The following is a 72,089-nucleotide window of genomic DNA, read 5'->3' as shown; positions in this document are numbered from 1 at the left end:
TTTCACAACTAAGTCATTTTTCTGATCATATATGGAAGAACAGGATAAAATATTGGAAGTAAAAAGAAATCTACTTCTAGGTGCCGATGTTATTCTCCAGAAGGATGATATAGTTTTAAAGAGTATAATGCCACCAAGTACCTACCTATGAATTATTGACATTCTCCATCACTTCAATAACTTTGTAATTTAGTTACTTGAACATGATTACAGGATCTCTTTTGTAATTGGTCAAGTACATAACAACATTGTTGTATTATACACTTCTACCCTTTTATATTTGATGTACTGTTCTTGAACCATAAAGAAACAATGAATTTAAGTCTAGTGCTATATCGTTTGATTGATAAGTTGAAAATAAGTTATTATAAACATTTAAATACATTCTTAATTATATTGATATTATCTTATGAACGTGTCAGTATGAATCAAGTTCATACTGGTTATAAACCAAAAAAGCATCATTCAATTAAAAATCTGATTACAAAAATGGTAATAATGAATTATTATTATCATTATTATTATTACATTTATGAGATAAATTTAATCCATATGTAATTTACTTTTCGAAATTTTAGAATAGATACACTTAAATGATTCTATTCAATAAATAATATTTATAATTTTAATAGTTGAGATCATGAGTCAGTTGAACCGAGACCACCATGGAAAACCTAGAAGCACTGGATGGCCGTTTGGTCCTACTGTGAGACTCCTCAGCAGTGTGTATCCACGATCTTGCCTTGAGAGTTTCGAACCTAGGACCTATCAGTCTCACATGCAAGCACTTAAGCATTAGACCACTGAGCCGGCATAATATTTGATATTGTTTACAACAATATGACAAATTTGTCTTTCTTGAGCAATAAATTGATTGACCATAGCCAACAAAAATGAAGATAATGCTAACTGAAATAGATCTAGTAAAAATTACGAATTAATAATTTGTACAGTAATTGTAAGTATCACATTAAGCGCAAGAGCGGATATAAGCCAATTTGATCACCATTAACAGTCGTTTAAATTATGAGACTCTAATTTCCGCTTACTTACCAACTCATTTGAGCTCGGACACGATCAACGATGAATTCAATCACCAGTTAAATGATCTCAGTAAAACGTGTCGGCTAAATATTGTGGTTCAAACATATGACTTGAAACTATAAGTTCGGAATCTGGGTACAAAGGAAAGTCGCTTTGAGTGGCTAATGAGCGCAGGTCTGATAAAAGAGATTTGTTCTCAACTCTGTGCAGATTTCTGTCCTACCCCAAATTCTGACACAGTTACTTCCGATATACAAAGTGACGTCCCCCCTTTGAAACATAAGCCATGACATAGATCGATCATACTGTGATTAGTTACCGCTGATGCGGATGTATACAAGACGTCTTATCACTTTGTACTACCTATTTGGATTCTAATCTTGGAATAGTTTGGGTCTACATGATTTGAAAATATCCCCTTATTATTTAGTAATTCTCTGTTATGCATATTCAAATTATTTAATCCATACTGGCTTTCAATATTTCCAGCTCTTAATTCATTTCGTAAGAAAGATTATCTTCAGCTATCGGGAATTTTCACAATCCATAAACATTTTAAGATGAGACTTTATATAAGGAAATCTTCAACAACTATCAATTAATGGACGTAGACAATCATACATATGGTTCACAAAGAGTTAATTAACAAATGATTCAAATGCACGGATACATATCAAAAATCATATTAATGAATGTGTTATAATTCCAGATCTCATTGTACTTCATTTTATTATCGTTCATAATATTTTTTTCAAGTCATATGGTTTATCTGACCTATCATTTATTCTCAACTGGTTCCGTAATCACTTATTTACATTTCTTACATGTTTGAGAACACTAGCTCCATCTTTATCTTTTTTTCATGATATGTAAATCACATTATTTGCTGTAAATCCATAATAAACAGATTGAATTCAATGTTGTGCACTAGCTCTGCTGATATATAGTGTCATAAAAAATTATTGGCACTAGAATACGGATTTTTGAAAGCTGTGAAATCATAAGTTCGTCCCCATTAAAGACCGCCATCAAGGAACCGATGTACCTGCTCTAGACATTTTATGCTCCCTGTTAAACTAGCGGTTCTTGGGTACAATCTTATTTGTGATCATCAGAGTATCTTTCCTGAAAATCCCGAAGGTAGAATAAAGTAACTGTTAGGTGCTTGCCTGTATCTTATGGTTTTCAGGATGATGTCAGTTTATCTGAAAATTCGACTTCAATATAATGTACAGATTTCTTTGCTTCTACAAAGGCAGTAGCTGAAGCCTGAATAGTTCTTTTTTTTCGATGTTCATACTAGGTAACCTATATTTAAGGCTCTGACCAGGTGGATACTTTTACAAATTTGACAAATCTATATTTTTGTCAAGTGTATGATTTCAATCTGTGAAATTTCTAAAAATCCCCACAAAACCCATTCTGATAATAATCAACTGCTCACTAGTGACTGACATCAGGAGATACTCCTGGAGTTCTAGTGAGAATCCGTTACCAATGGAGTTCAACCAGGTCGGTTGGGAGATATCAGCTCACTGAAGACAATAGTGTACGGTGGCGCAACTTCGTGGATTGATTAAAGTTATACATTAACACCGTTGGATGCCGGCTCAGTGGTCTAATGGTTAAGTGCTCGCGCAAGAAACCAGTAGGTCCTGGTTTTGAATCCCGTGGGGTGCGGGGTCGCGTATGCGCATTGCTGAGGAGTCCCACACCAGGACGAAACGGCCGTCTAGTGCTTCCAGGTTTTCCATGGTGGTCTAGCTTTAATTGACTCATGATTCATAATCTGTGAAATTTCTAAAAATTTCCACAAAACCCATTCTGATAATTGTATGATTTGTTCAGCTTAAAGCACAGGATAAACCATTCTGTTGAATTATTTTACATAATATTAGTATTGTAATGCTTCACTTAGGAAAATCATTTAGTGCTGAGAGCTAAACAGAATAATTGTGGTAACTCTTTGCGATTGGTTCGATAACAACGGAATTCATTTAATTTTGGATGAACTATTTATACTTCATTCGCAAAATGTCGTATTATTTATTCATCAAATCATACCATAACATAAATTACCGTCATTGATTTTTCATTCATTTGAAAATGTATTAAGATCAAAACGGAGACAAATGACCTATTGTTTGTTTTATTGTATTTCAAGCACTATGTTAGTAAATTGATCATTGTTATAGGATTTTGACCTTGGTTAAACTTGTATCTTCTTTTTATTTGTTTATTTATTTGAAGGTTGTCTATTGTCATACTTCTTGTACATAAGGGTGACCAATCAAAATGAATAAATCAGTTAGTCACTATTAATCCAACGAAAAATTCTCAAAGATCGAAACCAGATTGTCAGTAGAAGATAAAATTAGGAAAAAGAAGACAGGACAACTAAACTTTTTTATATAATTGTTCTATTTGTTAAGTACAGTTTGGACTTGTATTGCTCTTCAGTCGATGCTTTTTCAGTTTCACCGTTCAACAAATTTCTTATCCAAACATATCAGGTTCATCCATGACCTATGCGAGTGTTTTGGGAACTGAAGTATCTTACTATGATATTTTCGTTTAGATATCTGGCATACATATCATTTTTACATGATATGGTTGTAATTTACTGTACATGTATCATTCATTTTTCATGGGATAGTGTTTTAACGTGAGGTTCTTCAGATTGGAGGTTAGCGAATTATCGATCGATCCAAAGACACGTAAGACACGTAAGAACGACCTACGGCTCCGATTGGTCCGCTTCCCTGTCTAGCCCAACCAGTTGAGTCCAGGACGCAAGTCTCAGCCTCAGCGATATGAATCATTATATTTCAGACATACTCTGTTTATATACTAATCAAACAGATCACATCGTACCATAAAACAGAAAACAACATTTGTACAATATTTGACAAGTGAAATAGACATTGACCAATAGGAAATGTTCATTTAAAGTCTAAGGACACCATTAGACTTAACAGGATAATTATTGGGATATTTTTCTAAATATCCCAACAGATAGAAAACATTTTGAACGTCTAGGAAATATAATTTAGAATTTGAGTATTGTGAAAGTCAAATGTTAAACAGTGACCTCTGTATTTCAAAAGATTCACATGTTAATTTTCAACTATTCTGTTTATTAGAACGTAGCAGTATGAAGAAATTTCCACTTTATAACAACTTACCATGGCAACTCAAATTGTTTAGTCATTCAATCTGACGTTTCACCATCCTGAAAATATCTTAACATATTTGAATATTAATCACAAAATGTAAAGAGTTGAATGAAAATGCCATTTTGTATTATTTCGATCGATTTGATGGTTATTGAAAATGGCATGAACTGCTATTGCCGATTTAATTTGAACGGGATTATTAAGCGGTTTCTTTGTGTACCTAAGATATTCTTTGGCTTGAATAAAGATTTCATGAGAGAAATCTCCCAATATAAAAGGCACCACAATCTATACATTCTAATTTGTAGACACAGTTTTGTGTTGACATAAATGGAATTTTTTCCTTTGTGTGAACCAAAACTTCCCGAAGGGTGTTTATTTTTTTTGTAATATACTTTAATTCAGTGTTGTTTTAAGACCATTTGGAGTCCTTCTGTTGTACCATGGTGGTAAGGTTAAGCTACAGTACCAATCCATGGTATTTCATTCGGATTATTATTTAGCAGTAAAATGTCATTTTATTGCATTTTTATTAATTTTCATAGGAAAATTATTAGATTGTAAGATGTTAATTATATGCTTTTGTTCATTTTGTTTATCCTGTTAAAATATAATAATCTTGTTTTCTCATATAAAGAGATTTAGGGCCAGAGAGATTTTCTCACTGAATGGATGTGTTGCATTGAAATCGATATAACGGTTTGAGTGTTTTGGTTTTTCATAGATGCTTAAATTTAAAGCTTCACTTAGATTTCTTTTAACTGAACAATCTAAAAATGTTAGCTCACAGTGTTCATTTTTATTCTCGTACATAAATTTAATATGATATGAGAGAGTATTGATCAGTTTAGAAAATAATCTGAGGTGAATCGTTTTTACGACAACAAAGTATCATCTACATATCCAAGCCAAATTCATGGTTTAATGTCATTAGCTAATGATATTTGATTCTCTATATGTGACATAAACAATTTAATTAATTTTTGTTTTATAGTTGAGAATCATATTGGGAGTGGAGAATATCATTTCGATAGTACCCCTCGGCTGACACCTTCTCTTCATGCCATGATTATTTATATTTTTTACTTATATCTACATTTAACTAATTATTAAGTGTTGTAATGACAAATGACGATTACCAGAAGAACGATTATTTCATTGCACAATAGTAGTATGAAATTTGTTCACTTATGGTTTATGCTTAAAATCTCATACAAAAGTTAACAAAGAAAATTCTAAAGCAATCAATTGGCCCAAAAAGCTAATATTTTTGTCAAGCCTTTATTTAAAGGGAATTATCTTGATGTACAGAATAGGTGTCAACCAAGCAGTAGCATCGAAATAACATTCCCCCACTCCTAATATGATTCTCAACTATGAAACAGAAAATCTAACTTAGATAACAGATCTTTTTTACTTAACTCCAGTTGTATTTACTCATTCCTGAAGTATTCACTGACACATGGTTCAGTTGCTGAAAATAAGTAGGTTGCGAATATCATATCAAAATTATATTTAATAGTGTAAAGATACATTATTTAAATCTTACTGCTGTAGAACCTCATACTCATTATTAAGCAAGTCAACTAGATTCTCAGCTTCGCTGCTCGAAATAGATACATGACATAACATGATCGGGTTACTGAGAATAACAAATTGTTAGTTAATTCGGGAAATTACAGTATTTATTGAAGCCGACTCTTCATTGAATGTTTAAAACCTACGTTTTTGATTGGTCGTAGAGGCAAGGAGAGACTATATATCGACCAAATTTCAAACTGTTAAAAATTTCATCCCCCCCCCATTTGATGCTCACCGTTATTAACAGGTATGAAGATCTTTGGTTCGATCATTAGCGCGGTTGTTAATGGGAACTACTAAGAAGCTGAAAACCGTGATGGAACAAGTATAATGCATTCTTACATTATAAGAGTTATTTCACGGATCTGTTTTTTCCATTTGTATTCATTTAAACTTATCACTAGTTGTGCTTTGACTTGGGACTCAAATTTACTTTATAGAGTTTTTAATTAGACAGACGAAATATTGTAATCATGTTTTAGATTGTTTAGATATTGATGACGATAAGTTATGTTTCTTCCAGCTTTCGACCAACGTTATATATACAGTGGCAAATTTTCAAACTAGGATATATTCCGAAAACTCCACTGTACTATTTACATTGAGTCTTATGAACACAGTTAACTTAGATAGCTGAAAATCTTCACAAAGCTTTCACTCAAAAGATTGTTTACTTCAATTGAATGTGAGTCGGATTTTCAGACCGTTTATAGTTTCTATCAGTATGGAGATATTTGCGGATTGTAGTATTTTTGCAGTTGAATTAACGAGTTGATCTAAGCTAGAACATCGTTGAAAACCTGAAGGCACTAAACGACCGTTTCGTCCTAGTATGGGACTACTCAGATTTGTTCATCCATGATCTCCAACAAAAGGGATTCGAACACAGAACCTTCAGCCTCGAGTGCGAACGCTTAATTTCTAGACTACTGAACCGGCATTCAACGGTGTTAGTGTCTAACTTCGATCGACCCATGGTCTTGCGCAAAGCTTGATCTATTGTGTGAAGTGGGTAACTGTCTCCATGAGACAGGGATTGGACTGCACTGATCACGGCTTTTCACTAGAACTCCAAGAAATCTATTTTAAACCCAGTCACCAGTGAGCACATGATATAATTTCTAACCGAACAATTATCATTTTGGGGTTTATTTAACGCCATTATTCGTTATTGTATATAAATTTGAAGCATTTCTTGTGTGTTATGAACTTCCCAAACGAATAGTCTTAGGGTCAGGCGTAGGTTACTAATTTGAAGTGACCAATTTTTTGGTGAACATTTGTCCTTTAATCGATTTATGTTGCTGGGGTTTGTGTTAAATATACTTTTATAAAGCAAGTGTAAATTACGTTATCTGTCTAACTCTCTATCCTTTAACAAAATTTAAGCTCAGCAATTAACCAAATTGTTTAGAGTCAAACCTTCTTCAACGTATAAAGGAGCAGTGATTCAGTTGCTAAACTATTCACCTTTCAACTAGCTACGTCAAAAGTTGATTGGTATCATTAGAACTATGTGATTAAAAATAGAGTACAATAAGTTTGTATTTAATAAAAATTTATGTATACTACTATCAGTCATGTGCTGCTATGATGATTATCTTCATCTTGTGATTGAAACATTCATCAAACAAAATAGAATATTAGATAACAACTAATTCTAAGCATACGAACACAATTTCATGAATTGCACCAAAATTCATTAAATAGAATATTTATTATTCATTCTTGTATTCACATATTAATAATGAAACTTTATCAGTTCATTAATTATATTGTTTTGTAATATTTAAGAAGTTACTAATAATTCACTTGGTGTTATTTTACTTGAATCTTCCCATTCATGTTTTTGGACTGAAATTGATCAGTCTTTTATTGGCATGTGTGCATACTGTACGTATGCCTCGATATTGCCTTAATTCACAAGCTTTTTTGTAAGCAATGATGGATAGTTGCCAGCAGTGGAATCCAAGACGCGCGTTTCGTCCTGAATTAAATTTCACTCCAATGCACAAGCAAGTGGCTATCAGGTATTATTTTATTTATTTTATTTTATTTGAACACATAAATATTGGTAGAAGAGAGCGCCAATATATATGCTCCACACAAAACAATGAGAATTCGAGGAGAAAGAAAAAAAGGAAGGAGCGTAAAAAAAGAGAACAATAACGAAGAGGTTGGTGTAAGGTAGTGTAGTAAAAATAATAATAATAATGAGGAAACGGAAAGGTACAATCAGAAGAAATCTTTCAGTTAAGGAAGACACAACCACCTTTAATGAAGAAAGTAAAAGAAGGTTACAGCAGGATCGCCACTGGCTTCTATTCTGAGCCATATCTGATAACGTCTCTAACCACTGTGTTGTACCATCTCTCGGACACCAACCAGGGAGTCGTGAAGGACCAACACAAGCCAGTCCTTTGCAGCTTTCTTTCATGCCACGACACCATGTCATGCACTGACCACCTCTCCTCTTTTTCCAACCAGTCCCAGAGTCAGCAAATAATGCACGACGTGGAATCCTCCGAGACGAAATTCGTAGAACATGTCCAAGCTACCGAAGTCGATGTTTCAAGATGGTGACATCGATTGCATTATCATTTCTGTGCCCGAACACACGATGCTGAACCTCTGCATTACTAACATGGTGTTGCCACTGGATGTCAGCAATCCTTCGGAGACAACGATGATCAAACACAGAAAGTCGTCTAACGTCCTCAACTCGGAGAGGCCAGGTTTCACAAGCATAGAGCAAAACTGCTCTCACCGACGCGTTGTAGATCCGATCTTTTACAGCCAAACTAACATCACGAAGGCGCCAAAGATGGCCCAGATTGGCATAAGCCGCTGTGGCTTTCACTATACGTGCATTGATCTCATCACTTACACCCCATCAGCACTTATGCAGCTACCTAGATACACGAACTTCTCGACTACGTCTATCTGCTCACCATCCAAGGTGAGTACAGGATTGGAATCCTGCCAGTCTTGTAGAACTACTTTGCACTTCGAAGGTGCAAAGCACATACCATACCTACGGACACTGATTGCCAACTGATTAAGTGCGGATTGCATGGCTTGGGCATTATCGCACAATAAGACAATATCGTCCGCGTACTCAAGGTCGAGAAGACTTTCTCCAGGCAACAGATCCACACCACCATTACTTACATTCATCAGAGCTGTTTCCAGAATGTCATCGATGGCAAGGTTGAAGAGGAATGGTGAGATTGCGCAACCCTGCCTAACCCCACTGCTCGAATGGAACAATTGAGAGAGGTGGTTATATGCCCTCACTCTGCCTGAGGTGTTTGTATATAGGGCTTTTAGGATGTTAATAAACTTCTCTGGCACACCCTTCTTCAATAGACAATCCCAGAGAACAGCACTGTCCAACGAATCGAATGCAGCCCTAATGTCAAGAGACATTACGATTGTTGGCCTGTGATAAGTATGACGGTGTTCTAACATTTGGTGGAGGGTGAAGATATGATCAATACATCCTCGACAGGAACGGAAACCAGCCTGCTCCTTGAGAGTCAATCTTTCTCGGGTTTTGAATAACCTACGAAGAATGACGGAAGCCAATAGCTTGGACGCATTCGGAAGTAGACTTATCCCCCGATATAAATAAATAGTATATTTGCAATATAACCAAATTAAAATTAATCCAAGTTCAAATAGTACTATTTAAACTTGGATTAATTTTAATTCAGTTATTTATTCTCTAAAGAAGTGACTTACACTAAGCCACGAAACGTCAGAAAATCTTATTTTTCTACTCATTGGGATATTACAAATATACTATTTATTTATAACAATCTACCTAATGCTCAATTTATTCGAAATTATCAAACCAAACCTTGTTAATGATACCTATTATCCCCCGATAGTTGTTACAGGAACGACGTGAACCCTTCTTAAAGATAGTGACAACTATCGACTCATTCCATGACGTTGGTACACTCTCTAGTTCCCACACCTTTGTAAACAAAGTCGTCAGTTCCTTATTCAGAAAGTCATCACCATCTTTAAAAAGAGCCGGAGGTGAGTCATCTGGGCCAGGTGATTCGTAGTGCTTCAAGAGTTGGAGTTCCTTGCAGACTTCCGCCTCATTTGGTGGATCAGTCGTCACCGGCCATGGAGGGTAGGACAGTTTGACCGATGTTGCCGGAGCAGCAGGCCAGTTGAACTGCCCTTCGAAGAATTCTGCCCATCGTCCAAGACGTCGATGGATGTTAGTGATTGGCATCCCATCATCCTCGCAGATTGTTTCGCTCACACCAGACTTCTTGCTGCCAGTGGCTCGGATGAGTTGGAAGAGCTTCCGGTAATTGCCAGATGCAGCTGCTGCTTCCAACTCATTAGCACGCTCCGACCACCAGGCTTCTCGGTCCTTACGCAAGCTTTGCCCAATTTCCTTACGTAACATCCTTCGTTTATGGTCAAACTCACGATCACCCGGAGTAGACCGACGGGCTTTAATGAGTTGTAAGCTGCCTGAAGAAACCCACTTCTTATAAGCGGGACGTTTCGCGAACCCACAACTGACTGTACCCGCCATTTTCATGGCGTCATGCAGTTGCAACCAATGCTCATCTATACTTTTTGGTGGAATGGTAGCTAGCCTAGAAGCTAGATCGGTTCTATACTTACTAGCAACAGAAGTGGCAACCAGCTTGCTAACATCAATCCGTTGGTGGCGGTCACTTCGTTGGCCACTGAAAAGTAAGGTAAGATTGTCGCAGACCAAGGCATGGTCAGAGTCCAGATAGGTACTTCAAAAGGAGCGGCAGTCTTGTACACAACCACGCCAGCGGTAGCTGATCGCGATGTGATCAATCTGAGTCCAGACTTGGGATGCAGAGGGAGGACGCCAGGTGGCACATCGGCGATGACTGTGCCGAAAGTTAGTGCTAGCCAGAAACAGGTTGTGGTCTGTGCACAGTTACAGTAGACGGTCCCTGTTATCTGACCTGCGACCAACGAGTCCCCATCGCCCACCTAAACGATTCTCTTCTGTGCCTAGACGCCCGACCTGAGCATTCAAGTCTCCGGCTAGTACTACAATATCTGTCGAACGCACTTTCTGGAGAAGAACGGTTAACTGGTGATAGAATTCATCCTTGATTGCATCCGGGCTGCAATCTACCGGGGCATAGGCGGAGATGATGAAAAGACATCGTTTCTCAAGCCGATTTCTTCTCACTTTGATGGAACTTTCTAATATAACAGCACATAACCAACTGTTAGTGGGGATCCAATCGATTAGTACTGCCTCAGCTCTATCGCTTAGTGGGACACCAACGCCAGCAAGACCAGACGAAGATGCCATGTACATTTCGACATTATTCAGACTAAGACAGTTAATAACTTCATGAATTGACACCATGTTTTGACCTGGCTTAGAATTTATCCCCAACTTAATCGCATGTCAGGCAGCGCCGCGCGTTCAAAAAGGGGCTGAATATAAATGCGTGGCCGTGTGAGAGTATTTCGAGAGGGAGAGCGGACTCTCCCCACTCTCGGCCGTACCAGGGCATTTGGGGGCTGGGAGTCAGTAGCTAAGTGGGTAACGCGATGGCGTTTGAAGCGAACAGTACTGAGTTTGAGTCTAAGAGTGAACACCAACTCTGAGATGCAGGTACATCCAGCTGACGAGTCCCAAACAGGACGATTCCACTGCTAGCCACTATCCATCTTTGCTTATAGTTACTAATAAATTTAAAAATAAGATTAATTAGGATTGTAATAAATTCCAAATGAATTCAACAGAAGATAAACTAGATAGTTAATACATTATGAGATTTACAAATAAGTCAAGGTCATGGAAAAGATTTAAACAATTTAGTGAAGAGAAAATGAATTAATAATAATAATAATAATGATAATAATAATAATAATAATAATAATAAAATGCAACAGTTTTACTCAATACTAAAAATTTTGTTGTATTAAGGAATTCACGCCATCTATTATGTAATATGACAGCAGATATATGTGAGATTATAATTTATGGACGACCTTTGAACGACTTTTGAGTAACCTTGAGAAATTTCAACCAATCAGAAACCAGTCAGTATAGAGTAGTATACGATAGAAAATAAAAAAATTAGAGTGGATACGCTTCTTTAATATGGTTTAAAAACTTTTCAAGGTTAGGAAAAGGCTCTGCAGTTCTGAAATAATAATTCATACGATACAGGACTCATCTATGTGACTCCAAAATAATCGACCTCTGGAACCATTATGAGGTCACAAAAATTCTTTTAGCCTCGACCACATTGCTTCTATATTATTTGTGTGTACTCAGGTGATGGGGTCTACAAAACGTCTCTTGTGGACGACGACACGATGCACGTAACCAAGTCTATGTAAGTTTCGATATGGTCTCCAATTGTCCATGTATATTTTGGTACACACCTGCACATACTGTCGTATAATTGGTATTATAGTTGTAGATTGTCGGTTTCTAACGGGTTTGAAGTGTCCTTTTTGAGATGGTCTATTATATATATACTAAAGACCCGTTAAGTATATTTATGGAAATGCTACTTACCCAGTCTTGTTTAACACTTCGTCCTATATTGAATTCACGTTTTCCAACGACCGTTTCGTCTATTTCTACGATTCTCCCAGGTCCTCCAAACGACTCATGCAAGCTTGTCATTTTTATTGCATATATATCTCGACAATATTCATACTACTGAACTACCGAAGCTTCAGTAACATCTGCAAAGGTTGCAGACAATGTTACTAGTACTTTTATTATTCGATTTGTAACAATTATCATGATCTGTCTTTGTCTCAATCAGAATCGGGTGAAAAAGTTCCTGTTCTTGCAGACGTTTTCTTCTAACATATATTACATCGAAATACATCATCACGATAGTGTGCACAAACACCAGGAGTCATTAGACTATCTCAATCACAAATAAAGGAACTTCTTGGTAATCCCATTTGCTGTAGCCGCTCAGTTATAACGTCTTCTTTAAGATCCATTGTAAACCGATCGTACGTGAGCATTTGGTACTGAAATAGGTGCCATGGCCTTGAAATTTCTCAAACACTTCTGACTGACTCATCCATAAATTACAGTCTCGCTCAGACATTTCTTTAATATATATCTAGATTTTAATTAATCAAAACATATTTTTTATTTGTCTTTAATATTCAATATATGCCAGCTGTGATCAATCATTAAAGTTTCCTGTTAATTTAGCCGCTGAAACTATTTTTCCGTCTACAACATATTTGATGACTGAATTCAAATATATCTGTCCCTCGTTTTTTCCAAAGAATAGATAAAATAGAAAATAAACCGAAAATTAGTGTTTTTGTTTAAGTCTTCCCGTATTGAGTATCAAAGCAGTATATATATATATATATATATATATATATATATATATATATATATATATATATATATATATATATATATATATATAACATCATTTACTGATTTGGAAACAATTGGTCATCAACATAACATGAAGGTTCAGTGTCTCATGAGCAGGTATCTGCTCCAACTACAGATGATGACCTCATCATACGACAAGGAAACTGTTATCAAGTGATGTGACTACTGCAAACATGGGATTAAATGGATGGTTTTGAGATGATTCAGTATGGTCAGTGGGTAAGGCATTTCAAATCTTTAAAAGTGCATGGGAACTAAGGCTGGAATTATGTAGGGGTTTGAAGTACATTTTTATCACCAACCGACATCAGCTAGGTAACGACCAAACATAAAGAAACACATGAAATACGTTTCGTTATAGTATGGGACTAATTATCGAAACACGTTGATGGGATCACTATGGATAGGATATAGAACATTTAGGCGCTATGGCTGATGTAGTACATTAGGTGAAGTTGGAGATGTGAATCAATGCATGTCAGTGATCGCCACCGACCCTGAATTTAATGGGATTGAACCATGGTGAGGTTTAGAGTGGTCATTGCTGGGAAGTTTTTGACGAATACTAAACATCTTTCCAACATCACTTGTTTTTTAATAGCTATCTAGTGAACCCAAGTCCCTGAAATAAATTATAAATGGAATATAACCAAGGGACTTGGAATAAAATGTCAGTTTGCACAATACTATTAAAAACATCAGTAGTAAGTATGAACGAACAGGTTATGTATTGCGGTCAGTATAATCAATATAATCTTTGTACATTTTTTGCTGACTGTTTAAATCAAATTTAATGATATAAATTCTTGTGACTTCCACTATGAATAGAGAGAGACAAGTGTTGAAGCATCTGGTACGTTGAACAGGATTCAACAGATGAATTTTTTAGATATCTTTCAATTATTTCTATATTAAATTCATAAAATCTATGCTCTCTTACTTTTCGTAAAGTTTTTCAACGTAACTAAACTATTTAAGTGAAAAGTTATCATTCCTATCCAAATCATCATCCAACGAAGCTATTTGTTAACAGCAATAATGAATTGAATAGTAAGGGTTTATGACTGACCGATTTCTCAATAGTGTCTGAATGATATTTGGGTTACGTCACTAATTGAACGAAGTCGAATATATAGACTGTTAAGTGTTATCCCAGTTATCTAGATGGCGAGTCATGTAATTAAATTGGGTTTGAGATATTAAGTGTGTTTTTTGATGGATCTTCGACTAAGACAAAATAGCTTTGCATTGCAATTTCGGTTTCCTAGTTGAACCCTCCTCTTATGTTTCAAGTGAGATTGTATAGTTGTCAAAATAAAGTGGTTGAAGACTTTCAATAACATGATTCAGACTCTGTCAAGCTGATCCAGGTTGTAAGCGTTTTTCGCTGTTTTTAATTCATTGTTACTTACGCAATCACTGGTTGTATTTATTTTGTTAATGTTTTATGATGGTGTAAAGTAGGACAAACGGACTGATTAGTTATTATACTGAGTTTTCAACAGGTTGTCTTTAATATACAATGACGATGAAATGATCTCAGTCATGTACTGAGTATCAAAGTTTATCGAGCAAGTAATACATGTTATTTCAAGCGGCTGGCTTTCTTGACAAACTTACAAAGCAAGAATAACGAACATTGTGGAAGTGAATTCATTGTATTTCATGTTCTGTAACTCAATCACATTTGCACTGATTATTATGGATAAGTAAAATATTTTACAATTATAATTTCATGTATAGTATGTAAAAAATTCATTTAGTTCACCAAGTAAAATAAATAAGTAAGAACACTCCCTGTATTCACACAAGTTCAATATTTGGATGAAGGAATTAAACGACAGACCATGACGTTATCGTATATCGGAAATATGTGCAAATTTTTATGATTACGGTAGGAAAAATGACGAAGGTGATGGAACGTAAACTTGTACGAATATAGACTTACTTACTTACGCCTGTTACTCCTCGTGAAGGAACATCGACCGCTCACCAGCATTCTCCATCCAACCTTGTCCTGGGCAATACTTTCTAGCTCCTTCCAGTTCTTATTCATCCTTTCCATATCTGCTTTTATTTCCCGACGTAATGTGTTCTTTGGACTTCCTCTTTTCCGCCTTCCTTCAGGATTCCAAGTTGGGACTTGTCTCGTGATGCAGTTTGACGATTTGCGTAGTGTATGTCCTATCCATTTCCATCGTCTTTTCCTAATTTCTTCTTCAGCTGGAAGCTGATTTGTTCTCTCCCACAAAAGGCTGTTGCTGATGGTATCTGGCCAATGGATGTTGAGTATCTTGCGTAGACAGCTATTCATAAATACTTGCACCTTCTTGATGATGGTTGTTGTAGTTCTCCAAGTTTCAGCTCCGTACAGTAGAACTGTCTTAACATTCCTATTGAAGATTCTGTCTTTGATATTGGTTGAAAGTTGTTTTGAGTTCCATATGTTCATCAACTGTAGGAATGCTGTCCTTGCTTTGCCAATCCTCGCCTTTACGTCTGCATCTGAACCTCCTTGTTCATCGATGATGCTTCCCAGGTGTGTGAAGGATTCTACATCTTCCAGAGTTTCGCCATCAAGAGTGATTGGATTGGTACGAATATAGATATTGTTCATAATTACTTTTTTTGACTAGCAAACGTTTTACATAAAATTATAATTGTACAACCTGTTATTTATTCATACAAATCAGTTCGTATGTGAATGACTTAAAGCATACGAATTACAATGTTCATTATAAAATAATACAAGTTCGTTGATTTCGTTTAAAACGAAGTAGATGTTGCACTTTTTAAATTTACTAAAACCAATTGCACGTAACATTTCATGTAACTAATTTTATTAGCTCACTCATTAGTGTTTTATTAATAATGAGTATGTTTGTTTGGTTCAAATGATTAAAGTGAACTAATGGGAAGTTAAGCTTGATCTAGATTTTGAGGTTGTTTTATCTAATAGAAACTCATACACAATTACAGTTTGTTATTTTCTTGGAATATCGTTTGTACTAATTTCTCTTTCGGTTGAGTCACGTAAGTTCGAGGACCTTATCTAGGCAATTGTGATGCTTATTTACATCAGAGAATAGTTCAAAAACGAAATGATACTTAAGGATTTCAAATGATTTATTAACTCAATCACACGACATTCAATCGATAGCCATCTCATTATGGAATCAATTGTCAATCTATCACTGTTATATCAAAGCAAATCTCTAACCATTTATTTTATTATTTCTATCTTCACTTTAAAAATTGTCCATATATTCATTGTGTCATTTTCAGTCATCTATTCCCTTAAGCTTGTGTAGATTCTGTGGAATGTTCTTTTACGATAACTGCGTAACTTACCTTGCAAACTTTTCGATTCCAAATAATTTAAATATTTTGGAGCAGTTAGTCATCAAAGGATGGAAATTAATAAGGGTACCTTGCTCAAGAAATAAAATAAAATAGATAATAATTGGAACGTTGTTATTGCAACTGATTTTTTAACTTTGCTACCCTACGTTTAATATTAATTAAAACAGCTGTGGCGGCTATAACTAGAAAGAACTGTTATTATTCAAAGCACTCTACGAATGTTCTTACATGTAAACTCACTAGTACTCTTGATCATAGCAAATGGTCACGGTTGATTACCGTAATATCAAACCGACTAATATATTTTTTTAAATTTAATTAGATTTGTAGACATTTGGTAAGAATTCATCATAGTAGTACTATCATAGCATTCTACTTCAATAGTTATTCTTATTCTAATTTAATTCTTAAGGATAATGAACTGTTTGATACTACTTATTAAACGATGTCTTACTGTTGAATGGTTCACTTTGTTTATAATAGTCGTCTGTTTCATGGTTATTATGAAATCCGTAAAACGTGTGCATACTAATAAAACAGAGTTGAGTAATTAAGCAATAGTCTATTCAGTGTTTAAAAGTATTAATGTGAATATTATTATCTAATTTCTAAATGGTATTGGAAACATCCCGCCGGTCATCTACCATCTCAACACTGTAATTCATGTCATTTACTGATATCTGAAAGAGATTTTGGATGATATCCAACAATGTGGTTATACTGTGCAAGATTAAAAATTAAACTCAAAAACTATCGATATAACGGAGTTTAGATGATTGAAACTTCTAGTATACTGACACAAGTTATGAGTTATTACTGTCATAATTAAATTTAACTCACAAGACATAATCTTAAATCCTTATTAAATCTAAATTTCATATTTCAGTACTAAACGGATTTGAAGAGGTTGTGAGATTTCCATAGGTTAAATCACAAACGTGATTATAGTTAGACCACTACTGAAAACTAGGTAGTGCTGAAAGCCTGTTTCTTCTTAGGATGGGAATTCTCGGCAGTGCGCACCCACAATTCCACCTGGGATAGAACCTAACACTATCGATGTCACGCCCGAACGCCTAATCTCGAGACCACTGAGTCAGCTTCCAATGATGAGGAAACCCAATTTCATAGTTTAACGAGAAATATAACGTAAATAAGTGAAAAATTCATGCGGATTCCGGATTGATGCATTTTTTAGAACATGAACACGTAAGTAAGACGTACTTGTCAAATGATACAGTCATATAATAATAATAATAATGGCAATAATAGTTTAAGGCCATTGTAGGAATAAGTATAAAATGCTTCATTTGTAATAGATATTTTATGCATTATTTCATGAATAAGAGCTTTTGGTGTTTCAAGGAGTTAAATACGAAGAAATCCTGGTAGATTTGGACTAATTCTGAAAACAATCTTAAAATCAACATCAGTAGAGTGATTACATTCGACTAAATATTCAAGGGTAAAATTCATCGTTTTCCATTCACCTTTGTGAAACCAAACTGCATAATGTTCTCGCATCCACGCTGGAAACAACCACCTGACTAATGCCTGTATACTATGTTCTACAAGAGCAGATAAACTAGCAAATACATAGAGGAGAACAGATGACGTAGTTTATCCTCAAAGTATCATTTTAATACTACCATTTTAGTTTGATTTCTTTTTTTGGAAATGTCCCTCTAATTATCTCTTATATCCCATCGATCTTACTCTTAATCGTTCCTGAAACCACCTCACTTCATTGAATTTCTCCAATACCTTTAATTATTGTAACAAAAAAGTTTTAATTATCTTAATCCATTCATACTAGAATCAACTGTTGGCTTTTTATTTGCACAGACCCTGTATACGTCACAAATCCATTTATTATTTACACTACATAACCCTAGCATTGTGATCTTTCGATTACAGTATCATTTTTATTCATTATTCATGTCCTCACGGAATTAATACTTTAGAAAATTCCATATATATATATCCTGATTGGTTCAGGTTGAATATTTTAGGTTTACTGAACAGTAGACTTACAATAGCGGGATTGCCTCTGTACGCTATAGTTGTCCCTGATGAAAATCTTAACAGTATTATGAACAGTAAAACTTAGCTTACTGTCAATATCAACTAGAAACATCCTAATACTTCAGTACTTTAAGTTTTCAGCTATAAAGTAAACAAGAGACCACTATAAGTGCAGAAATTGTATACACTAACACGTAAAAGAACATTTATGTATGCATATATCTTCATTACAGTAAATAATATAGATACAAGCAAGTGTAGTACCTAAAAATCGTTGAAATATACATGAATCAACATAATATTCTCTTTTTTTAATTTCAGCCTTGATAATGTATGAAGTATGTATTGTTTTTAAATTGTTACATAAATTTATGCATATTTATAGGTGTATAGTACAGATAGTGTTTTCGCACTCAGTAACGAAATGAGATAAATATGGAAGGGATAACTTTTAAGTTGATTATTATTATTATCGATACTGCTACCACTACTACTATCACTACAAAGAAAAGTACTATGACTGGATATGACCACAAAAATCACATACAGGAAATAAAACATTAGGGGGTACATGGAGAAAAACAAAGGCAGCAAAACATTAGATTGTACGCATGAACCAATACTCTGATGAATAGATTGCCACTACTAACAACACTAGTATAGTCATCAATCAAGGAAATAACTTCAGCAGAATGATGCTATGAGAGTATGAATAACAGGGGTGCATGTACAATGATTTTCTCTGTGTTTTGTTTTCACCATGAAAAACCACAATAATAATAATAATAACAACACCAAGGACACAGATTTCTTTAAATACTTAAAATGTAAACAAAAGCAAGAATAAACTAAACATGGCGGTATTAACCGAAAAGACATCGCAAAAAAGAGAATGGGTATACGGATGTGTGAAAAGTAATGCAGAATACTGGACTGCCCAGTATTATGATGAAAACGAGGCGAAGTGAATTTGTACATCAAATTATAAACTGATTTTATTATCACATAAGTAAAGAAAGAGAAAAGGAATAGAGAGTAACAGAAGCAGGGAGAGTGAAATATTCAAAATTGGATGATCAGTGTAAAATGCCGCGAGAATGAATCATTAACGATAAATAATAATAATAATGAGGTTAGTAAGTTCTTAGAAATAGTGAATGTGATAAGCTGATGTAGTAGAATTAAAGAACCACGGGAAAAAATTCAAAATTTTCTTTCTAACAAAAAACACTCTTCAGTAATACTAAACTACACTAGGTCCATTATATTCCGCAGATTCACACCAATAATCTGATGGTTGGTTTGTTTCAACCAAATAAACAATTGAATCTTTTTCTGACTGATTTGTGCATTGATCAGGATCTGAAGAATCAGCTGAAGATGAGAGTTCTTCATTATTATTGTTATTATGCAAGTTGTTCTGTGATAATAGTGAATTAGAGTTCATTTGTGGTATGATGACTTCTTTATAAAATCGACATTCTCTGGTTCCTAAATCATGATCATATGGAGGAGCTAGTATATCGAGAAAAACTGCCGGGCCATCAACTGGAGTAATTTCATGTAAATTACCTTCAATTGGAAAAAGCAAACAAGGTTGATGGTCCGGAGATAGGACTGTATCTTGATGTGGTCGAGCAATGATTAAGTCGGTCAATTGCCATTTTGAATCATCAAAAACCGATAACGATGGTTTATAATTTCCTAAATCTGTTGTTGATTTGACATTTTTCAATCGTGTGAAACTACGACATCGTACAGAACCCGTTAAAACTTTTAAAATTCCATACATTCCCGGATGATCATGTAAGGGTATACGAGAGCCAGGTTTCAAAATAAAAATACCCATGGAAAATACTTCATTTTCCATAATATGCACATAAGCGACTGGAGCAGATGATATATTTGAATCAGAGATCCATCGAACATCAAACCCAACATCTTTTGGAGTAAGAGAGCGAACACATGCTAGCAAACGACATAAAGATTCCGATAAATGTTTATGTTTTACCGGAAGAGTTGGGGAAACGGGTTTATCAGAATGTGTTGGAGAATTGCCATTTGTACAAGGATGAGAATCCCCCATCCCATTGTTAATATTAGCTGATGCTGGGCCCAATGTAGCACGTACTGAGTGCTGTTGAAATGCATGAAAAGCCAAGTTGGCTACTGTTGCAATTTTTGTGGTCATATGTTGGAAACAAGTATCACAACATCCAAACTTCAAAGGGGAAATTTACCTGATAAAACAAAAAATTACACAGAAAGTTAGAAGTTACAGAACATGTGGTACTGATCTCGATCAGACATAGAACAACACGAACCTTTTATTGATTGGTGTTTATCAGTCAAAATAACGCAACAACCAGACGAAAGAATACATGCTATAGGAGAAACAGTATTTCACGTCCATCAAAGGGTAGGCTGCTAAAATTTTCAAAAACGATTTAAGGTATTTAGGGGCTGTGAAAAGTTTATAAATACATATTTTGGTCGTAAACAGTAAAGGACCCCTGTTTGTCATACTTTAGAGTTTATGCAAAACGTATGAATCCAGATTTTTTTATTGATAGCTGCACACTGCGAAAGTTCTGAATAGTTTCACTAACTGTCTGCTAATAATCATTTTATCCCCTGATATCATGGATACCTTAAATTAGTTAAAAAGGACTGTGATCTGGAATCGCTTATTAGAGAGGACTATCTAGGATTTATTAACATTAAGCAAACTGTATACGGAAAACAACTGACTCAAAGAACGTACATACAAACTAAATTTTTCGTTGTTCCAAACCAGAAGTGTGGTTGCGTAATTTTATAATTTCATTCTAGTTTTGTCACTAACGTCTTTCACTGAAGAGTTTTGAAGAAAGCAAGACAAAATAGTAATACGCTATTACTCAGAGAAAATAATTCTCGATGGCAAGAGTCTGAACGATAATGGTATGACACGTTACTCAAATCCCATTCCACTAGTTTGAGATCAACGACTTTGATTACAGGACTTGTCTTAGACCGCCGAAGAGCGACGTCCATGGATAAGACAGAATCCTATATCGAGATTCACAATGAGATAATCTGATGAAGATGGTCAAGATGTTCGTGTATCCAACGTAGCTTTATGCCAGTAATTAGTAAGACAGGTGCAACCAAAATTAGGTAGTAAGATTATTAAACAAGTTACGCAAGATTAGGATAAAAATTAAAATGTTAACAAAACTGAATTTTGAAAAATTTTAAAAGAGAAAGTTTTGAGAAACGTAATAATATCTAAGTGGAAACCCAGGGTACATTCAGAGGTTGTATAGACCTTTTCTGTATACAAAGTTTAGGTATTTTGATATGTATTCCCTTGGCTTATTATTTTTATGAGAGCCGAATTCTGGAACCCTAGGGTAATTTCAGTGGAATTTTATTGATAACTCTAAACGCTAACTTTTTTATCGATATGATGACCAGTATCTACTAAATGGGCCAAGATGGAACTTCTTACTACTTTCTTTTGTCAATCATGAGGTATGATGTTCGGAAATACAATGATGTCTTTGTCTGGTTGCAAGTTCAATATAACTAGCTCCGCAAGAGCAGTTGAAATGGTAAATACAAATAGACGCATAGGAACTAGGCATTATCGTATTTCTGAACATCATACACTATGGTTGACACAAGAAAGTAGTAAGAAGCTCTATCTTCGCTCATTTAGTGGATACTGGTCATTACGTCGATAAAAAATTTAGCGTTTAGAGTTATCCATAAAATTCCACTGAATCATTTTCACCAGACTATGTCAAAGAGCGAATCCTAATATATGGTCTTGTATGTCTTGTTATTATCGCCGATACAACGACTACTTCGATTACCTTAATATTCGTACTTCTTACTTCGACTTGACTTCCCAGTTCAGTGTGACGACATTTGTGATAGGTCACAAGTTGATAATGATTAACTGACTGACAATGCTGAAATACAAGTTCCGGTAGCATGAATATGTCTTAAAAGTGTCATTCTAGAAAAATTGCAGTTGTTCTACAAACTTACGAATACAGAGGTGGTCATTGTAGTAAAGAGATAACATACCTTAATAAGGATACTAAACCATAATTTGATAAGTATTTTTAAAATGATACATCAATTAATCGCTATGAATACTAATAAATGTAACTAAGTCCTAACGGTAATTAATTTTGGGTTAGTAATCAAGGAAATAATGATAGAGGATATTATTTAAACTGGCGGGAACCAAAAACAACCAAACACTGAATTTGAAAATGATCGTAGGAGATTATCGTACTCTTTTGGAACAGAAGTTGAGACTTTGACCGCATTTATCCGTACAGAACAGAAAAGCATCTACGAAAATGAAACAGTTGAGGGTATATTTAAGATATCTAATACAGAACAGTATGCATAGTTGGTATTCACTGTCAGGATAGTATTGTATTGAGATATCTACGTATGTAATGCAGTTAATTAATGTACCAATATAGGCTGACATCATATCTGAACTAAGGCAGATGGCAATAAATATTAACTTTTAACCAAAAACTGAATAGTGGAGTTCTATAGATTTATTTGAATCTGTTAGCAGGACATAGACCGGATTAAAGCATGCTCGATTCACGATTGCTTTGGTGCACGCTGATTGGCTAATTCGTATCCAATCAGCACTAGTCGATAGTTGGAGAATATCCTAGAATCTTCTCATGTGAAAACTATAAATATACTGACGTTTTCTCTATTGTGCTTCTGGCTTGCTTCTGACTTGCTATTTGGAATATAATCTCTTTCCTGTTCAACCGTGTTCTGATTTGGGGTCTTGTCGAGTGAATCGGTGTCCAAGGATACTAAGCAATAGGAATAGCTGGGTCATAACCGTAAGAAAAGCGATTTATAACAGTGGCGACGGGGGAAAACTAAAGAAAAATGGCAATTTCTTTAGAACAGTTGCGGTTAGTATTACAGCACCAGCAGAAGTTGTTAGCCTTGCAACAACAACTATTGAGCACACTTTTCACTCGACCAGAAAATAAGAAATCTGTTTATGATGCAGTAACAGACATTTCAGAAGCATATCTAGTGGAGGGTTCAAATCCCTTTATACCTGAATCAGAACGTAATATTTGTAACGTGTCCGGCTCACAGCAAGAAAATACTATGCTGAATGCTCATAAAGTTGTGGCAATACGAGATGATCAAGAGCCAGACGCTGTAGATGAAGCATGGAGTCCAGAATTGAGTGAAACACTACTGGTCCTGTCTAGCTCTGAAAATAAATTTCAGCTAGAACAGAATTATGGTCCATGCGATATCAGCCGAGAAAGCTATGGGGACTCGTATTCAGAAAATAACTGCAGTGACACGATGAACCCAATTATACCGAATGTTACTCAAAATCATTGTGAGACAGAAATTTATATTGAATCAGCTTATCCGATTTCTAATGACAATGTATCAGATATGGGTTCTCAGAATAATGCATGTAATTTTGATGAAATTTCTTATAAAAATGGGGAAAATATGTCGGCTGAGTCAAATTATGGTCAAAAGTCTAATTCAATTTTGTTAGATGTTGATTTCCGTAATGATCCATTATGCACTGATGAAATTTCTAATGGATTTGAAAGTAATGCTTCAGAAGAATTAAACTCTGACCTCAAATCAAAGGTCGTGCATTATCATCTAGTCATTTCTAGTGGATCCGACATTCAATGCAAGAAACATCGTTTAAATAAAGTCCTATTATTTGTAACTTGGAGATATAAGGATCCGACATTGTTTCGCGGAGGAGGAGAATGTTGGAGAATTAAAAGTTATGCATACTTTTATTTTTAAAAAAATCGAAACGCCGGGAACAGACATGTCAGTATCTGTGCAAGAAAAAAAGTGATAATTCTTTATTGCCTAGACGATGAACTAATCGAAAGCACAGACCAGTCACTCGGTTGCAGTTGGACCCTAGCACCAGATCCTACGAATCTGCTCAAAGGGGAGGTGTTAGCGGGACATAGACCGGATTAAAGCATGCTCGATTCACGATTGCTTTGGTGCACGCTGATTGGCTAATTCGTATCCAATCAGCACTAGTCGATAGTTGGAGAATATCCTAGAATCTTCTCATGTGAAAACTATAAATATACTGACGTTTTCTCTATTGTGCTTCTGGCTTGCTTCTGACTTGCTATTTGGAATATAATCTCTTTCCTGTTCAACCGTGTTCTGATTTGGGGTCTTGTCGAGTGAATCGGTGTCCAAGGATACTAAGCAATAGGAATAGCTGGGTCATAACCGTAAGAAAAGCGATGTATAACAGAATCAATCGACACATTGTTATTTATTTTATTTGGACACAAATATTGGTACAAAGGGGCACCGAATACATATGCGCCACACATATTTGTTTCCATTTATGACGATTACAAGCCCTAGGGGAAACAATCAAATTATTTTAATTCGCATCAGTCAAATGTTTGAGATGGCTGTAAATCGTGGTAATGATAATGACAACAGAGAACATATGATGCTCATCAATGACACTTATCTGTCTAGAAACATAACGGTAAAATTAAAAGAGGACATCAGTGTTCAGATCATTAGAGAGAAGGGCAAGTGACAAGTCAGTGACAAGCTGTAAGGAGAAACAAGTCAGTCAGTCAGTCAGTAACAACGCAGAACTTCGTACGTACGTACATCAGTTCGAGTTGCCATACCACATTAGCACAGAGATGGAGTAGTCGATCCAAATCCCGTAGTGGTAGAGGTAGTAAGAGCACAAACAGTAATCGGAAAGATTAGGGTTTGGAGATGTTATTCAAAGAGTATAATCCAGTGAAATAAATTTGGGAAGAGAAAAAAAGAGACAAGGAGGAATCAGGAGATTAGAATTTGGGAGAACATAAAGAGTGGATGCACCTGCACCACTGCAAACGATTTTGAGTCATGTCATTCAGGGTCTCTAACCATCGGTTGCTATCATCTCGCGGTCCCCAACCAGGTAGTCTACACCTACCAACATGACTCAGTCCACTTGTCAGTGACTTCATGGACTTGTGCCATGTTTTGGTCTGGCTGCCCCTAGCTTACTTCCAACCTACTCCTATACCACTGAACATCGCACGTCGAGGCAGTCGGTCGTTGGGCATACGTAACACATGTCTCAGCCATCTCAACTGATGAAGTTTCACTACTTCATCAATCAATTTTCCATCCTTATCTAGTACTCGTTTCCTAACAACTGCGTTACTTACTCCATGGTCCCAGGATATACGAGCAATGTTTCGAAGACACCTATGATCGAATACTAGTAACCTACGAATATCCTCTACTCTTACCGGCCATGTTTCACTGCCATAAAGTAGGACAGAACGAACTGCGCAGTAAACACGTCCTTCGGTTGATAGACGGATATCTCGCCTACGCCATAAATGACGCAAGTTGGCAAAAGCTAGTCAAGCCTTCTGGATCCGTGCTGAGACTTCGTCACACACCAGGCCACAAGGGCCGATGAGACTTCCCAGATAAGTGGAGCGGTCGACACGCTCAACTACTTCACTCCCTATCATTAGTTCGGGTGTCGATGCAACCCAATCCTGAAGCAACATTTTGCATTTCGAGGGGGAGAATCGCATCCCGAACATGCTTGCATTGTTGCTTAGAGTGGTCAGAAGACTCTGCATTTTGTCAGCGTCTTCACCAAATAGAACTATGTCATCGGCATATTCCAAGTCAACAAGTGAATCACCTGGTAGAAGTTCAACTACTGGAAATTTAAATGAGGAAAGTGTTATCTCTAAAAGTACGTCAATGACAAAGTTGAACAAGAATGGAGAGAGTGGGCAGCCCTGACGAACACCACTTGAGGTAATCAATTCTGATGACAGTTCGCCATAAGCTCTCACTCGACCAGTTGTGTTCGAGTAGAGAGTCTTTGTAAGGTTAATGTACTTCTCTGGTACTCCTTTCAGTGACAAAAACTGCCATGGAACCTCACGATCAACAGATTCAGTCAAGAATTTTAAAAAAAGCTTAAACAGCTATTAACACTTTTTGACCCATCACCAATACACAATAGAATGCGATATTAATATGATTACGGATAAATCTATGCTTAAACTACTGCAAAATACTGAGTTTAAATCTAATTGATATCACAAATGTGTATACTTTTTATTTTCGAGGAAACGGATGGTACAAATCGTGGATTATATTCGACTAACAATTTTGATAACCGAAGTACCTTCAGAGTAATATGGGCTTAAATTCCTTTTCATTCTTTTCGGAGAAACATTATAAATGAGCAATATCAGTGCAAGTAGCGTTTTACAATCCGACTTAACTGTTCACAAACAATCATAACACCTAGAAATCGTAAATAATTTGCCTTAATGAACAGAATACTTGCTTGCTTAGGGATAGTAGGTGATAAAATTTATTTATTTCAACACAAGCATTGGTACGAGGCGGCACCGAATATATATGCGCCACACCTCGTCATTCGATTTGTGGGAGCTGGAATAGTGCACAGGAGCCAAAACCGAGATAGGTGGTCTTTTTAAGGGGTCAAATCCGGAGCCTTCGACCTAAATGTTTAATCCATAAGGCAGTTGAGCAACGTAGGAAATCCAGTCCCATGGTAGCCGGTGACGTAGTGCTACCCTACTCACACTACGCAATACTATGACGTGATACCGGAAGATCATGTTTATAACTTCTGAGCTGATTTGAACACTGGATTGCTGGTCTAGGGCATAAGGGTAACTTTATCCCTATCGATAGACACTAATTATATGTATCAGATACGGAGGTAACAACACCTACGAAAATCTCTGTAAAAGTATACTTCCTTGAAGACTTTCAGTGACTTTTACAATAATCCTGCGAAAGTAGAGTTAATTTCTAAACAAACAGAGTGCAACTGGTAAAGATGAATGCAGTAAAACCCGAGAACACTTAGATTGAGAGTTACGTCCAGAGTATGGAAATGACATGTAGCCATATGAATGGATATTTATGCAGTTCTCTTACTTAGAATCTCAAGTACCTTTTATCCACCTTAAAAAATCCATAAATCATATTACATATAGTTAAATTTTATTTGTTGCTTACTCAACAATTGGTGAGAAACCAACCACTTTCCCAAGGCTAACTTAAGAGATGCTCGAATTCGTCTCCATATTTATCAAATTAAGTGATTCAGTAACTAAGTATTACATGTTACACCGAACTCTCAGTAAAGCACAAGCTGTCGGTCATCAAGTTTTAAACTTTGCCTAAAACTCTGAGGGTCGCTATCTTACATCCGCTCACCAGCATATTATCCACCTGCCGCCACTTATCAGGTTATAATTTATAAAGGTCAGAAGTCACGGGAACCAATTTAGAGAATGTGAATCACTCTTGTGGTGTTTCTGCGCAGTTTGCCATTTTACTTACTGAGCGCAAAACATAGCTATTAGGATTCAGGAGGATTCACTCTTTGTTTCCTTTTAGAGCCTGGGTTCTAAAACTAATATTATGCCTTTCCCGCTTCTTCCGCACTTAATATTTTCTACTACTATTTGTACTGTTATTACTCCTATTACTCTAGGACATGTTAGAATGATTTCATCTCGCTGAGTTATTTTAGAGCTGGCAACTTGAGCGTCAGGTCTTACAGACCGAGTTATCAGTGTTTACGCAGTACTATGACAACTCAAATTAAGTCTCGTTTGAAAAGAAATTTCTGACCTTTGACACGGATCAAGAGGTTCACTGTACACATGGTCAAAGCGATTATTGACTTTTTGCTTATTGGTAGAAAATGTCAATCACAACTTTATTTAACTAGTAACCAACTCTTGGCAGATGTGTCCGTCTACAATTGAACATCATGGTAGACCCGACTGATAAAGATCTCAGTACACCACAATGCAAAACCTTTTAAATAAGTCATTATGACGAAGTAATTTCCTAGAGTGAAATAGGTTATTTACCCAATCCCCCTATTTCGAAGAAAGTTTTTTTCGTTTTGAGTAAATCTTGAGGAAACCGTAAAAGAAAGCTCTAGGGAAATGGAAAAAAAAACCAAAATACCACTAGGTCTGGGGAAAAAACCCAAAGTTTTGGGGACACTTCGAGTTTTTCCCAAAATTTCCCTATAATTTTATAACACTTTGGGGTTTTTCTTAGTAATTTCCAAAAAATTAGAAAAAAATACCAAACTTCTCACGAATTCGGAGAAAACTCAAAATTCCCCAAAGTTTCTCCAGAACAGGGAGATCGGGTATCGCACTGAAAAATAGAAATCAGACTCAAACCAAATACAAAAGGTCGAATAAGGGCCGACTTGACGAATAATTTAGAAGTATTTACTCCAGGCCTTATTTCAGCGAAATTAAACAACCCGGAATTTTAATTATTAAAATCAGTTGGTTTCAATTCGACATGCATCATCAAAGTAAAAAGACTAAAAATTTGCCAAAAACGAAGAAAGGTTTCTTAGAGAAGTAAGGATAAAGCACAGGAAATATACGAGTACTCACAAATCGACTTTACTCCTGAAGAGAAAGTCACCTTGTCACTTGAGGTAACGTTTGTGTCAAATATACACCGCGAAGCAATACTTTGTGTCCAATATCCGATCACCTCAGTCAGTTTTCGGTAGAAAGGATAGAAGTCAATCAATTTATATTAAACTTTGCGACTTGTAGTACGATAAAAATCCAATCTCGCTTCGAATATATCAACAGAAGGTGCTAATATTATGTGCTCTAGTAATTCTCTATTCGGTGGAAGGAATGTAACTCCTGACTTCAGCGGTTTGATTTTGGTTTGTGAAGTTTCTTGGGATACTGTCTCAGATTATCAGTCCTAGACGGAAGGATAATGTGAGACAAGTGTGGTTAGTTTTATACCAAATGCGATGTATTGCTGTGGGGAGTCATAAGTTTTTTTTCCTTACGAATAATCTGATTTCGACCCGAAACCAGTCGTTGTCCCAGTAATAAATGGCTTTTAACCTTTTAAAAATTTGGCCATAAATCCGCTCGCTCCTAATTCGTAATAACGTGCCCAAGGAAATATATGTGAGCTGCAAAGTTACAGATTGTTGAATAGAAAATACAATTTATACCCAACAGAAGCTTCAACGTTATGTATAGGGTTATTCATTCACCTCACTTAGGCAAAAACATTTTATTTAAAGCTCAATTTTCAAATTATTGGCACTTCTAAACTCGCACTGAAAGTTTGATTTATTTCACACTGCCATAGTTTGCATGGATTGTGAATGATTGAGAATATTCTGGTACATTGGGTTAGCTTGTCAGATTGCTTGTACCATGTCATTTTTGAAGCGATTATGAGTTCAGCTAATCTGAGAACAGAAAGAAGATTCTGTGACACAATGATAGATAAGTTATCTATTATGACGCGTCCCAGCCCCGCTAACCAGAGAGAGAAGTCCAAGTTCGAAAAAGTTAAATATATTCTGCAAGCAGTCAGGAGCACGAACAATAACGACAGGCACAAATCAAACGTATATATACAGCATAAAATTGTCATTTGGTAAGACCAGCACCGGCTGTCCTAACTTTAGTCAGTATCACATCAGAATAAACATCAACGTCATATGGTGAACATTGTCATACCAGTCTTTTTTTAGAAGCCGGAGAAACTCCATAGCCGATGGTCTGTGACTGCCGCAGTCTCCAGCTACAACCATCATGACAGTTGTCTTCATTACGCTATGAATGTGAAAAACAGGATGCTTTTTTAATTGACGCCAGTCACCGAACTTGATAACAAAAACCTTGATCTCATTGTATAGCGACTAGCGTGCAATTGACTAAGTCATTTTGCTAACTTATCAACGAATTGACAACAACTTATCTCTATCATTGTATCTTTATTATCGTCGCGAATGGATGAACATGTATGCTTGAACACTGCTTACTGCCCACGCATATATTCACTCTGCTAGCCTTACTATCAGTCGCTTAATAGAATCGATGATTCATTCATTTCATTATGTATATATATGTCCATGTTATTCATGTTCATTGCTCTCTCGCTTATCTGTACTCGCTTACTCGTACTCGTATTCGCTGACTCGCTCGCTAGTTTGCCTGCCTGCTCGCTTTTCGGCACAACTCTATCATACAGGCTTAACGTTCCTGTGATTTGGGATATCTTTGCGCGGTCCCATAATAAACGAAATCAGCACTTCGTAATCGCATTCTGATTAACATACCGTTGGGGCGTTATCAAGTGACGGTTATCAAGACGATTTGTATACGAAGTTTAAGGATTATATTGAATACCGACCACCACAATTGTCGTATTTCAAGTATCCAATGGCTCTTACACAAGGGTTTATAACACAATACATAGTGTAGTGAACGTGAACACAAATGGTGACAACGAAAATGTATTTCAACACAAAATCACAGAATCGCTTATTAAAATCTGAGAACATTACAGTAAATTCTTCATTTGCGAAATGTCCAACAATTTTCTCAGAACTGACTGATTCTTCTTTTCCACACCAATCACTTTCTGTTCTCGTTCTCTTTTCTTCGATTTTAATAGCCCTTTACCACCAGGCATTTCATTTTCAATATATATTACTTATATATGTCAACATCAGTAGCACACACCACAATAGTACTAATACTTTAGGATAGTTATGTACTGCCTCCCCTAAGATTAGTTGAAGTTAGGTATAGGCCGGTAATTATGCATTTCCTACGCTGCTAGAATTGAAGACCGAATCTAAAATTATTGAGTTGTCACGATATGAATACCTAGACATAAGATATTATGTATGAGTCACATCACTGTCAATACTGACTCGTCTGATTGCGACAGTCATTTGTATGATTTTAATGTGGAATTCAGGAACACTTTTGATGTCTCCATACCAAAAAACGCTGATTTCTCGCTACTCAAATACTAAGAGTATATTTCAGAAATCGTAAGCCGGTATACATCACATGAAATTTCAATACCAAAAGGACCATATCCAAGGGAATATTTATACACTCATTATAGAAGACAATTTGGCGTCAAAAGGTACACCAATAAGTTGAATCAGCTTCAAGATTTGTAAAGAATAACATTTCAAAAAGGCGAATTGGAAAAATAGTGATATACAAGAAACAGATTAAAAGATATATTCGTATTGTGACATAGTGTCCTAAATATGGTACCGATACACGTTGTGCTACGTGCTAACCCCCGAAGTGAGTATTTGAGAGAGAACACTTGAGTGATCAAGAAAGTGCAATGGACTACCGAATAAAATGTACAAGTGTTAATTCGTATAAATATCACTAATCCTTAGCAAATCCATCCATTCCTCAGGCAATGAAGTGCAATTGTTCATTTAGGCCACTTCTGATTGCCGTAGATTGACCTTCTCGTAGGGCTATTTTTTATTGGCTCTCCATATAACTTTTCCAGAGAAATAGGTCATGCCTGATGGATTTAACTGAAGACATTGAGAGAAACTTCGTCTTCTTCATGATTTGCTTTGTGTCTGGCCGTCATTTCTTCTGCGTCTATTCTGATGCTCCAAACTGACTGTGTCAACTAAATAATCTGATCGCAGGTTTGAGCCAAGAGGTTCCTCGTTTGAGTCTGTTCGTCTATCACAGATATAGTTTACATGTTTTCCATTGAAAAGTGATGTTGAATTCTCGTTACTTTGGGTTTATAATATTGTCCTCTTCTTTGGGGATATATATTATCAAAAGAACTCGGAGTCTTCCTTCCGAACATTGACCTAGCAGAGAAGACACCCTTAGATGGCGATTACGTCAGTCGTGCCCTCACCTTGTAATCATTTTGAAAATCACTAGAAACAATTTGCCTTTGTTTGTGTAGCATATGAGGATATGAACATAATTGACTGGATTTGTATTACAAATAAAATTAAATGGCTAATCAGGCTTTTTTAATTCTGTGGCCCGATCAAGACGCAATGGTTTGAAGGACTTGTAGCGTGGGTCGAGTCGCGAATGACTATGAACACCACTACAACAAGACTTTGTGCCAGTTAACAGATAAAATCCCCCGTAAGCCAAATATCAGAAGGCAGTTGGTGGCTGTAGTCGAGATCTACTTATTGGCGATCTCGTGGTATCAAAAGGCTACCGATATCGTGCCAGAGGAATACAAGCGTGGTTACCGAGCGTAACCGAACCCGTGCAAGGTCACGATCGAAAGATAATGGATGCCGAGGCAGTAATATGGCTGTCTTTAGCACAGTTAAACAAACGAGCTCAGTAAAACAATCACTGGTACAATTGATTATAATAATGATTGTTTCCATTAAATCAATCGCGTTCTCGTGATAAAAGTGCGGCACTACAGACTCATCAGTAACTTAGCATTTGGATTTGATTAATAGATCACTAAATTCGACAGTACAATCGATGATTCCAGAAATTTTGATTGAGATGCCCGATACATTTTTGTATACAATCGCTATTAGGATAAATGCTTGGTCGACCAAGTTTGTGCCGCGTTCTGTTAGAAATCAAAGTGATATCGTGTTCATTTTTCAACTGCAAAGTGATAATACAAACGATGACATTAATGAATCAATGCTTGTGTAAGCATTGGAGGTTGGATTTCGACAACACATGTACACACGTGATCCTTTTCTTTATTCGATAATGAGATGAGGGTTTGATGCGTTCTCAAGATCATTCCTTATGGATAGTTACTCCAAACTTTGTGCATTTCTGTTCATCGAATAGACAGAAACGGGAGAACTTCTATGCATCATAGTTTCAACAATTATTGGGCGGCCTTGAAGAGCGAAGTGAAATAGTCATGGACATTGTACATTTGATTCAGGCGACGACAATTTCGTGCATCATGATTTTCAGCATTATTAATGCAACCTGAACGAAAAATTTTCGTCAAATCAAAAGAATTGTGATCTGGACGTTTGATTATCTTAGTATTATTTCTAATATTAATAACGTGACGACGCTCATTTGTGATATCTTTCCATGTTAAATTGGGATGTGACTGGATTCTGTTTAAAATTCTGGTACGAATATCTGAGCCTGACGATGATCGCGACCGGCATACGAAGATAAGACACTAAAATTGTTCTCCAGAAAGTGAACGCAACTTAGAACTCTCACATTGCTTATAATTAAAGATGGATAGTGGCTAGCAGTGGAATCCAGGACGCGCAGATGGATGTATCTGCACCTCAGAGTTGATGTTAACTCTGGGACTAGAACCCAGTACCGTTAGCTTCAAACGCCATCGCGTTATTCACTTAGCTACTGATTCCTGATAGCCACTTGCTTGTGCAATAGGTTGAAATTTAAATTCACGTGGTATTGTTTACTTGAATCTTACCATTGATGTTTAGGACTGCAAATGATCAGAGTGAACATCTAATCTAAGATGCAGGTACATCCAGCTGGCGAGTTCAAAATAGGACGAAACGTGCGTCCTGGGTTCCACTGTTAGTCACTATCTGTGTTTATGATGCTTGTGAATTGCGGCGTTATCGAGGTAATACGCACAGTATGCACATGTGCCAATAGAAACTGATCAATTGTAGTCCTAAACATCAATGAGAAGATTCAAGTAGACAATTCCAAATGAATCTCACACAGCATATTAACAAATGCTGCATATAAAACAAAATCATGTTCACGTTTCTTAACAGTTCTAAGACAAATTAAATAAGTCTGATTAGCAACAATTTTGTTAATTTTTGTAAAGTTGCATCAATAGAAAAAGAGTTGAGTTTTCTTAGCAAGATAAGGTTCGAATACTTTTCATGTTCAGTTGCTCTAAGCTTACGAAACAGAACTTTCACCTTCACTTGAACCATGATTCAAATGTAACACCAGCAACGGGATCAAAATGAAATCCGTTCGTAGAGTTGATCAGTGATTCGGTAGTTCAGCCCTTAATTTGGACATCTGTGCTGAATTTTCTCGCATGGACAACTTTTGTGCCACCATTTCGATCACTTACAATTGTGATGTTTAAAAATCTTTTTGTTGCAAAATAGATTTTAGCTGATCTACTGAAGTCGACATTGTGGAATTGTATTTATTTTCATGTGGGTTTGACGAAAATCGTTCACCGGAAACTGTTGTGACGTGCAGTTTCCGGAATTTGGTACTGATACATGGTGTGCTACGTGCTCCCCATCAACTGACTACTTGAGTAAGAGCACAAGCAGCTACCTTTGTTGGCCTATGAAGTTTCTGTCGTGAGTATCTTACGTCCATGTATTTTGTGGTGGAAAAGTTGCTGAATTTCGACATTACTTAATCGTTTATTAGCTCTTGTGCCTCAGTATTGCATATGGTTCCAAAGAAACATCTCCTATTTTCGAACTTTTGATTGCCATAAAATACTTGACGCTTGCGCAACACCAGAAAAATGCCCTTCACCTGATATACAAGATGTTTTCAACGATTTACCCAAAGTAGTCCTCTTTCACAAACCGGTCTTTTAAGAGCATATTAAGATGTCCTAATTTGTCCCGATAATGTTTGAGAACAGACATCATCACTTCAGTTTAAAAGAGTTGACACAAATACATATTAATCTCAAGTAATACGACGTGTTATTTCCAAATATCACTAAATGAACGAGTTAAGGTTAGGGTTGTGGTTAGGGTTAGTGATATGATAAGAAGAAAAGTTAACGTTCGATTGATTTATTCATTTTGGTATTATTAATTTTGTTCCTGCTGACATTAGATTATGACATTTACTCAATCATATCACTCACCGGACAAATTATAATTTTCTGAACACCACTTTATGACATTCGAAACTCACTGAACTATTTTTATTATTCAGAAACGTAAAATTTTCCTGATTTAAGTGAGTTCAATCCACTTTTTTCATTTCATTTTCGGCCTATTATTACACTAATTCACATAGTCGAAGTAATTTTTTATGTTATTATGCCATGTCTCCGCACGCCTCTAAATCTACCAGCTGATTGGTAACGATTACGTTCATCTCATGTATTCGTTCATATGTATAACTACATGCCGCATCATTTGTCACCCAAAAACGTTATTCGAGTACTGCAATTACTATTCTATTCTGTGAGACTATAATTTATGGACGACCACTGACACTGACTTCACATTTTATGATTATTATCAATAGCAGTACAGCAACACATATCACCCATCGATGCAGTTATTATTTCACGACTTGGCTATTATTATCCTACGAACGGGAACTCTACGTATTTAAATTCGAATCCACTCCTCGCTAATCGACGCTACTTACTCTACTGCGGCTCATCAGATCATGTGATGAATTTCTGGCGAGACTATAATTTATGGACGAACCAATCAGATATAAAATAACGAGTCACGAATTTCGGCCCGAAATTCTTCCATACATTTGGCTAAATAGCGTTTCGGTATTATAGCTGATGTCAGTTCGTGATGAATACCCTAAATCTAATTCCTAATCTTAACCACCAACTATAAATCAGAATTCTAGTTCCTCGCCCTGGTTTATAAACCTTATTTGGTCCTAGTTAGTAGGTGGGTATTCTCAAGGTGACTTTAGCGTCGCTCAAAGGTTGTCCATAAATTATATTCTCACAGAATTTCCTTATTAAACAATAGTAAGAACATGTTAAGTTCAAGAATTTTCACTTTGCCTGTCAAATAATCATAATTTTTTAATGTGATTAAACCTTTCTTTCTGATGATTCAAAGCAAGCTTACATGACACTAGATAATTCCTATTTCCCCCCCCTTAAGGAACTTGAATCAAATTGTTGTTCTGATTGCTGTATGGTAGCTCATGTACAATTTGTTCACATTTAATTTCGTCAGGCCTTTTTGCTAACTTAATTAACTGACAAAGTCATTCGCACAATAACAAGCTATCTATACTATTGTACCTTTACTATTGCTGCACATGTGTGAATAGTACGCTTGAGCATTGCTTACTGCCTACCCATATATTCACTCTGCTAGCTTTGATGTCACTTTGTTGATTCGGTGATCACTTATTTCCCTTTGCAAATACATGTACATTTTAATCCCGTTCATTCGACTCGCACGCTTACTAGCTTGATTGCTTTTCGGCATTAGCCCTTCATTCTTGTTTCTCGTATCTGTGATTTCAGTGATCTGTACGTAGTGCAATAATAAACGTGATCAACACTTCGTAATCGTCTTTTGATTTACACATCGTTCGGGACATTATCTAGTAACGGTTATCAGGGCGAACTGCTTACGAAGATACCGACCACTACAGCTGTGGTTATTTCAAATGTCTATCGTTAAGATGTTAACAAATATAGTTTCCTGGATAATGTCTTGTAAAGATTTTTTGGTCAACAATAGAGAAGCGATTTGTTCATCAAAGTCGGATAAAAGTTCTTATAAAATATCATGCAAGCAAACTATATATTTGTTCATAATAGAGTTTTGTCAAATGCCCTGGTACGGCCGAGAGTGTGGAGAGTCAGCTCTTTCTATCGAAATGCTCTCAAGTGGCCATATGCATACAACCACTTCAAGTGATGTCCTACTCACTGCCTTCTCACTTTAAGGCTGACGTTTACGAAATTGAGAGGACAAAAAGCGAATATCTGGCGCTTTGACCGGGTTGGTGTCACAGACGATCCATCTAGGGGATTTTGAATACCCTGATTCCAAACCACTGGTGCACATGGGCTCCATTATCCTGAAGGAACAAATGCCGTATGAACCAATCGTCGGTCACCGGCTACCATAGGACTGCATCTCCTGACATTGCTTCACTGCCTTGCTGATTAGACCTTTAGGTCAAGGGCTCGGGGTGTGGCCCTCTAGGAAACCCACCTGCTTCGGTCTGGGCTCTCGGACAGTATCCCAGTTCTCACACAAGTAGCGCATATCTATTTGGTGCCTTCTTGTACCAATGTTTATGTGTTTAAATAAATAAGTAATTTAAAGAATCATATTCCTTTATTTATTTGTTTTAAACGTGTCCTTTTAACGAGGATCATGTAAAAACTAAATTTCGACTTATTTTGTATGAACTAAATTAAAAGTAATCGCATATATATTGAGGAAAATGAACATAGAGTAAGGGGTTTTGGAATAGGAACTGATGTTGTAATGAAGAACCATGCATTCTTTGATGTTATGTAGTATTTTATTGATTAATTTTTTGACAATCCCCACAGAAGATAGCCTATACCCTTCAGGTTCCAATATAGATACACTACAACGTTGAAATTTAATTGTCAACATTCCAAACTTCAGAGATTGCATGGAGAAATTCAAGTGGATTAGGTTTATTAAGACATAATACTATAATAAATATGAAATATGTTCTTTTTATGTGCAATACATTCCGACATTCTCACCTCATTTCTTTATAAAACTCATTGTTAGATCAGCCAAAAATGAGTAAAGATTTTTCAATTTCACTCTAACAGTCTCTTAAAATTATCATAATGGAGTATGTATACATGTTTTGGTGTATTTATTATAAAGTTAGTTGTTACAAAAACAATATTTTGTACTTTTACTGGATAGTCTTTTTATCATAATTACAGTATATCTCGACAGCTTGACATTTTTGCCATTAACTACCTACCTACCTACCCGTTAACTGGTGATTTATATGTACTGATAAGTAATTTAGTTTACATTGATGTATGTAAACACAATAGATTAGCTGATTAGAAATTATCGGAAGGGGTTTTGTGGAGATTTTAGTAATTTTATAGTTTAATTCATGAGTCAATTGAAGCTAGACCACCATAGAAAACCTGGTAGCACTGGGTGAGTTCGAATCTCACGGGGCGGAATCGTGGGTACGCACTGCTGAAGAGTCCCACAATAGGACGAAACAGCCGTCCAGTGCTTCCAGGTTTTCCATGGTAGTCTAGCTTTAATTGACTCATGATTAGGAATTGTCTGAATCATTCATTTTGGATATTAATTTCATAATGGTAAAATGATAGAAATTTAATCACATGAGATATATTCAGGAGTTAAAATGTTTATGTCAGTGATAGAAGGCATTCAATGATATCTTTCATAATGAACAAATGAAAGTTATGTATTTAAAACATGAAGTAATAGTATTAATTTCAATTAAGAGAAGATAAATAAAATAAACGAGTTTTTAGTTGTTTCACCCAATGTCGACAAACGTAGATGTGAACTATTTGAAATAAACATGAATAATAATAAACAAAGTTGGTTCATATTATGGATCTAAATTTTCAAGATGGATATTGGCTAGCAACGGAATCCAGGACGCGCGTTTCGTCCTATTTGGGACTCGTCAGTTGAATGTACCCTCATCTCGGTTTTCGCTCACTCTGGGACTCGAAGTCAGTGCCGTTAGCTTCAAACGTCATCGCATTATCCACTTAGTTACTGAGTCCTGATAGCCATCTGAGATGCAGGTACATCCAGCTGGCGAGTCTCAAATAGGACGAAGCGCGTCCTGGATTCCACTGCTAGCCACTATCCACTTTTGCTTAGAAAGTTGGTTTATATTATGGATCATAATTTTCAAGATTTTTGATTAATTATTGAAAAGCTTTCACTAGCTTTATCCAGTATATTTGTGAATGAATATTTATGAAATGCATGAGAAAAGCACATAATTATGCGACTTTAGAATTGAACTGGATTGACCGGCTTTGTAAATTATTACTCAAAATGTTCACGTGATCTTTGAGAACTAGATCTTTTAATCGGATTAGTTCGTTTCTATTCTTCAATTTTACGGTTTCCTGTATTGTTTAGTTTGTTAGGAACCTTTAGTAGTATGATTTTCTCTTATAATTTCATGAAAACATTATTCAATGAAGATAATCACATACTATTTTTTGAGGTAAATATAAATAAAACAATAAAATTCAACGTAAATACTTAAGAAGTTTATTCAAATATCCATAATTGTTATCCTGAATTGAACAGCCATTGTTGTATACTTGACATCGGGGGGATCTTTTTGCATGACGAGCTTGGTTTCGGTAACCAATGACCCAGGTGACATACTATGTATTTAGGACCATCTAGATAATATTCTTTAGGACATGAGAATATTATAATTGTTTCTTGTTTTAGGATTATTTTTGATCCATGAAAATCAAATAACATTCCATCAATTGAAACATTTGCTTTTAATGGTGCAATTATGTCTATAAGCGGACAATGCACTAGAAATGGAAAATGAAAATTACTTACGGCTTAAATAAGTACAAAAACAATTAATTTTTACCAATTTTTCAATGATTACATATGATAATTAACATGTGCTCAGTAGTGACTAGCTTCGTGACGGAATTCTCAGAGCTCTAGTTAGAAGTCGTGACCAGTCCCAAAAAAGAACGCAACAGCCGTCCAGTGCTTCCAGGTTTCCCATGGGGTTTTAGCTTTAATTGAACCACGAACCCAACTATTAAATTACATTTTGAAAGTTTATTAAAGTGAGACAAAAGAATACAAGTAGTAAATAGGGGAGAAGATAAATGGTATATTGTGCTTAAGTTTTAGTGTTGACGAGTTAATTTTCACCCAGATGTAGTAATCTATGAATGAAATAATCAATCTGTCAAACTGTAAGCGTGCCTATGTTGGTATTCAATATAATAGTTTCGAAATCAATGGGTATATGAGTCTACAGATTTCTAACAAATCATAACTTGGATATAAATCGTAAACAAGTGAGATATAATCGTATCGATATGTGACATAAAATAGCTGGAATAAATTTATTCTTCATCTGCATAATAACTCACATAAGGATAAAATATACTCCTTTATTTTTTCATTGAGATCATGAACCGATTGATGTTAAACCACCGTTGAAAATCTGGGAGCACTGGACGGCCGTTTCGTACTACTGTAAGACGCCTCAGCAATGCGCATCCATGACCCCGCTCGGCTCATGATCTCAATCGAGAATTTAATAATCTCCACAACCCTATACTGATAATTACTATGTGCTCACTAGTGACTAGTGTCGTGAAGGAATTCTCGGAGTTCCAGTGAGAAGCCGTGACCATTGGAGCTCATTCGTGTCGAGTAGAGACAGGCATCTGTCTCAGTACAATGTAAGATGGTCGCACAATTTCGTGGATTGGTTGAAGTTAGACATTAATACCGTTGGACGCCGACTCAGTTGTCTAGAGTTTAAGCGTTCGCGCGCGAGACTGAAGGCCTTGGGTTCGAATGCCATGAGCGGGACCGTGAATGAGCACTGCTGAGGAGTCCAACAAAAGGACGAAACGGCCGTCCAGTGCTTCCAGGTTCTCAATGGTGGTTTAACATCAATCGGTTCATGATCTCAATCGAGAACCTGATAATCTCCACAACCCCATACTGATGATTACACAACAAGTTATCATTAACTTTCACTTCGATAATTGTTCATAGTTATATTTATTTATTTATCTACCATATTTATATACATATTACATCATGTATTATTTCAGTGTCTTTAAATTGCTTTGAATAATTTTCAACAATAATTCCGATTAGGTCAACTCTAATTAGTGGTTGATATATATTACTAAAATAAGCCATTAGTGCTCGTTTATTTGAAATTAATATGTAACTTTGAAGTGTTAGTTACATATGTATAGTCTGTTCCGATTTTTGCCTTTTTTGCTTACTGTATAATTAATGAAGAAATATTTTAAAAGTAAATAATACATAAGGCGATTTGACTAACTTGGTTCAAATTTCAAGGGAGCTCCAACCCATTCACCATATAAGCAACGTAAAGTTCCTTTAGGATCTTCATATGTATTCACTTTGTCTATTAGATGTAGATTCTTAGGACTATCAGTCATCACGTAGCCAGGAAATGGTTCATATCTTGCTAAGGAGTTGTGTTTCAGACTATAAAATCTCACCCTGGCACCAGGATAACTTGGTGGTTGTCTTCTGCACGGAGCTTTGATAAAAGATAGTAAATGAACATAAATATTGTTTAAACTATAATACCTATATACATGATCCAAACTAAGTCAATAAAGGTTACAGTTAAGAAAACTCAAAGTTATATCGCTATTCGGAATAATTTGTATCATCCTATTGTTAACATTCTGGACTGAAGTATTGACCAGTCTTAGTTGAACTCTGTGTATTATTAAAGGACTGAATCGATGTAACCATTTTCAGAAAGCAGCAAAGATTTATTTATGAAAACAGTTTATATGTGGTACAGTTTTGTTGCAACCTTTTTTATGTTTTTTTTTTCACTGTAAGTAGAAAACATTATCTGGCGAGACTATAATTAATGAACGAATCAATTAGATTTACGATAACAGGTCCCAGATTTCGGCGCGAAATTTATTCATCTATTTGGCTAAATAAAGTTTTGGCATCATAGCTGATGTCAGTTCGTGATGAAAACCCTAAATCTAACTCCTAACCTTAACTATCAACTGTAAATGAGAATTCTAACTGCTTTATAACGCTCATTTAGTCCTACTCAGTAGATGTCCACTCTCAAAGTCACTTCAGCGTCGTCCAAGGGCATCCATAAATTATAGTCTCACCCATTATCTTTTGAATAAAAATCGTTGATTTATGTAAATGAAAGAAAGATTATAGGGTATATTGATGTATTTCAATTAATAAGAGATTAATGTCAGTAGTTAACAGTGAACGATTTTATAAAACATACTGTCTAATTAGTAAACGTATTTTGAAATACGCATGCAATACTTGTATTTAATTCTGTTCACATGACACAAAAAAAGTAGGTTAAAATTGTCTTTACATACCAGGAGTACATTTACTTCGAACACTCCAAACTCCATTTTGACAAATAGTAATTGGGTGATTTGGTTTAATCAATGCATAACCTATGTGACATGTTACATTCAATTCTGATCCATGTCTAACTCGTCCACCAGGTAAAATAATTTGATTAGAGATAGCATTTGTGAAGTGTATTTGTGTATTCCCTTCTATGCCAAATTCTTCAGTAGTGATTGGTATGATCTGTTTATCACCATAATTTTTACTATTTATTAAGTAGACATCTCCATGTTCTACAGTAAATAGATAGCAATGTCTATAACACTGTGGAAATGGTTGCGGTTTCCATATAGCCTTGGTGTCATTTACACTACAAATAACTTCATCAGTTTCAGCTGACAACGTTGTATCTGCTTCACATCTAGTTTAAAGTTAGAAATCAATCAATGATTATTATTCATAGTAAAATTTCAAAACTGTATATTTTGAAGCATCTTTATATTACCTTAACTGTTCTTCCTATGCAGCTTTGAGGTATTCATGGAAGAAACATCATAGCTGAAATTGTTAATCTGTCACTAAAACAACAAAGCCGGAAAATATCATCACTACTCAATCATATGATCTATAATAACTGACGTCTAGTGAGAAGCCTTGACAAGTGGAGTTCAACTATTTATAAAGTAACACAAGCATCACCATACTCAGTGGATGATCGTCATGCAATATTTATTTGGCCGAATAATATAAACTATCTTCAAGGTTATAAATCAGATTTTTTCTATTCATAATGCAAAGTAATTTCGGGTCGTATTATTCTAAATGTATATACCTTACTGTTTAATTGTTCGAATTATTTTTTCTGGTTTGCGTTTTTTAGCGAGTTGGTTTTTTTCGCTAAACCCATAAACAATCCTCCTCCTTTATCCGGGCTTGGGACCGGCATTAGCCCCAGGAGGGCTCCACGAGGAGTTCTCCTGGTGGTCAACTGGATCATAAAGACGTCAATATCGGAGGGAAGCATGGGATACAATGAACAACAAGGATGCAGCTGGACGATCTAAACTTTGCAGATGATCTAGCTCTTTCATCGCACACGCAACAACAAATGCAGGAGAAGAGCACCAGTATAGCAGTAACCTCAGTAGCACTAAGTCTCAACATACACAAAGGGAAAAGCAAGATTCTCCGATACAACACAGCATGCATCAATCAAATCACACTTGACGGAGAAGATTTGGAAGATGTAAAAACCTTTACGTATTTGGGCAGCATCAATGATGAACACGATGGATGCCATGCAAATGTGAAGGCGCGAATCAATGAAGCAAGGCCAGTATATTTACAACTGAAGAACATCTGTAACTCAAGGCAACTGTCAACCAACACCAAGGTCAGAATTTTCAATAGAAATGTCAAGACAGTTTTAATGTATAGGGCGGAAAATTGAGAATTACGAAAGCCATCATCCAGAAGATACAGGTGTTTATTAACAGTTGTCTACGCAAAATACTTCGGATCCGTTGGCCAGACACTATCAGCAACAACCTACTGTCGGAGAGAACAAACCACATCACAGAGGAGGAAGAAGCGCTGGAAGTGGATAGGATACACGTTGAGGAAAGCACTGAACTGTGTCACAAGGCGAGTCCTCAGTTGGAATCCTTAACGCCAAAGTAGAAGAGGACGATCGAAGATCATATTACACAGAGAAATGGAGACGGACATGATATGAAGAACAATTGGATAGAACAAGAAATGAAGGCTCAGGATAGAGTGGATTGAAGAATGCTGGTCGGTGGCCTTTGCTTCATTGGGAGTAACAGGCGTAAGTAAGTAATATACGTTACTGTACAATGCATAAAATTTTATGCCCCCGTTGATAACGAGTACGTTCGGATTATTTAACAACACTGAATGATATACAGCGTAAAATTTAATTTCGATTTCCAATGGTTGACTACACGACAATACATTTCATTAAACCATAATTACTTAATGAGCTTAGACGGACGGGATGGTTAATTTTGTGGTTGTATTTATGGAAACTTTCAATGATTCGCCGACCTTGAATAACTAATGGAAAACTAAACATCCGTACGTCTACTTATTTAATAATTACTGGATTGTTGATCTTCACCGAACGACAGTGACAATAAATACGATCAGAATAGATGCTTGTGAACGTTTAAGACTGAAACTGATCATTGAAATTACTGAGGTGATTTTAAGAATTAATCGCTTGGCATTAGTCTACATCTCTGACTAAGACAGTAAGTAATGTGAACTGAAATGGTTATCGAAATGTCAGTCACAAGGATTCTTAATATACTTACTTTAATCATTAAATTCTAATTACTGATTGAGCTTCCAAATATCGAATTTTATATGACTACATGACTATAAAATATTAAGATTTTAATGACTATTCAGTGTACTGCTTATTTACTTTAAAACTATGTCTTTAATCACAATGGTCAAAAGTATGCTTGAAATGGTTCACAATATTTATCTTATGGGATAATAAAAACGTCGTTGCATAGTAACCTGTTTCAAAATAATAATAGGTTTATTTTTTAACTTGTTTATCCGTTTACACTAAGTGTTTTCGTAAAAATAAACTGAAGTGTTAATTAACTAGTGACATCTGTCGGATGCTTTATTACTAAAGTATGTCGTTTTATTTATTTATTGTCACAGCGTGAGTTAGAAGACGTTTACGTTTGACGTCGTTAAACAGTTGTTAGTTAGGAAGCAAAAAAACAAAATGATTTTTGGTAAAGGGTATTTTGGTAAAAACTAATAAAAATTATGTGGTGCAGATAGTATTTTCAGTAAACACAAGAATTGTTAGTTAATGAATAGAAATAAACACAACGTCAGTAGCATGACGATTAAAAAACGTATTACCTCGGTTTTAATTCAACCCTGGTGACATTGTCGTTAATTAGACAAGATTGGCAGGACCCTGATCCTGCACTCATCCTAGGTAGTGAGCACATAGAAGTAGTCGAGAAGTTTGCGTATCTGGGTAGCTGCATAAGTGCTGGTGGTGGCGTGGGTGATGAGATCAATTCACGTACAGTGAAAGCCAGAGAGGTTTATGCCAATCTGGACCATCTTTGGCGCCTTCCTGATGTCAGTCTGTCTGTAAGGGGTCGGACCTACAATGAGTCTGTGAGAGCATTTCTGCTCTATGCTTGTGAAACCTGGCCTCTCTGAGTTGAGGATGTTAGACAACTTTCTGTGTTTGATTATCCTTGTCTCGAAAGGATTGCTGACATCCAGTGGAAAAATTACCTATGGCCGTACTTTTGCTAATTGAACTGGCCATCTCATTATTGTTATTTCACTGTCATACACTAATTTATGTTCATTGTTGTACTTCTTTTTTCTTATATGCAGTCTCGCTCGCAAACGCTTAAACTCTAGACAACTGAGTCGGCGTCCAACGGTATTAATGTCTAACTTCAACCAATCCACGAAATTGTGCGACCATCTTACATTGTACTGAGACAGATGCCTGTCTCTACCCGACACCGATGAACTACACTGGTCACGGCTTCTCACTGGAACTCCGAGAATTCCTTCACGACACTAGTCACTAGTGAGCACATAGTTATTATCAGTATGGGGTTGTGGAGATTCAAATCCTACATCCGTAATGGTTCATGTTTAACCTTACACAGAAAAGAAATGTAATATCTTCAAAAAATCTACTGATCATGAAACTCACATTACCTCTGGTGGACTAAATATCAAACAATATCTTGAAAACGACATAATATTTCTGATTATCTGTCGCTGGAGAAATTAGGAACGATGAACCTTAACTCTCATATAAATCAGTTAGAAAAAACGTGATCACTCATTTGTGTTTGTTATTTAGCTACTCGGTTTGTTTTAAACACAATATATCATGATGAAATTGGCAAGTTTCATCTTTTCTACTGACAAATTATTGATTTACATTGTGCTTTCATAATTGCTTTTAAAAGAATGAGTATTTTGAACTTACATTACTTTTCCTTTACTTCCATACGTTGTGGTTATAAATGATAGTTCACCGTTTTGAATTTGAGGTGGTGGTCCACAATCTTTTTCTACAAAACCATAAAATGTATAAGAAAACAAACATAAACCCCAGCAATTTTGACATTTTTTGTACGAAGAAGACAAGAATATTCATCGGTGAATATTGTCGATTGAGACTTTCCAGAAGAACTTTAAAGTTAGTATGTACATCATTTTTATTAGAATAGATTTCTGAGTATAACACAATCTCAGGAAATGATATTATTCAGAAACCATAGAAGAATACAGAGTGCTAAATAACTAGTCTATTTTAGTATCGAACTCTTCATTGTTTCACGCTTATCACTTTACAAGAGATCTAAGCCGAAATCTTGTGATTTCGAGGCAAGGACTTCAGCATAAAGCCACTGAGTCATTTTCCAATAGTTCACATTTCTATTGTCAGTGAATTTGTAATATTAGCTGATGATCATTTATTGCCGTCAGTAAAACTTGTCTCCTTGTACTTGGTTAGATTTGCTCTATCGGTAACAGTTTTTCATTGAAACTTTGGTAATTCATCTCAATATTATTTGATATGTAGATTCACTCCAGATCATTTATGTTGTCAAATCAAACATTGCATCATAAACAAGCAGTTTATACATAGTTTTATACTATTCATTCTTCAAATGTGGAAAAACTACCATCAATAAATATGTGATAAACTCTTAATTGATTGAAAAGTCTAAGGTCATGATTCCTAATAGACACAAACAATGCACTAATGATTACGTCACATCCCATTGTATTTACCAATTTACATGTTTGTTTGAACACACATACATAGGGAGGAGTAATCGAACAATTCAATCAAGGGTCAATGAACATGTGCCTAGATGGCTACAAAATCAATGTGTGTCAAGTGATCCGATTAATGTAGGAGGTAGAAAACCAAGTTCATCGATAGCGAAACATATAATTGAGACGGGACACAAAATTGACATTAATACAGCATTTAGAACGTTGTATAGAAATTGTCAAGGACGAATTCTTAAGTTTATTGAAGACTTGGCTATTTGTAAATTCACCCCCCCCCTTATGTGTACAAAAACAATTTGTCGTAACCTTGGATTTACCTTGATAATCCTTAAGTCATTCTATAGCCTAGGATAACGCGACAATTTCTTATTCTTTCTCCCCCTTAGTTATTTTACTTGAACTTTTATTTGTTTGACCTTTATTAATTTTCATTTAAAAATGCCTTGACAAGAATATGTGTGACCAGATTGTTCGAAATGTATAGCGCTAATACATCACATTTTTCAGATCAACTCCGTCTTCTCATTGTTCTATCGAAACTCTTGACAACTGATGCTTAGATTCAAAGTAACCCCCTTTTTGTGTAATGGTGAATATATTAAAGCAACAGTTTTTTAATATTGAGTATTGATTTGTGATTTTAGACTGCCTATTACCATCATGGTTTCATAAAAATTTTGTTTATAATTGAGCAAGATGGTTCTACTGTAAACGCTAAAGATTTCATACTTAATTATCGAATGTAGTTGTGGATAAAAGAATTTTCAAAGGATTGTTTGAATAACATTTTTTGTTTATTGAAAAGGACTAGAGATTTTCTTTGTCATAAACTGATGTAGGCACTACAAATTATATTTTTACTATTTAGTGCTTTATTATACAAATTCAATGAATTACTCTCAGTTGGCAACAATTTACAATCAAACTTTCATTTGGCAACATTTTGTTTTGCAAATGCTCCATGAATTTCAATCTGAATTGTGGATACAATTAATAAAATATTTTTTTTATTTTTAAAAAAAATTAGTCTTCCTGGCTATTTTATACTCCCTTACTACTTAGATATAAATCACCGAAGATCACTGTTTCAGCTTAGACATTATCAGTATTAAATGAACAGATTATTCATTAACAATGATAAATTCAAGCAACTAGTATACTAGTTCCTTAACTTGGAATCCTGAAGGAAAGCGGAAAAAATGAAGGTTGAAGAATAGACTACATCGTGAAATGGAAGCAGATGTGAAAAAGAATGATTAGAAAGTTGAAACAACTGGAAAGGATTGCCCAGGTCAAGGTTGGATGGAGAGTGCTGGTGGGCGGCCTGTGCTCTTCCACAAGGAGTATGAGGTGTAAGCAAATAAGTATACTAGTTCCACTTAATACTGTTAATGAAACAATGTTACCGAAAAAAGTGAAATTTAACTTAACAGATATCAATTATTATTTCATTTGCACTCATCACACATTTTTTCTATTGAGCATTTTATCACTTAGTCTTTTATTAACTGTTATGAAGTTGAATTCACTTGGTATTGTTTACTTGAATCTTCGCATTAATGTTTAGGACTGCAATTGATCAGTCTCATATTGTCATATGTGCATACTGTGAGTATTGGCTTGATATCGCCTTCATTCACAAGCACTATAAGCAAAGATGGATAGTGGCTAAGTGGATAACGCAATGGCGTTTGAAGTGAACTGTATTGGGTTCGAGTTCCAAAGTGAACACCAACTCTGAGATACAGGTTCATCCGGCTGACGCGCGTCAAACTGTATCCCACTGCTAGCCACTATTCATATTTGCTTAAAATGTTATGAATTTGGTTCGTAATCCATAAAATTCATAAACATTTACTACACCAATCAAAATTGTCATAAGAAAAATACATTAAAGAAAATGATAATCCGAATAACTATAACATACTTTTACAATAAGGTTCTGATCCACTCCATTTTCCGTTTGTTTGACAAACTCTTTGCTGTGATCCATGAAGTTCATAACCTTCATCACATTTAGATATATGTGTTCCATTCACTTTAAGTGAACTAATCACACTATTACCATTTAAAATTGCTTGTGGTTCTGTACAGGTAATGGCTATTTTAATGAAAACAATAAGCATAAATATTGAAATTAAACAATAAATCAATCAATTCTGATGCTAATCTCTATACAGTGTAATATATTGTGACTATTTAAAGTGTTACATGTATTACATATACCACAACTTATTCGGATGTTCACTGAAGATCATCATAAGTGTGAAACGTAAGATAAAATCAGTTTATTCCTATCAGCAACAACCCGACGAGGTCAATAAGTGAAAAGTTCAGGTCTACATTATTATCGTCATTTACAGTTTAAGACTTTAAAGGACATCCTTCAACTTGTTCGTTCCTTCACTTCATTCTTATGTTAAGTTGTTCGTTGTTCATAATTGCTTGAATACCTATCTATCTGTTTATCACCTTCGCAAAACAGTGACGTTTGTATTTTTGTTCCAGTAAAAATGATTTCACGTACTAGTTTGTAGTATAAGACTATTAGGCATAGAGGGTATATATCTGTAAGCACAATTACTGGTTTACGTTTAGTTAAAATCTTATAAAGAATATAATGAACTAGTGTTCGTAATATATCATAGTGCTTTGTTCAGTGTAAGTCTACTATAATGGTGAATTTCAAACCACATTGTATTGATAAAATATTTCGGTTCAATTTCCCAATTGTCTACTACACTCACATGAAGACGAATGTACGTTAAGCGTTCATATTCCATATTAAGTTTAATTACCTTTGTATATTGTATGTGCTTGATTCTATATAACAAATAGTTTTGAAAAAAACAAAATAAAATCCGTAATATTAGGAAGACTTGTTTTCATTAGATGATTTACGCGAATTTGTGCCATGAAATTATTGTGGAATCATTAGAAAATAAAGTAAGTACTAAATTCAAGAATCAGTAGCTAAGTGGATAACGCGATGACGTTTGAAGCGAACAGTACTGAGTTTGAGTCCCAGAGTGAGCATCAACTCTGAGATGAAGGTACATCGAGCTGACGAGTCCTGAGTGGGACAGAGCGAGCGTTCTGGATTCCACTGCCAGTCAATATCCATCTTTGCACATAGTGATAGTAAATACTGTTTGAAATCTTAAGAATTCACTGATATATAATGCTGATTTATAAAGTTTCATTATTAAATTACTGAACATGGATGTAATCTTGTTTATATTACATAATATGTTATTAAGATCTATTCATGAAACTATGTTTTGTGAAATATTAATGAATTCATATATTCGTAATGGGATAATCTTCAACTTACCTTTACACATTACCTCTTCTCCTGACCACGATCCATTTTCTAAGCAAATACGTTTACAACCTAAGAGTATCAAATTCATAATTTATACATTTTCGGTATAATAAATTATGAATACAAAACTTTGTAACATGTTTAAACTGTGACACATCGTTAAATTAACCAGACTGTTTAAATTACATGATTACTAAGTACTGATTAATGTCTTGCTTATTTATTGCATTAGTGTTAATTAACTTTTATTGATTGGATCGAAATGTGACTACTAACTAGTCCAGTCAGCTTGATATTACAAGTTCAAATCCTATTAGAAATATCATTTGCATCAAGATTCTAATACTCCTTCATAAGAAATGCCAACTAGAATGAAAACTATTTTCGGAGTTCGCCCCTCATTAAGTCCAAACGAACTGCGTCACAAGGCAAGTCCTCACTTAGAATCCTTAATACCAAAGGACAAGAGGACGATCAAAGAACACATTACACCGAGAAATGGAGACAGAAATGAGAAGAATGAACAAGAATTGGATAGAACTAGAGAAGAAGGCCTAGGACAGAGTGGATTGAAGAATACTGGTCGATGGCCTATACTCTATTGGGAGTAACAAGCGTAAGTAAGTAAGTCAGTATGTTAGTACGTTCAACTACCTGACACATATTGGGTTCTATGTAGCAATTTTTGTTTTTATTCTGCAGGAACTTCAAAGACTGATGATATCATTCATGAGTAAAGTTTATTTTTAAAATGATTAGTCTATTTTAGATTGAAAAAATTAGTGTTTCTCGGCATAACTGAGTGGTGTGAATGAACAAAAACGTGAAATATTTATTTATTCAGGTGAATTTAGTAATGGTTTCTTTTTTCCATTCAAAGTAAAATATCAGCCAAGTTATATTAAACTGATGTACTGAGTGATAAGCGCTTTCATTGTATACGTTGACTTAAATAGATAGTTATATAAAGTCCTCAACCTGCTGAATATTAATATGTTGACATTGACGTATGAACGAGTGTTCACAAAAAGAACTTTAGGTGCTATATAGCGTTGTTCATCAAACTACAAACGGTCATATATATATATATATATATACCACTGAGCAGAAATTTGTATGACTGACGTTTCTTTACTCAGTATAAGTCACTCTTTTAAAGTAAAAACAACTCGCCGAAATAAATCACGACAGTAAGAAGCAAATAAAGCAGAATCTTAAGTCTGCAATTATCAATGTCATATTATTTTTGGTTAAGGTGATTCTGTATGCTAAATCATAGTGTTTTTGTTTTTGTGTGTCATGATGGATATGAAAAAGTGTATCATTTGTAATATGAAGTAATGGATTTAAGATCTTTTAGAGTCTGTTCAGAAGAATTCACTTGGTATTGTTTACTTGAATCTTCGCATTAATGTTTAGGACTGCAATTGATCAGTCTCATATTGTCATATGTGCATACTGTGAGTATTGCCTCGATATAGCCTTCATTCACAAGCATTATAAGCAAAGATGGGTAATGGCTAGCAGTGGAATTCAGGATGTGCGTTTATTCCTATTTGGCACTCGTCAGTTGGATGTACTTGCATATCAGAGTTGATGTTCGAGTCCCAGAGTGAACATTATTACATTCTATTCCTGACTATCGTTATATACTACTTGTGTGGATATAAGTAGCTCACACCACATCAGTAGTGTCGTTTTAACATTTTACTTGCTTCAAGATTTTAATTGCAAACTGACTTTCAAACTTTCTAGTTATTCATAATATTCAGTTTCATTCAGACAACACATTGGTAGATTAGTAAATAACTATTACTTCGTCTACACCATAGTTTCAGTGTCATAAGTAATTTCGTGTCACTCCATCAAAATGAATTTAACAGAATTTTTTCTACTCAAGTTTGTTTATTTTTAATCTTTGTAGTGCTAAGTAAGCCCATATAACCTATCCTAGCTTCTGGATAGGCCAATTTATCCACTCTTCTTGAGCCACGTTTTGACCTTGTTAGTTGTTCACTTATCAACCCTGCCTGCTTTTATATGAGCGTATACGTGTGTACATTTCTTATCATATTCATCACATGTTTGTAACTTATTTTTATCTAGCCATAAATATTGATTAACGCTTGATTAAATGGAGTAAGCTCACATGTCTTCTCCACTGCACGTCGTTTCGCTTCCTTCGCTTTGTTCCTCTGATTGTTTGATTTACACAAGGTTTGTAGTGTAATCTGGGGATTATGTTTACTAATTGTATAAGAAATGTAAATAGTTTACGGTATAACATAGTCTATAGTAAATGACCGTTGAGTGGTAACTAATATCGTGCTTCTTAAGTCCATGACACTAATACCATTGATCAAGTTACCAAATATCCAAATAACTAGACACTGAGTGTAATATTGTTTCTACGTTACGAATGTGAGGCAGTTAACACTAGACCACAGGCCCTGGTGTATATGAATATTTTGCGTTTGTAAACCATAGCAACTGATACTCCTTATGGGATTAAAACCAACTTCACACATTATCAGATTCAAAGATATTAATATTGAACTAATACAGGTAGGACGGCTGAGGTCAGTAGTTCTGCCTCCAGATTTGTACTAATAATTTGGATATCAAAGTCATAAAAAACTTCGCCATGACTTAAACTTCATAACACACATCTCACTAAAACCAACTATGAGAAAAAAAATTAGAAATAATAAATATTTTTTATTGCTAACCTAAGCCATTCTCCACTGACAACAAACCAGTATCGCAATGTACATTATAACCTTCTGAACATAAGATAATTGCTTCTGCTTGAAAACTTTGATCATATTTGTATTGAATATATCCGTAAGCTGGTTCTTTTATAAAACCACATGACACTCCTGTAACAAGAAAAATTAATAATTAATAAACATTTCGAAGTTAAATACTAATGTTCAGAATGTAATTCCACGAGCATAAGACACAAACTATCGTTTCACAAGATTTAATTAGATGGTGGTTTCGAGATTCAAAGGTTCAAACTTCCAACTTCAAGAAGACTTCGATGTTACATACTCATTAAAAAAAAAGTGGATTTACTTAATTTTTACTAGTAGACGATGAACTGTGATGTTCAACCGTTGAAGGAAAATTATAGAAGGGAGTGACTGGATTATATTTTGTTAACACCATATAAGTCACTTGACTCCAAGACGATAGTTTAAGTGTATTGTTTCCATCGCAAATCTGAAGATCATTGATCTGATCTTATGTTGGGTGACCAAATTCCCACTTCTCCTATGCGGTCTGGTTTACTTGTATATAAACTACGTATGTCTGTTATATATATTATATTTTATATGTTCCGGACTAAACGGGCTGGGCTAGGCGAGAGGCTACAAACAGTACAGGCGACCAATAAGGATTTAGAGTTGACTCAAGGCTGTGACTGCTGCTTGACGTGTCATTGGATTATCACAGTGAAAAAGTCATATTTGTTGGTATTCTGATTAGCAATTTTGTCACATGGTAATTGATAGGGCGTAAGTGATACCAAAAACTTTAACATTACAACCTCTATTTTAATTAAGGCAAATCCTATATGAAGGGTTTGTATTTTAACTTGGTTGACATTGAGGACTGAAAATGATTAATTTCTGTCGTTATACGTGCATCCTCACAAGTTTTAATAATGTTAGATTGCAGCTACAATTACAATACAAAACGTGTGTTTCGTTCTATTTGGAACTCATCAGCAGGGCGTAAATGTAACCTAATGTTCATGTTCTCGGAATGATTAAAAACCAGTGTCTGCCGTTCTGAAAGCCAAGACAGTATTTTTCAGGCTGGATTTTACTGATAACATTAATCCAACTTTACTGAAAGAAAAATTTTAGTGTGAAGAACTTAAATACATTTAAAATATGTGAAAACAAACATTTACCAAGTCTTTTGTTAATTGTGAAGCATGCTGTTTAAATTGACAAAAATAACTCTTTCCTAATTTTTTAACATGAATCTAGGACGTGTCAAAATTTCATACTTTTCGTTATTTTGTTTGTCAAACCCGAAATATTTTATTTACCATAAAATTAATTATGATTGCTTGAGGCAATAATTTACTTACTTACTTACGACTGTTACTCCTTGTGGAGGGACATAGGTCGCCCGCCAGCGCTCCACTTGTAGCTCTTCTAGAGTTACTGCCGGTCTCAAGCTCGGGTAAAGGAGGAGGGTTGGGCAAGGGGTTACCATCCCATCCCGTAGAAAACTAACTCGCTAAAAAACGCTAACCAGGCGATAGTTTAGCTAAGTGAAACCTATCTTAACATTAAATTATTTGAAAAATGGTCTAGCTCTAGTTATGCTTACTCTCACATTTCAATTCTGAATAGTACCATTCCGTTCCAACACATAATGCTTCTATAAATTGTCTCTCTGAATCCATATATCCAGGAATACATTCAATTCTCACTTTTTCACCTGATCGAAAGTCATCACGAATCTTCTCTGGGACATTTTGATTTGATTGAATTATTCGTGTGTTTAAGATAGCCGGTGGACTAAAACAAGCTTAAATAAGTTAAAAATAAACGAATTGTTTGTATAAATTTACAAGTATCGAAATAGATACATCAAAAGTTTCTTAATTACGTAATGACTATACAACAATTGTGCATACAATGTCACTGTTTCAAATTATGGTGACATATATTCAGTGATTTTTGTAACAACAAAAATAAAAACCATATGTTTTCTCTAATTTGTCACACTTTATTTGTAACCACATTTTTATTCAATTTCTGTTGTTTTGCCGTATCACTTGTTAGAAAAGACGATGATAATTGTTTCGATGAATGATATACGATTCTACTACCGCGTTGTTTAAAATATAGAACACTATCTACGCCGTTTGTTCTTCTGTTTTATTGGCTACCGTTTTGATTGAAGACTATAATAGTATTATAACATCATTATAGGCCTTCCGACTCAACGTTGGACTTTTGGCGCGGATTACTATTGTATAATACTATTGGACTCCGTCTTTCTCATTACGTCATTGGTGTAGTCACTTGCAGAGGAACACCTGTCAATCAAGTAAACTCAGTTTGTGGTCGTTGTTCTCACGAGGCAGTTCACAAGTAACATTCATTCTATAGTAACTGTTAGCGTCTGTTTGTTTAATATACCTTTTGTATTGCTAATGGTATTTTGTTATCTTTGGTTTTACTAACGGACAAACATCTAGGTTTCTTTACTATTAATTTTTTTGGTATATCACTATTAACCTAGTGTATCAATATATTTTGTGTAAGCTCTTTTTGTTTGGGAACCACCACAAAATTAAAAAAAACGTTTGATGAATCCTAACTATTGTTGATCACTTACATGTTTCTCATTAACTTTGAAAAATTATACACCAGAATGTGAACAAACGATGTTATTTAACAGAACAATGTACTTGTTTGTAAATGGAAGATTTTACAAGTTTTAAATTACGTTATGTTGTCTAAGCCAACCTTTGAGCTCACAATTAATTGGGAAGCTTTGGTCGTTGTTCTAGATAAAATTTACTGGGATCAAAAAGGAACCCACACCATCTATACATATCTGAATAGAAAGTATAAGTGAAACTACATGAAATTTTGTAACTCATATTAGTGTACAAGGACAACCAGGAATATTAGTTTGATTGAGGAAAAGTCGGTATGCTGAAATGAGAATATTCAAAGGATAAAAGACGATTTCTGGAAGCATGACATTCAAGTGATTCTGTAATCTGTAGATATACCAACATAGACTCTATTCGTCCATTTATGCAGATAAAGAAGACAGTTAGCAGAAATATCAAGACAGGTAAAGCTAAAGTGTCCTGGGAAACAATCAATCACTGACTAGTTCATGAGAACGGACTGATTTGTCACTATTGAGACACTTAAGTAACACATTTTCTCTCAAACTTCTGATGATATTGTCTAGAGCTATAACAAAAGGTGTATAATTAAATCATGAACACAGAGAGTATAAGACAACCTAGATTTTGATATGCTTTATCAATAAACTGATTCATTTACACACTACTTTAGAATATTATAGTCATTAAAGCTGATATACTCAACAAACAAACAAATATCGATATTGTCACTCATCTGCATATAATGTAGGACTTTGAACAAATGTTCATCTGTTTAACTCATCATACCTCATGCCGAAAAGTAAACAGAATGTTAACGTCATCGAAATAATAGTACTATCATTGATGATGAAACAAAAGTATTATACTTTGAGAAAATGTAGGAAATCAAATCAGTAAAAAATCAGAAATGTTAACAAGAGTGAAAATTCAAAACGAAAATTATTGATGAATATATCTGTAACACTGTCATAACGCTTGGTATCCGAGTCTGATACTGAGACACAAACATCCTACGAGTAGCGATGCAACTGGCAATGAAGTCGGAAAACTGAAAGCGAGGAAGGAAGTGTAAGGGGCTAAATCAGATCAAATGTATAAGTATTCATTTACTGTATGAAGTTTTGGAGATTGTTGAGTTCCGTCGAAATCATGGATCAAATCAAGTTAAACCTCCACTGAAAACTTGAAAACTCTGAGTAGCCAGTTTTTTCTACTATGAAAATCGTCAACAGTGAGAATCTACGATCCTTCACGTAAGACTCAAACCACTGGACTTGCGTCCAAGCATGAGAACGCTTAAACTCTAGACCAATAAACCGATGTTAATATTAAACTTCAATCGATCCACAACATTGCACCGCCATTTTCACTTATACGTATGTCTATTCCTTAGAAAATGAAAGCATTTCATGTTCAACAACATGCACCAGTTACTAAGACATTTTTTATTAGAACAACGTGGCCTTCTCATTTGGTGACTTTGATTGGCCCACTGTTTCAGACACTATGACTGAACTTCAGTCACACTGTTTGAAGGTAGTTTAAAAAATGAGTTGAAGTTAGCAGGAAAATTCAGAATGGATGTTTCATCGTATTTAAGACTCATAAAATTCATGTCATGACACCCCAGCGTTGAATCCAATTTCAACACAGCCTCCATTGAACTACCGTGTCCAAATAGTTAATCACATTTTAAAAAGGTATGATGTTCACGTTATCACTAGTAAGTATGTTGAGTTATTCTGTTGTTGATGTCTGAAGATTCCAACAAAGATTAAAACTCGCGGAATTCAACCAGTAAATCTTCACTCGTGGCATTTATTTAGGTTGAAAATTCACTTACCGGATCATTTTATCTTTAATATTAACCTTTTAAAGCATATACTACAAAATATCTTAATATGAATTTACTAACAAACAATGTGTTTATCATACTTTCAGTCTGATTACTGCATGTTGGTGCCTCACCACTCCAACTTAACGTTGCTAAACAATATCGTTTACGCTGTCCTCGAACAGTTAAACCTGGTTTACATGTATATTCCACAATGTCTCCAACATCTGTATCATTGAATACAACATTTCCGTTTAATAATGGTGCAGGATCTGGACATTTAGCATTTTCTAAAAAAAATTCATACAAAAAACAAAAGTGAATCTCTACCTTCAGTACCATTAAGTTAACCTAAACTTTACAACAAACGTTGTATTTAATTCCATCAATTATAAGTAACATAGAACCTAGGGTAAATGTACATCGGTTCAAGTTGTTGGGCTACACAAATACAACAAGATCAATATCGACGTAGTAGTAGTTATGGTATCAGCGTTAGTAAGTAAAAATTAGTTAAAAGAAATATGATTTTAGATGAAGGAATGAATTCGAGGATGAAAATATACGAACTAACTTCAAAACTTAGGATCTAAGAAAAAAATGGTCTGTGCCACTATGACCAATTATAATCAAAGTCATCCAACGTTTCCAGCCATTGGACACTAACCGAAACGCGACAATATTCACTTGTCAACCTGACTGACTGATGTTACGTCTTAGTTCGATTGCTTCCTGCGGTTTGGAGTAAAAGATAGTTAGAAATACATTATTTATATCTCAACCACCTCAAACGATGAATATTCACAAATTCATAAAGCTAGTACGTTTCAAGAGTATAACTCAATGATAAACCTGAGAATTGCATTAAATTATTGAATATTGACTGGGTGAATTGTGTAGGTGATGGAAAAGTTTCCATTTTAAGCAACAATTGTGCACAGATGGATAGTGGCTAGCAGTGGAATCCAGGACGCACGTTTCGTCCTATTTTGAGACACGTCAGCTGGATGTACCTGCATCTCAGAGCTGATGTTCACTCTGTGACTCGAACTGACTACCGTTCGCTTCAAACGTCATCGCGTTATCCACTTAGCTATGGAACTACTGAGTTTTAATATGTGAATTGTGACTATATTTATGATTCAGTGTTTGATTACATTCAATCGCTATAATTATTCTTCATAACGCATAATAATTTAACTAGAAGTCAGTTAACATCGACACTATTTAACAATTGATAGTGCAAATGATCTAAAACTGAACTTCCATGACATCTACAAATCCCTACTGTAATCTCTGTGAGGCTTTATGGATGACGATGAATTATGGTATAATAACTAACCAACGTTACGTGATACTAAATGATTCCTAATGATGCATAACTTAAAATAATCGTTTATTGGACCTGCATCTCATTTCAAATGAGATTTTATTCAGAAATTGATAATTAGTTATAATTGCATGAAAAAACAACTTTATCCTTTCAAGATTTCTCTGTTCAGTAACAAGTATTGACAATAAGTACGATGATTTGAAAGTAGTTGGAATGTAGTAATATAAAGTATTTGTTATATCTAGAGCTTATATTCTGAATCAAATGTCAACACAGCATCCATCGAACTACCACGTCCAAATAGTTGATCACATTTTAAAAAAGTATAATTTATCATTCATATTGCTTAATTCATCAATATTGTTCACATTTATTGGTCTTTGTGAAGTGTATTTTTTTAGATCTTAAAGTAGATTGTAATGCAGTCATCAAAAATCCAAGATTCATCGTACAAATTCATTAAGTTATAACAGAACATTCTTGTCAATTCGACGAAGGTTGGGATTATGGCAGAAACACCATAATAAGAGAGTTTATAATGTCGATAAATGAATGTGGTGTAGTGAATAAGAACACGAGTGGGGACAATGGAATGTACTTAAACAATAACTTACAGAACATCTCACTAAAATCTTGGAACCATACAGTAAAAAGTTATTTTGCAAACTATCAATCACTTGTCTCAAACTTCACTGCTCCTTTTGCAAATATCAGTCTATAGTCTCAGATTTCATTGTTCGTGCATTTTCATTATTATTATTATTATTATTATTATTATTATTATTAATGGCTTTATTCAATATTATATTTTGGTACAATATAGAATTCTCATACCGATTGCTTTCCGTTTCTGCTCTTTCCTTTTCGATCTTCTACTGAAATACATTCTAGTACTGACCATCATTGTATACTACTTGTGTGGATATAAGTAGCTCATACCACAGTGGTTTTAAATTCAAAAAGAATTATTTATTCCTTCAAGATTGATATATGTGCCTTAATAATTGGTATAGAAGGATTGAAAACCTGGACTTTTTTTTACTTTATATTGATTTCTTTCAATTACCTAACATCTAGACTAAATGGAATGCATTTTATATAGATAGATATGTTTTGAATTAGTTGAAGCCGAAACCGGATGTAACTTAGTGTACAGGTAATTGTTATTTAGCAGAGCACTAATTACATCGTTTGAAATTTATTAAAACACCTTCACAGAAATGTAGGTGACTATCTTACCCCTTATATATATTTATATGTATGATGATGCTGATTCGTTTCGTCATTTCTGGAAATGTTCTATCTGCTCCTTAAATACCGAACGATCTCTATTGAAGGAGCACGATATTTACCTTGACTAGAGAGATTATGATTTTTAAGTTTATAACATAAGTAGATGTTTCGTAATATTTAAAGTATCAAAAAAGTCACAATAACCTGGAGTCAATTTTTGTTATCCTCTGATATCTGCATGAATAATCGTATAAAAACGTTGAAGGCTTAAACAATGCAATCAAATTTGAAAAAAGCTTCCCTCAAATTTGTTCTGGCTTCTACTGATTCTTCGGATGTGAATTGTTCATAACAAGAATAATGTCGATAAAACTAACTCAATAATAAACCGGTATTTAAATCAAAACAAATCTTATAACGTTAGTTAATCATTTGAGACAGTCGTCTTTTATGTCAGTTGGATGAATTCTTTGGAATGTCTAGCGTTTTTAGTGTACAGATTTGAGATGTTGTAGATATGCATTATTTTTTACATCTGACAACTTTATTACTGTATTTATCGACTTCATCATGTAGTCATTTGATTGACTATCATTATAAATTATACAGATTGGCATTTATAGCACTTAATTGTTAACTGAATAAAACAGATTACTCATAGATAAAGTTGACCGTAGCCTGAATATTTTATTGACAATTTTCATCTGAAACATTGAATGAATTCATTTAAAACTCTTTCAAGTGTATAAATTTTCAGTGAATTTCAGGTTCAAGAAATATGACTGTCATGGTAGAATTACTTAGTTATTTAGTGTGTGTTTTTTTAATTTTGTCAAATACTCTATGAAGTGGAACATAATTACTTCTGAATATTTGTCTTCTTAAAATAATAAATAGTGACAACTGAATAAAATAAATGATAAGCGAAATTGTAATCATGGATTGGTTGAGGTTAGACATTAACACTGTTGGATGCCGGCTCAGTGGTCTAGAGGTTAAACGTTCGTGCGCGAGACTGGGGCTCTGAGTTCGAATCCCATGGGCGAGACCGTGGGTGTGCACCGATGAGGAGTCCCACAAAATGATAATACAGTCGTCCAGTGCTTCGAGGTTCCCAACGGTGGTCAAACATCAATCGGTTCATGATCTCAATCAACAAAATTGTAATTTTCGATAGATTGAAAGAATGCTCAGACATTCAACAGCTGTTGGAAACATGTGCTATTTATTTGAAGGCAATTCTTTTATTTATTGGCTGAAACTGATTGTTAATGACTGAATAATATGTTACTACGAATGTTATAACAATTCCTGATATTCAACGGTTTCCTATACCAGGGACTGAAGCTCTAATATTCACGATTGTCTGCTATCCCGTTATTCTTTGATTGAGATCATTAACCTATTGGTGGTAAACAACCATTGAAAACTCAGAAGCACTGGACGGCCGTTTCGTCCTATTGTGGGACTCTTCAGTATTGGGCATGCACGATCACGCTCAAAAGATTCAAAAGCAAACGCTTTACCTCGAGACCACTTAGCCCGCATTCAACAATGTTTATGTCTAACTTCAACCGATCTACGAAATTGTGAGAAGTGATGACCATTGGAGTTCGACCAGGTCTGTTGTGAGATAGTAACTCATTGAAGACAATGGTGGACGATGGCGCAATTTCTTGGTTTCTTTGAAACTGTTGAATGTATTTTATTCTATACTAAACAATTATGTCACAAATATCATTTTCGTTCATTCATTTTAACTAATTACAATCATACATGAATAAATACAAACCATATCATGAATTTATTTTTAAACTAAACAACCTTATAAACCACAAATCTATGTATGACATTTTTGAAACCATTTTGTTTATTTGTCTTTCAATTGAACAGAACACATATATCAGATCCATATATCAGAACCATATATCAAATCGTTAATTTGTAAGATGTTCATCAACTGTTTCAAAATGCCTCAGACTTCATTGCCCTTGCATTTTCATACAATTGCATTCTATTCCCGCTCTTGCTTTCTTGATCTTCCCCCCATTTTCTGCTGCCAGACATTACATTTCTGACTCACGTCATATACTACTTATATCAATATAAGGAGCACGCACCACACTACTACTACTTCTTCTATTACTACTACAAATCTTACTGATTTAATATTTGTTTAAGTGAACTATTTTGATTAATAACTAGTCACGCGGTTTCATAAAAATAATCTACAAATTTGCATATATTATGTCGACCAATTTTATGCAGATATAGAAATATAATTTTTCATTATTAGAGAATCTTTTGCAACGTGTACGAATAAAATTTTAAAAAAAACTCAAATGAACATCTACACCGATTCTCTCGCTACAATCAGTTAATTACGAAATAGTGATGATCAATGTCATATCTCTTTAATTCTCTAATAATAAAAGAAATCTTTCAATCAATGTGAGATATAACCAATAGTCTAAGTGATTCAATATCACATGGTGACATCTGAGACTCTAAAACTGTGTTACTCAAAGTCGTATCCCACAGAGAGGATCAACTCTTATAAAGCTGAAGGTACAATTTCCTGAATAAAGACGAGATGCAAAACTGTATATGACTACTTCCAGCCACCTACGACATTCATGTAAAGATGACGAACAAAATAATGAATGTCATTCAAGTGATCATACATATGAAATAGTGAATGTTGATGCTATATAGTTTACTGCAACATAACGTGAATTCAATATGTTAAAGACTTTAAAGAAATGAGTAGAAAAGGCTAATATAAAAATATATTCTTAGATAAAGATAATATATGTGATATAATGTTGTTAGTCTTAAATTTCCTTCATATGGAACTCATTGATGAAAAACTTTTATCTAAGTTCTATAAACTATAAGAAAGACTTCCTATTCTGCGTAAATTCGGTATCTGGTTCATAAGTGATTATTTAATATACTGTCACCTTTGCATCACAAAATAATTTATTTCCCAAAATGATTGTTCTAGATACGTATACATCGGTGGCTCACACTCAGTTATTGATAAGTGAATCTTCAAGAATTACACTATTTGAATATAAAAAGCCTAACGCAATCAGAATCTCATTGACTCAACATCTTATCTCATGTAATGAGGTGATTCCATCTACTTTATCTCATAAAATGACCTGAAAACTTGGACAATTAAACTCAATAAAGATACTAGTCAGAAAGCTATGTGGTAAATAGAGTTATTACGAAATTCATGATTTGAACTGTCAGTTTTATTGAGAATGTAAAACATACAGTCTCTTATTAATCTGCATTAACACAAAAGTAACAGGCAAAAGTCTTCTAACGAAAGAACATGGAAATCAGATAAAAATACTTAGAAATGATAAAGACTTGATTATAACACGTCCAGATAAAGGTGCTGGTTTAGTGCTGTTTGATTGCAAGACTTATGTTGAAAAAATGACAACGTTATTATCAGATGACACCAAATTCTCAAAACCAATTAATGAGAAAAACAAGACTGAAATCATAGAAAAACGACTGGATGAAGTTCTTATGAGAACGAAAAATGAACAGTTAATCAACGAACAGGTCTTTGAGCGCATAAAACCAACAGCATTAATAATACCGCGATTATACGGTCTGCCAAAATTTCACAAACCTGGCCTACCTCTCAGACCAATTCTCGATATGTCAGGATCCCCTTACCACTCTATAACAAAGTGGCTGGCGAATCTCCTAGAACCCGTTAGAAAACGCATTTGTAAACATTCCGTACGTGATACTTTTGAATTTATCGAGCACATAAAAGAAGTGAATGTAAGTGACAAAATTATGCTATCTCTGGATTTCGAATCATTATTCACTAATGTTCCACTCACAGAGACCATTAATTCTACCTGCAAGTACATAAATAATAAGGAGATAAACATTGGGATACCTGAGGTTTATTTGAAGGAACTATTACTACGCTGCACTTGCAATGTACAGTTCACACTCAACGATGTAATTCATAGACAGAAGGGTGGTATAGCAATGGGATCCCCACTTCGTCCATTACTGGCAGATTGCTTCATGGCCAGTTTAGAAAACAACCAACTCAAAACAATTATAGAAAACCTCAACTTGTATAAAAGGTACGTGGATGATATCTTCATCATTTGTGACAACAAATGTAACTTAAGTAATCTCCCAGAGACAGTTAATAATTGTCACCCATCAATAAAATTCACAATTGAAGTTGAAAACAAACAAAATATTTACTTTATTGATGTGCAAATGACAAGAAAGCAAGACGATACTTTAAAAAGATCTATTTACAGGAAACCGATGTGGAATGGCCAACTATCAAATTCCCACAGTTGGGTTCCCATCAGCCGAAAAAGAAACTTAATAATAACACTCGATACAAGAATACGAAGAATCTGTAGTCTCGAGGTCGAAGATGAAGAATTGGGCCTTTTAAAGGAGATATTTATCAAAAACGGGTATCCTTCAATATCCATTGATAAAAACATGAAGCCAAAAACTCCAAAAACACAAATAATTACAGTAGACAAGAAAACATTATACATGAACATCGACTTCTAAGGTGATAGAGCCACATATATCTTGAAGAGGAGAATTCCGGATTCCTTAAAAAGAACATTCTTCGCAGAAACATTGCGAATATTATTCTCCAGCCAATCATTGTTCACCAATATTCTGAAAGATAAATTATCGCATCTGACCAACTCAATGTGCATTTACCAATTTACCTGCTTTTGTGGAGATAGGTATATAGGTCGTTCGATGCATACTTTATGCAAAAGAATTCAAGAACGTTGTCCAGCGTGGCTAAAAAGAGGAGGCAACGGCTCATTAGGAAATTCTATAATCGAACACCTTGTGAACACAGGTCACTCAATCAAGACAGACTCTGCGTTCAAAGTCATCTACAAGGTAAGTAAAAGTATTCCTAAGACAATTAGACTGCATGTTCTTTGCATTGCCGAAGCAATAGCCATACATCTGGAAAAACCAGAATTGTGTGTGAAAGAGACTGGTACAACCTCTTCTTCTACATTGGTCTTAATGTATTTAAATTTTTCTCTCTTTTTCATACTTTTGTTCCTTAACAGCCATCTGCTTCACCTTCCATCTTCCCTTTAAATCTTCTACCCCTAACTAGTTTGTTTTTATTTCCATGACTATTCCGATTACATTTCATCTCTATTTCAACATTTTATCTTATCATGCTGAGCCGTCCTTTCCCAATGATAATTTCCCTATCTTTTTTAATACCTATGTTTATTTAACCTCATTGTCACCGTGTATAACAGAACTTTACTATCAGTATTATTATCATCCCGTAAAAATAAGTATATATATATATTTACGATTGTACAGCTTTGAAAATGATTTCCAGATTTTTTATTATTATTACTATATTCTTTTCAGCATTAATCTGTTTCGTTTTCATATTTTTAATTAGCGTCATAATGGACAATCAACGTTTTTACTTCTTATCTACAAACCACTTTTCAGCATAGTCAACGTTGCGCTATAGTATTGTCTTGGTATAAAATAACGTACAGAAATGGTGTGACACTACAAGATCGACATTAGTGAAGGTTAAGGATATGTTGCCAAAGGAAGAACAACAAAATATTGTTTATGAGATCAACTGTCATGACTGTGATGCAGCTTATGTGGGAGAAACATTCAGACAACTGAATGTAAGGTTGAAGGAACACAAACAGTGTTTGGAAATGTTCTCATATCCTCGGTTGACTTAAAGAAACTTGAGAATAAGTCTGCGATAGCTTTACATGCGTTAGAAACAGGACACAAGATTAATTTTGAAGGGAACAAAACACTTCAGAAAAGTTTTACCACTGATAAATAAAGATTGAAAGCAGAAGTGCTGTATATATGGGCGTACACGAATCGCTAAACAGAAAGGATGGTATTCAACAAGCAACTACTTGGCAAATATTCGTTAACAAGTAATTGGACACTTTCTTCATTCAACCTGTTTATTTCACATGCATCGTTATTTTTGACTGAATTCAATGAGTTTTTAGCAATACAATTATGTATTTGATGATTCTCATTTTAACTTGCAATTCAATGATTCAAAAACAACTTTTTCAACGTTCAACTTGCTTTTTTATTTTTCCTTCATATAAAAACATATTAACAACGAATATTATTCATTATTAACTCAATCCTACACATACAGACAGAAAATTCGTTTCAGTCATTTATTTTCACGTCGTAAACCTTTCACATGATTCCCATGTAACTGACTCGTGTTATCCTATTTACTAAATATCAACATCCCAAATATGATTGGATTAAGCACAGTATAGATTTGATTTGATTTGATTATTACAACGCTGTATATTTCTTTGATGATTTTAATATTGATTATTCTACCTTAAAGAAGTCCAGACAAGTTAGCTGGACGAAACGTTAGAATTATTTTTAAAATTCAATAACTGAGATTATTTCAAATATAATTTTCATATAAAATGTCTTCTCTATACTTGGCGCCCAATTTCTGTCAAACTATTCGTTCTAATCTTGACGAATATTCGTACCGTATTGAAAGCGTTTATTGACTAAAATGTAATTTTGCCATTTTAATAAAACCGAGTAATGATCATTAGTATTAATATTTAAAGAAAGTTATAACATATTTACCTAACTCTAAACATTTGAATAAATGAATAATAAGAGGCTTTAACAAATGATAAGTTAGTACAAAACAACTGTATTTCTATTTATTTTAAATCAACTTTACATATGACATCAGTTGATGGGAGAAACTATCTTTAATTCGAAAATGCATTCTGCATACAATAAATAGTTTGAAGTATGTAATGATCACATTTTATGATTGATAAGTCTCCTAATTGGACGCTAGTTTTGGTTCCTAAGCTCTTCCAGTAACCTCCAGGCTAAATCTACACAGCAACTTGAACACGAGAGAAGAGGCACGAAATACTGAAGAAAACGCTTTCTCCAAACGTTCGTTTATGTACAGAAAATCTGGGGTTTTTATAGTAGTTTGGATGTCTTTGGGTTTCCGGAAAATTCTGGAATGCTACTAAACATAGTAGCAGTATAAGTAATCATCCAAACAGACACTTGACATGTGACCTCTCACTTTCTAGATGTTTCTGGCAAAACTTCTAGTAAACGCTGATTGGATGAGATGCTTCTCATTGTTTTCAGAACCTTTCTTGGCTTTTTTACGAATAGTTTTCTGGATCTTTCCAACAATCATCAGAATAGCATTTGATTTTTTAAAATGCTCTATCTTTGATTACAATTAAGATGTCTGGGCACAAAATTTCAGTTTCATCTATCTTACTTGTGTATATTTTATATTTTAATATTAAAGATCATGACAGATTCTATACATTCCAAAGATGTTTTGGAGTGTATTTTGCGATTAAATAGTACGTACGCGATTCAAAGGTGAAATAGGAGATGAAAATATTGGATATTCCATTGGCCTGAGATTTAAGTAGTTTACTAAGTAGTTAAGTGATTTGAACAGAAAGTACTTAACAAGAAAAAATCATAAATGATGAATACAAATAAAACATTGAATTAGAAAATACAGGAGAATAGTCATTCCTTTGAAAGCATGAAATTATAGAGGGAAAAATATCTTTAAGAGATGAGAAAGCAGACAGTTTCAATTGAACACGTATGAACAGTAATTTGAAACTAATCAGATCTTGACTTTTCTTAAAAGGTTAGTTTGGGTGAAAATTTAGAATAAGTTTAGTAAATTGCGTGATATATGAAGAAAAATAAATTCCATACCATCATTCGTGAATATCGCTGGAAGCTTATACACACCATATTGAGCATAAGTGAATTTGGAGATAAAACAATGTGAAGTCACCTTTAGGTAGTGATTTTTAAAAACCACAAAGCACTAAAAAATAGTTTAATAAAGTTTAAATGAAATACGATAAAGCTACAATGAATCAAGTGTTTTCTGACTTGTTTTTATCAACAACTTTCCAGCTAATTCCAACCATTGATTAGAACTATTTTACAATACACTTTCTGTCAGAAGATAACTGACAACAGGATTAAAATGTAGTTTTCCCCGTAATACGAAGCTGAGAAAATAATGTGTACAACTCTGAGTTTATCAACGGAAAATAGGTCAACCATATAACAGAATTTCAGTCAAAAATCTGGTAATTTTGTGTATTATTTAGTAATTTTTTGTCCCATTTTGTCATGTATAGCCTCAAATGAAAAAAAATACTGTTAAAGTAAACAGCATATATTTGATTATCTTACACGAAATCGATTGTTTTCAGGATTTCAAGTCCAGACCTTCGTAAACTGTCATCTTACCGTCTGATATGAAATAGTGATCTAGAGGTTAAGCGTCCGTGCGCGAGACTGCAGCCTCTGAGTTCGAATCATGCGAGTGGGACTGTGGATGCGCACTGTTGAGAACGAAACGGTCATCCAGTGCTTCCGGGTTTTCGCTCGTGCTCTAACATCAATCGGTTCATGATCTCAATCAAAAATCGTAAAACGTTTTACCAACTAATGGATAATAGTCAAAAAAACTATTTGTAAGTAAATGTCTCATTCATAGGAATAAACCATTACTGTATGCCTATTGATTCACTTCATTGCTTTGACTAATCTAAAAACAAAGCTTCAAATCAACCAGTAATCTTAAATACGTGACATAAATGAATATAATCCTTGTTAAACATTTTCTTACCTTGTAAGCATACTGATCCACATTTGATTGGATCACAAACACATCTTTGTGATGGACCATAACTAACCCAACAATCAATATGTTGACTACATGATTTATTTGGACAATTTATTGAATCTAATTTATTGAAATGTTTTAAATGACATCGACCAAATGGAAGATTTGTGAATTTTTCTTTGTACACCAATGAATCACATGATGTGATAATAATAATAAATAAAATAATTAAACTTTGAATAATAAAGAATGTTAAATGTTGAATAGTTAGATCCATTTCTTATCAACTTTTGTTTGAATGTATAAGATTTCTCCAACCCGTTAGTTTGAATAAATGACGAAATCAAATCAAATAGATTACTACATTTTCTAAATAAATTTAGTTTAACATTCATTCAAACTAGATTGGTTAAACATTTACAGCCAATCAATGTAAGATTGTGTCTAGCTTCAATAGGACTGTTTGTTTTCTCTAGCTTACTAAAACTGTTTCTACCAGTTTTCTTTTATAGTTTCATTGACTTACTGAGATGATCTATTGAGAAGAAATGTGAACGAAAATGTGAATAGGAAATGTTGCAAAACGAAAAACAATTTGATATCAGTATAAGGTTATGGAGAATGTTGAGTTTTAATAGAGATCATGAACTGATCAATGTTGGAAGACCAATGAGAACCTAGAAGCATTGGATAGTCGTTTCCTTCTTCAGCAATGCATATCCACGATTTCATGCGCGGGTTTCGAACCCAGAACCTTCGGTCTCACACGTGAACTCTTGATTTGTCTTATTTTCGCTTGAATCTAATTTAAAAATTAAATGATTGGCTCTGTATACTTGCCATTAAAAATCCTTTTTTCGAAAGATTTCTATTCAATATCAAACTAGAGGTTAAATTGTAATACTTTTAAAACTGCCGATTGAACTTACACAGTTACTTGTCAAAATTACTTTTTTCGAACATTTGTTTTCAATGGTTCCTATTTTATGTCATTGGAATTAATAGTACCTTATATCTTGATTTCACATTCATTTCAGAAAAACCCTGGATACCATGTTATACATAGATAAAGGAATATAAAACTAACAGTGGTATTTCTAAGGATCAATGAGGTACCGTAAGAAAAGTATACTACACAGCTATCATAGATTACAAACAATTTATCAGAAAATTCAAACAGATAAAATGTTTGCTATTATTTAAACAGTTAAAGGTTATTGAAACAGGACAGGAATTCAGATTTGATTCAAGGTCAATATTATTCATTCTTGTTATCTACAGTACCTAAATATTAATTTAAAACAACTGATAGATTTTCAGAAAAACTGAATACTTGTGTTTATACTGACATTTGACATGAGTAAAGTCTAGTTACATAAATTGAAGTTGAGTGTACCTGACTTATTGCCTAATCAGTCGTTTTATGTTTATTAAGACGTTCCTTTTTCATGTAAACCAAACAGGCTGATCTAATTTTGATGGAGTTTTATTCTCTGAGCTGTATGGTTTGATCGTGGAGCCTTCATCGTTCTTGTGAACGAAACCATCAGCAGAGACTTAAGGTAGAACTGAAGTGTTCGAATTCCTTTACATGTGGTTCACAGCTTGTCCACGACTAGCGGCTCCACGACCAAACCATCCAGCTCAGAGAACAAAACACCATCAAAATCATCCACATGAGCTACAAATCTTCACCAGGCTGATCTTAATTCTACAATTGTTTAGATATGATGTATTTTGAAATTTGCAAAACTTTCAGTTTATATTGAGATGTAAAATTTGTTGCATAATAACATATTTTACGAAATATATCCTAAAGTAACACCATGGCAAGTTATAGTCTTGGATTGGTTGGAATATATTTGGATAGTAGTAATAAAATCGTGAAATGTGACATCATCTGTTTGATCTCATTCATAAAATAATGAATAAACATTTGGTTGAACAAGTGTGAAAGTATTGGATTAAACAAATTTTAAAGATACAGAAATATATCATACAGCATAGTAATAAATTTAGTTTATTATCATTACACGTTTTTTATTTGTACACGATTGATCCGATCAAGTTTAATAAGTCAATATTGACAATGCATCAAAAGTCTGTCAAAGTAAGTAGTTAGTGAGATTGCTAGTGAAACTAAGAAAGCTAAAGGCAAAAGGACAATATATCACAAACAATTTCATAGGAATAATGAAGAGTGAGTTTAATTTATCCTGAAATAGTGATTATTGTTATCGTTAAATCTACAATAAAAGCTATGAAATGAACTCGTTCAATTCATGAAGAACGCAACAAAATGTTTTCCTTTTGATGGAGATTCACTTTCCACTAATCAGTATTCTGATGGTTAATCAATGATTAATGTGAATATTTGAAATATTCTTCCAAGTCAAACTATTGCAAATATTTATACTTCTAAATTTTAGTTGTCTGTCATTTGATATTCCGATCAAGGTTTAGTGCCTGTTTGCTGATCTTGAACGTAAACAATGTAACCATCTATTTAAAACACGTAACGTGAATACTGTAATGATCTAAAAATAATTGATTTATACCTGCCAAAAATGCTGAACTATCTAGTCCCACAATTTTTATAAGTTGTAAAACCATTTCCGGGATTTAAATAGATTACAGATTACCAGGGTAGAATAATGTTGGAAAAAATGGTTTTGAACACATAAAGAAGGCTGAAGTTATCTAGCGTCTAGGGTTTCTACATACATAATAAGTTCCTGACAATTTTGGTATCCATTTTGGAAGACTGTTTTATGATCAATTGTGTAGTATGTTTGTAAAATGTACCGTACCTAAGAGAAATGTAAACTTTTATCCACTGTTATGTATTATATGAAGAGCGAATCAGAAGTAGCGTAATAAGAGTACCATTTAATGGTAATCAGAAGTGATCCAGAGAACAAGTGGATTGTATTGGCTAAGAAATAGATAAACCTTCTAAGGATTATGAATGACTATTCGTGTATTTTATTCGACAGACCAATGCAGTTTCTCCCTCAAGTAGTCATTTGGGGAGGGAGGGTTGGTCAGTAGCACAT

At 34.7% G+C, this 72,089-nt stretch overlaps 3 protein-coding genes across 3 annotated transcripts; 1 reads left to right on the top strand and 2 right to left on the bottom strand.

Annotated features, from left to right (window-relative positions):
• Positions 1-18,424: 18,424 nt before the first annotated feature.
• Positions 18,425-29,315, bottom strand: MS3_00004742 (uncharacterized protein). Its single transcript, XM_012944037.3, has 2 exons — positions 29,127-29,315; positions 18,425-20,849 (listed from the first exon to the last, which is right to left on the bottom strand). The coding sequence occupies exon 2, from the start codon at positions 20,798-20,800 to the stop codon at positions 19,853-19,855; it is 948 nt and encodes a 315-aa protein (XP_012799491.1). The 5' UTR covers positions 20,801-20,849; positions 29,127-29,315; the 3' UTR covers positions 18,425-19,852.
• On the top strand, positions 23,352-24,816 carry MS3_00004743 (uncharacterized protein). The gene has a single exon (XM_051212707.1). It carries the CDS (start codon positions 23,533-23,535, stop codon positions 24,439-24,441), a length of 909 nt encoding a protein of 302 aa, XP_051068604.1. The 5' UTR covers positions 23,352-23,532; the 3' UTR covers positions 24,442-24,816.
• A 10,119-nt stretch (positions 29,316-39,434) lies between the features above and the next one.
• On the bottom strand, positions 39,435-69,310 carry MS3_00004741 (uncharacterized protein; the record flags this gene model as incomplete). The annotated part of the gene is made up of 10 exons (XM_012944036.3): positions 39,435-39,780; positions 41,298-41,522; positions 42,358-42,755; positions 46,353-46,437; positions 49,098-49,271; positions 50,505-50,564; positions 53,225-53,374; positions 54,846-55,046; positions 57,826-58,014; positions 69,037-69,310. 10 exons carry the CDS (start codon positions 69,308-69,310, stop codon positions 39,521-39,523), a joined length of 2,016 nt encoding a protein of 671 aa, XP_012799490.2. The 3' UTR covers positions 39,435-39,520.
• Positions 69,311-72,089: the final 2,779 nt, after the last annotated feature.

Source organism: Schistosoma haematobium, chromosome 3, assembly GCF_000699445.3.
Source record: "Schistosoma haematobium chromosome 3, whole genome shotgun sequence".
Classification (NCBI taxonomy): domain Eukaryota; kingdom Metazoa; phylum Platyhelminthes; class Trematoda; order Strigeidida; family Schistosomatidae; genus Schistosoma; species Schistosoma haematobium.
The sequence above is the reverse complement of the archived record's forward strand: the minus strand, read 5'-3'. Positions and strand labels throughout refer to the sequence as shown.

Excerpts from the sequence above, each read along its gene's own strand:
- MS3_00004742 (XM_012944037.3), bottom strand. The coding sequence starts at position 20,800 with ATGACCACAAAAATTGCAACAGTAGCCAACTTGGCTTTTCATGCATTT.
- MS3_00004743 (XM_051212707.1), top strand. The coding sequence starts at position 23,533 with ATGGCAATTTCTTTAGAACAGTTGCGGTTAGTATTACAGCACCAGCAG.